This window comes from Orbicella faveolata, unplaced genomic scaffold, assembly GCF_042242905.1.
Source record: "Orbicella faveolata isolate gen_17 unplaced genomic scaffold, um_ofav_v1 contig_25, whole genome shotgun sequence".
NCBI classification, from domain to species: domain Eukaryota; kingdom Metazoa; phylum Cnidaria; class Anthozoa; order Scleractinia; family Merulinidae; genus Orbicella; species Orbicella faveolata.
The window spans coordinates 26,682,716-26,746,164 of NW_028301553.1; the positions used below are offsets into that span (position 1 = coordinate 26,682,716).

Sequence of the window (63,449 nt, forward strand, 5' to 3'; positions counted from 1 at the left end):
TCCGCCATCATTTGAAAGCATCGGGAATGACTCGAACGCACTATTTACTTTTAAAGCACTAGTAATATCGTGACTAGCCTGCAGAGCAAGCGAGAGTTTTTCGAGCGAGCGCTCACATCGTAAAACGTTTAGCCGCCATCTTGAATTTTTCATGCAGTGGAAGACTGGAGAGAGAAAGAAAGTTTTACCAAAGGGGTGAATGATAGGCAAGAGGAAAGATAGGGGAGGGGGATGGCGGTCTAACATGGCGGTCGCAAGGTTGTAACGCTAACTCGCTCCAATAAGACGCCTGCACTGCAGGCTATATCGTGACTTCATTTTAAAGCTTGTCTCATATTCCATCGGCCCTTTCTGGTTTATTTTTTATTTAATATCATCGACATGTCACTGAAACAGATTATGACGCCTTCCCTGGCCGCAAGACGAAGAACCCTAATGAGAGTATGTAAGGAATGCTAGGAAAATTTCCTATCATTTCTCTGCGGTACTGAAAGTAGAAGTTCCCTGCGTCCCGTCATGGCAGCTCTTGAAGTTGAATGAAACCTGGCAATAGTTGAAAGTGTTCAACAGACTTTGTTCTTGAGCTCTCATCATTGTCGGATTGAACGATGTGGAACTTTGGTTTAATCCAAACGCTGAAGAATTGGGCATCGAAATCGGTTGCAATGGCATTCCCGCTCTCGGCGGTTGAAGAAATTGAGCTGAAGACGCAAGCGGCTCTTGTTGGTCTGTCGGTTGTGGATTGAAGTTATTCCTCCCTGAAATGGTATACGAAAGCTGTCGCTGTTCGTCTTCATTTGCCTCGTCGTAGTCGTTTAATGACTGGATGTTCTTGTGTCCTGTGACCTTTACAATCCCCGACCGCTCGACGTTCGCTTTCTTCAATTTGCTCAGAACCGTTTTGCGTGCACTGTGGTTGGTGAACTTTTTGTCGCTGCTCTCAAGAATAGTATCTGCTACAATGCTCTTCATCATATCATTTATTTTGTTTTTTCCCACTGGTTGTACTTTAAACCACACGTTTTTATCTGGCCTCCTATTTGTCTTCAGGTTTTGAGGTCGGCGACTCACAAACTGCTTAAAACGAACTACTGGGCATCTTTCTCCACCAACGGCAAACATTCGTGGCTGAAAATCGCGGTGCTTTGTGTGCAAGCCTCCTTGTCGGGTTTTGGTCTGCCCTTCAGTGAACTGTACGAACTCCACGCCATTGTCGTCTTTGCAAAGGTGGAAGTCATCCACTTTCATGTCGTGATGTTCTTGCCATCCGCGGAGGCCAAAATGCTGGGTAAGTAACCACCACATTGTGTTTACTAATGCCTCTGGGGTTGTCAGTACTTCCGAACTTGCTCTCCTTCCATAGCACTTCATCTTCTTCTTTCGTCAAATTTCTTGCTTTGTTGGGGCGCTTACCTCGACCGGCCTGTCGTAGTAATTTCGCTTTTCCCTCCAATACCTGCGTCGACGAGTGGAATTCCCGGTCTTTTACGATTGACAATAGACACTGTTTATCTTTCAAATGTCTGTCGAGGGCCGCAATCCTGACTCTAAGGCTGTCTCGCTCATAATCTTGGCCGTTTTTGTTCTTCACTTCGGCGTAGAATTTCTCCAGTAATCTGTTCAGTTCAGCCGGTTCGTGTTCGTTGATTTCCAAAGCTATGCTCTTTCCTTCGCACCACGTCTTCCAAACGCTTAACCAAAACGACGTACTTTTGCTGGTTTTGATATTTTTTGTACCATTTCGTAGTTCTTCCATTGTATCGTCAGTGGCCAGAGTAAACCGTTCTTGATTTAATGCTGCCATTTTTTCTCACTCGAGAAAACTTTTTTCAGTTTCCGCAGAAAATTTTCGTCATCATTTTACGTGATATCATTGGCTTAGAAAATTTCCTATTGTCTTTCAGCCAATCATAATCCAGAATATCGATGTGTAATTTGCACTGGTGTTACACTTTTTGTACTAGTGTTACACTTTTTGTACTAGTGTTACACTTTTTGCACTGGTGTTGCACCTGAAGTGCACTGCTCTCAGCCAATCAGAATCGAGTAGTTTTTTCATGTATATTATTAGTTGTAGAATAACGTTATTTTTGGAGACACTTTGCTAGAGCTTTTACGTTTTGACAGCGGTTAACTTTTATTAACATCAATGTAAAACGATACAAATTTTATACAGCTATCAGATCACATGTCAGCTATCTAAGATGAGCATAATTTGTATCAACCAAACCTTAGTTTCTCTTAAAGCTTTTGACAACTGTCAAGTTTAGCTTATTATGGATTATGACCCTTCGATTACGCGTGATTTGCGTTCCTATTTAAAAAAAAAATTTCCAGCCATATTCAACTTTACTGAAATTTTTTCACATTCTAAGAGGTAACATCGATTTCTGCTGATTGGCTGAAAAGCTCAAGTTGAATGTAAACTATAGGATGATTAGTATTTTGTGCTGTTTCGGGAAATTTCAACCAAGTTAAGAGCGTCTGTTTGTTAATATTGAGAATACGGCGACAGGATCAAAAATTTGAGTTTTCTGTTCACTATTTCGTCAAAAAACCCTTTTAGTGGACTATTTTCAAGAATATGTGCGACATCTTAGAAAGTTACAAAGTTTGTAATTTATGCCTTAATACGTTCTGTCTACCTTATAACCTATCGCAATTTAATTTACGTACGGATTTGATAGACCATGACTCAAACCCAAAAAATTAATCTTTTAGACCAAAAAGGAAAGGAAATTCGAATTTTCGTTACTGTCGCCAGATTCCACATATTTACATGCAGATTCTTGTATAAAAGTGAAAATCTTGAGTCCCACCCGACGCATGCTCTCGAAACTGAGCTACAAATAAACCCGTGCAAGCTAACTTGATCAAAAGTCATCTTTTCAAGTAAGTCTTATGACATTTTAAAATTTTGATCAACGAAACCTACAGAACTCAAAAATCAAGCAAATCTACCAGTCGTTTGATTTTGATACTTTGAATTCTAGTTTGTCAAGCTGTTCTTGCGTTTGTCGAAGAAGCCGTCTTGCAACTTCGAGGTCGTTTCGGATTGTGCCTGGTGTCATTCCTTCGTTGACTGCTGCTCCTGACAATATATAAGATGAAAATAAAGTTCTTTAAAACCTTCGCCCAACACCTTATCTATGGAGGTAAACAGTGGAATGTGGTGGTGGTGGTAGTGGTGGTTTTGACATTCTTCACATGCGAGTGGGTTAGAACCCCAGGGATGCTCACAGCAACTTGTTCGTGAATATGTTGAAGTAACCGTCCTTTATCTACAGCGCAACCATGTTTCGCATCATTTTTGTTTAATTTTTTACTGTGTTGATTATTTCCTTTCCGTTCTCAAGCAGCCTACAGTTCTAGTTCATTTTACCGTTCTGCAATTATTTTGAGCAATTTTGGACTAAATAAAATTAGCTAATTGGTCATCAAAAAACTGCGGACGGTCTAAGAGAAAGCTTCACGATTCATCAGGAAAAAAGGTGTCGAAATATTTTATCTGGATCGAATAAACTTTGTTAACTAGCCCCATAAATGACAGTTATCCAGATTCTAAAGGCTGCTCAATTACGTCTCTCTGAGGGATGTTAACAACTATAAGATATAGTAGCGAAACATTTGAACATAGCTAGCTAAACTCGAAAGCTCATTAACAGGATGCGAGTCTTCTTTTTAATGTAACATTAAAAGGTTTATCCTAACCTGATACGATATTCTGTTTAATCCTTCCCTTCTTTCTAATAAGGATGTCCCAAAGGGTTCCAATCAGGAGCAATCCGGCTAAGATGCCAAATGATACGTACATGAATTCCTTAATGAAGGGGGATGACACATCAAACAGGTTGACGTTTCTTGGAGGCTTCTGCTCTGTTAGCTTAAGGCAAAGAAGAGCACCGCCATTTAAATCACCTATGCATATAAAAATTGCCTGTTCCTGGAGAGTTGTTAAGTTCCTCTTTGAACTGTCACTGAATATTGCAGTGATGTATTGCATTGTATGTAATAAGATTTATTATTTTTGCAGGTTCGTTTCTTTCTTAGTTAGCCACACACATAAACGGAACTTTTAATTTCATGGGTTACGTTTCTGCTTCGTCTCAAACGACTGTTACCGTACAAACGTTTTTTAACCGTCCGAAAGTAAGGGCTATCCGTAAGTAACGGCTACCTGAAAGTAGCGGCACCTTTTGTCTGCTAAATCCAAAAGTAACAGGGGCCGTTACTTTCGGAATTCTACGGTATGCTAGATAGTCTTGGACTAGAGCCTCTGGAAACGAGGTAGTTAGGCCGACTAGTGATGATCTACAAAATTATCCACGGACTTGTCAATACGAGTGTGCTTAATTATTTGCAATGATCCAAGAAAACTGTGCGATAAGTTGACAATCAGGTTTTTAAATTCCAGACGCCCTTCAGCTACATCGTTGTTAAATATTTCGTTTTCTCAAGATCTTTGAGGGACTGGAACTGTCTTCTAGCTGACGTAACTACATCCCCATCGCTGGCGATCTTCCAAAAGAAAGTGACTGCTTTTAGGAATTAAATTCATTCTTTGTTTTTCCTGTACTATGTTCCAGCAATTTTTTCTCCTCATCCTGTTTGTTATTCAATTATTTTAAATGTATACAGTTAGTGTGATACCTCACCAGCTTTACTGACTCAATAACGGTGAAGGTAAAGATCGTAGGTCTTCGCCTCGTTGGATTTTGTTTCGCTGTAAGGATCAGTCTACTGTTCTGTCATTTAGAATTAGAATTGTGCCATTTAAGCTCGCATTGAAACGTTTTATAGTAATGAAAAATACCTTATATGTAGCGGTAAAGGTTTGAACTGACTTCAAAATGTTTGAACGGAGAAGATTTAAGCACCGTGCCAGTTCCTCTCTATCCTTTGAAAACAGAGCTCCAGTGTCCCTTTGAAGTTCTAGCTTCTTGACTGTGAGAAGCGATTTCAGTTTGCCTCTTGACTGGTAATAGGAAGCTGTGAAGCGGTCCAGTAACATTCCATCTACTTCCTTTGATTTCACAGCTTGAATGACGTCGTCAATTCTGGAATACTCTAAGTATAGGAAGAAAAAAAATGACGTTTTCTTTAAAGGCCATTGAGAATAGGACCGAGAACGTCAATCTAAAATTTGTGATCGTAATGATAATTCTTAATTACTAGACATCTGATGTGTAATGGACGCCTAGTTTAGTGTAATGTTACATTTAGTTTTTCTTGTACAAAACCTTTGCCTTCTGGTAAAAAAAAACCTGAATCAGATAATACGCGATGACTGTAACAGTACCATTTCGCTCTGAACCACCCAAGTTTCAAATATTTGCCCTGTGCATCAGTTTTAACCAACCTGTTGGTTTAGCATCTTCCTCAAGAGCATGCTGGTATTCTGTACTATTGGCCAGCACTGCAACCTAACATAAATTATGAAAACATATCGGTTATTTGATGTATATAAATGCAAATTTTCAATGCTCTTTCAACGAGCGGTTCCGAATGGAGAGTGCGAAGTCAGCAAGCTTCACTTAATTATAAATAGGTGAACGACATAAAGATCGATATCGTGTTCATGAAAAATAGTGACTCGGATATAAGCGTTCTACAATGGTATATTTGCGCTATCCAAACGCGCTCTGTTGTCCCTCTGTTGAGAACGCAAAAATCAAAAATCAGCTGTTTATATAAATAACACCAAAACAATTCCTCCAGAAGGGAATGCTAATTTAATACGCAAATTTGTTTGAACTAGCGATGTCTCGATACTGAGAAAGTCCATTTTCAACTTTTCTACAGTGTTCCGTAGCGCGGTTTTGGTTTATATATATTCAGACCTTCATGCAACTCAAAGGACGATCGATATTATTGCTTCTAAGTGATTATCGCCCTCTTAACCATCGAATGGGTCTTCTTGATGTTTATTCCTTAGCATTTCGAACTCTTTAAAGGTTTTTTGGCTCTAGACCTTTACCATCTAGAAGAAAATCACGCCACACGACGCCATTTTTGTCTACGGTCAAAAAACAAAACTTTCCCCTACCCCCTAGAATATGAAAAGGACGAAAACACAATAGGTACCAAAAAACTCTGGTGATTGGGAAAGAGGTAATTTCTTATTATTTTCAAAGGACCACTTGCATCACCTACCCTGCAAGGGAATTTATATGCTTCCCCAGCTACCCCTACACGAAGTTAACGGAGTTAACAATGAAAATTTAAACAGATTTCTTTCACGGTCTTTTAGTATGTCGTTATATTGTGTCTAGCTGACGAAAATATTGACATCAGAGGGCCACGTTTTCGATCAGGGACTAGCATTTGGCTCACTTGAAGTTTCTTCTGAATATTCAAACCCCATAGTTTTGTTTTGGACGTCGAAAAGAACATTTCGATTTCTTCAACCTTTCGGGTCCGTATGGAACGTGAAAGGAGCATATTGGAAAGTGAAAAACATGCACGAATGAAGAGGAAGAAGAAGCAGCAGCAGTAGTAGCAGCAGCAGGTTTTGCAGCAATCTGCAAAAGAGCCGATATCTCGACCAATATTTCTATAATACGGACCACACGGTAGTTCAATAACACATGTATTATATTATATTGCACACCTTTTGAACAACAGGAAGTAAGGAAGTCCAAATGATCCAAGTGATACGAGGCCATTTCTAAACACTTTTGCCTACGCAGAAGACTAGAAAACTGAAATCGATATATACATCATTCTTTGTTGTTCAGCACGCTTGAATTGACAACGACGACGGCGACGCCGGGGACGACGCCTAGTAAAAATGAATTTATATTATAACATAACTAAAGCAAAGCGCGCGCTCTGATTGGTTAATTTAGCGTCTACTATTTGCCCATGGGTGTACGCTGCTGACGTGTGTGCCAATGTTTACATAGCAAATCTTTAGACAGACATTGTTTCCAAAGTAATGGCCGGCGTCCTTCTCCCAGAAATGCGAAACTGTCTTCACAGTTGTGTGAAGATGAAACTTTATCGAGTTACTGGTGTGCAGTCGGTTGTCATGAATGAATTTTCGCGCGCTTGTTTTCTCTTGTCATGTAAGACTACACGAACATTTTTTTGTGATGTAGCTCAATAAAAGGACTTCTGTTGTTCCAATGTCTCAATGTTATGTTATAAAACAAATGGTAAACGCCATAGCGTGCACCATTGAGTTATGGATGCACTTGGGAGGTTTGCTAAGCACTCAAGAAGCTAGAGTCTTACGACTCTTACGCTTCTTTCGTGCTTAGCAACCTCCCGCGTGCATCCATAACTCAATAGTACACGCTATGGCGTTTACCATTTGTTAATTTTACAAGCGAAGTTCGCAACTACTCGTTAAACCTCTTGTTTGGTGGCGTTCTTGTTGCCGACGTCATCGTGGTTTGCTTGAGTTCCCTAAATTAGGATATCACAGCAACAACAGCAACAAGAGATATTTGGACAAACCTTGACACCGACAAGATCAGTTGGTTCCAGTTGCAAGGAAGCAGCTGTAAGTGCAGAGGTGATGTTCGCCATGAAGATCGCCATGATAATGAGACCCAACAGGATCCAGATGATAGAGAAAATTCGAGCCACGACCGACTTTGGAGCTTTGTCGCCATACCTCATGTAGAAAGAAACTGCTATTAATTTATGATAGTTTTATACGAATTGGCTAGTGGAATAAGCATTGCCAGTAAAAGTGTCAGTGATAGGATTTTAAAAGTACAGGCAAGAAAAGTATAATGGACATATCGTCACCGAATGAATAATAAAAGTTGAAAGCAAATAATCTTATTTTACTTTTTTACACGTCGTTTATCCGAGAGTTGCCTCGAGAATTTGCACTAGTGAGTCCAACGTTCTTTTAGCTTAGTGATGTTTTCAAGTGCTCCGAATTACTGTCGTCAACCTAGTCTATAACATAGCTGCCAATGATGGACGCTTTGTTATCTGTCAATATGTTCTTACCCCACTGTGGTCATGGAAATAAAGGACCACCAGAATCCATCACAAGATCCTTTGATGAATGAACGTGGGAACTCTTCACTGTTCCAGTAGGTGTCCTGTCAGTTCATAAGAAAAACAAAAACAAAAACGATCGAGTGGCAAGGCGATTTGCTATGATTACGTCTGATTTTATACTAGTTATACTTATGTAAGAGCTCGTCTAATGTTGAGAGAATTTTTAAATATCACTTTCAGTGTAAATCTTTAGATGAACTTGCATTCTTACGATTACCTATACTAATCTAGTTACACAAAGTTAAACATACCAGCGCCCACATAATGATTCCAGCAATAGCCGTGAGTATCAGAGTCACCGCAAACAATGACCAAGACTTCAGCACTGCGTCCAAGACAAGACTGAGCTTGTAGGCTTCATCTTCACTAGTGATGAACTCGCTCCCAGGATAATCAGTGATTTTGAAAAAGGAAAATTCGTTGTAGCGTCGGTTTGTGGACTCGAATATAGGAGCAGCGACGTGGACTTTGTTTTGCCTCAGAAGCTCAATCATGTGAAATTCACTATCAGCTCGAAATGTTTCTAAAAGGTATTTTGTTGGTTCATGTGCATGACGAACACCGCATTTAACTGTTATGAACGGCAAGAGTACGTCTCTGAGCATACCATGGACTTCGTCGTCTAGCGATTCATTGGTGGGTGATGTTGTGTAAGGAGGCTTCTCAATCCAGGCTATTATCAGATCTTTCTCTGGCAAGCGTAGATTGTCCTCGTCGACTCCGTCTTCATTGCCAGGGATGGACTCGTTTCCAATCGTTGAAGTTGCTCGCAGGTGAATAACACAAAGACAAATGACAATCGTTGAAAGACCTTTTATCCAAGAGCTCATTGTCGCCCTATATATGGGAGAAGAATAAGGGAAAAAGGTGTTAACTGATGACATCTCACGGCTGGAGATTTGACATACTACCACGGCTGTCCATACATGTAATAAGAGACATGAAATGCATGAAGACATGTAGTATGTCTTAAGTATCAACTTCTCAAGAAAATGCACAACTAACAGGTGTATAATTTCTATTTACAAGGCTGACAAAGTTAAAAGTGAAAAACACACCGAACGTTTTCGACACTAGGTCATCGTCAGGGTAAGTGAGGACTTACCCTGAGACTTACTCTTATTTACCCTGAAGATGACCTACTGCCGAAAACGTTCGGTGTGTTTTTTACTTTTAACTTTTTTAGCCTCAGTTGTAAATAGAAAATATTGTAAAATCAAAGCGAATATTATGGACATAACAGGTATATGCTGTTATCAAATTTAAATTCTGAAACAGTTCCTCTAGATGATAGCGTCCAGATCATCTCTCTCATGGCCCATTGTCCGTCCAAGGGGTTGTGATAAATAAAGAACCATATTATTTATTACTAACTAGATCTCAGCATCAATCTTCATAAATGGCAGACCACCTTACTTCTCTTACCAGAAAATGCTGATTGGACAACATAGCAGTTTAGCTTTAATAACCAACATCTCAACGTATGGGACAGCATTATTAATATGTACAATGCCGGCATTATTTACTCTATAATGCTTACAAAATTCCCACAAATTGTTTCCACGTTAAGACGACAGTATGACGTGGACTTTGATCACTTTCGAAATATCTCGGATGAGTTTTTTTCGCACTAAACTCGAGATTAAATTATCTAATTGTTTTAGTTGAATTCTGACAGAATTTCCTTTAAATAACGATTTCCAACCATTTCTCAACACGGTATTAGATTTCATGCTTTAGCGGAATAAAGCGGATTGAATCGTAATTTGAAACTTGCAATTGTGCACCCGCCCTCGTCGGCTAATTGAAAGCTTTGGGGTTTTAAAGTCGCATAACGGCCAGTTTCCTTTCTTTAGGATTCCAGAGAATTAAGTTATCTAGCAATATTTGTAAATCATTTAATTTCCAAGGGGCATCTGTCAGACCGATAGTTCCGAGACCTAAATACTCTACTGATTGTCTTTCTTGTTCACCACTAAATTTTCTTCCGCGTGCCAGTGCAAAAAACATTGAATTTTTTCATTTTTTTCAATATAAGGCGTGAAAGCCAAACGTAAAATTTAAAAACAAAGACAGACAAAACAAGTTCGCATTGCTTCGCGGAAAAATCATAGGCAAATGTATGATAAATTTTGAAACTCGACTTTGCTGTTCATAAACTGTGCAAAATTCAATTTTTAAGAAAATTATTTAATTTAGTATACCAGCGGATTCAGCTACAAACACGGCAATTTCTGATGCATGTTGCATGCCCATGGGTCGATACAGAAATTCTAAAACAAGCCTTATTTTGTTAACCTGTTACTCTGATTAGTGAGGATATTTAAACCCAAAAGTACTGAATGGGTAAAAATGCCTCCTTATTGTTAAGAAATGGCCGAAACAAATTATTGTCTGAATTAGTTAATATGCAAAAGAAAACACTATTTCGTTAAGCAGAGTGAGTGAGTGAGAACTTTATTAAAGTGTCAAAAACCTTATAGCCTGGAAATAATACACCATACTAATTAGGGGACACTGCTAAAAAACTATACTAATACTAATATTAATACAATAAAAAAAATAAATGACTTTATGATGAGGGCGGGTGCAGAAATTATACGATAGTGTTACAATTCCTTTGAGGAAACGTATTACCATATTAATTGCTTTAGGTTATTTACATTCACATCATATAAGAGAATCTTTGTTTACAATATTTGACTCATTACCATGAGCGATACAGTTTCTGATGGAGCTACAAAGAGATTAACACTGAATATTGAAAGGTCACAGCACGATTAACTGTCCCAAGGAATTTGAGCGCGATGTATTGAATACTTTTTGTGCGACGCGGGTTTAAAAGCTCAAAATTTTACAAAGAATGTATGAGCTCATTAGCGCTTTTGCCACACAGAAATTTTGATGTTTTTGAAAGCCAATTTCTCTTCGAATATTACACCCAAAGAGCCAAAAATTTCACCACTTACTAAGTTTCACATGCTCTTTAAGTTTTTCTAGTAAAATCGTGTCTAGCATGATGCCTTCTATGCGCAAAGTCGTATGTTAATGAGGAAAAATGTAAACAATGACGTCAGCAAACATTCGCCTGTATGACTCACTAGTTGTTTAAAGATGCACATAACCACTAAAATGGAGAGGCGGCTTTGTCAGATGTCTGTTTTAATCATGGCAAAATTCATTAATCCAGTAGCCATGCATGGTATCCATGCAGCTCTCGTTGATGTTTGTTTTGAGAGCTACTTCAATTTTGCGCCTTGAATTAGTTGTGTGAAGGCCAAATATGGCAAGATAAAGATAGCCCAAAAGCTGACCAAACACCTGCCAATTACACTGGTGAAACTCTTAGCTCGTTATATTGGCATGAATACTGAATATTATCGAGCTAAAACTAGTGTTACCAGGTCTGACATTTTTTTTATTTCCAAACTACTCAAAAAGTGAATAATAAGTGAGTTTTTGATAGGGAAACATATTCATACGGAGGATTTGTGATATTTCACAAATCCTTCAACGACATCAAATGTATAATAGGGGACTTTAAACTTGAGTACGAGATCGAGTCCGAGAACGACTTTTCAATTCTAGTTTTCAGGCTTCACATTATCACAACACGTACCCATTCCACCCATCTACTGCCCTCTCTACCTAAAACCAACATGAACAGCGAGGGGTCTGGAAACGTCACTGGTTTGAAATTCAAAAATCGTACTCGTACTCAGTCTCGTACTCGTAGTCCAATCTAAAGGTCTCTAATATTTAAATATGCACTTCTTTTTGCCGGTGATTGTTGCTTTTTATAAAACAGGACACAAATAAATGAAACATGAAACACTTTCCTTCCAAAGAAAATATGCTGTTATACGCTTGACTTGAAATTTACGTACCAGACCTTACACAGAGAATGGAGTATTTGTTTTCCAATTTACCGAACGCAAGTTCAGTGGCGCTCGCTCACTCATAAAATATGCTAGTCTGGTTACAACACGCGTGCATCTTGGCTGGCATTGAGTTAGATTTCTAAATTAAAATTATGGATACTTGTAAAGCTCAAATCACTTACTTTTGGAACTTACTTCAAACGTTTAGTGCCCTCTGGATCGTTATGCGATTCAACACGTAAGAACGGAAATCGAAATTCTTTTGTTTTGGAATGAACCTCGATCATTAATTCACCTTAAGTGCGCAACAGTGGAATGCGATTACCAGTGTGAAAGTCACAAAGTCAAGTTTTGTTTATCACGCGATAAGCCGCCTGCGAGCTAAACTAGCTCCTATTGGGATACCATTTAATGTAATAGATTAATATTTTACAAGAGAGCTTGTTTTATTTCAGCTCTGCGATCCAACAATGGACCAAACATTCAGGTCTAAATAATGACAAGAATGACACTTTTAATGTACTAATGACATCGCGGAGAGTGGGAAACCACATCAATTGGAGAAACTTAATATAAATGCAGAATATCTGAGTAACACCTGTTTACAACGCCAGATGACTGACTCTGGCTCTATTATTAACTATGATTTCGCGCTATGGTCAAACAAAAGCTAGATAGACATAGCTTGTTGGTTACGGCACAGGAATGCTAAACCAGTATTTTAAGTTTCTTTTTCGCAAATAAATGCTCAGATTCGTTAAATCGTCGGATAGTAATAAGTAGTAAATTAAGAGAAGCACACACTTTTATGCAGTCAAAGTTGACCTACTAATAAATGTGAGCTGACGACACCGAGGTACGTAAATTGTCTATCTTACAGAGAGCTTGAATATGGTACTCTCTTGTATCAAACGAATTTAAAGCATGAAGTCAGTTATAGAATAAGTCGAATAAGAAAATCGGGAACTTGAAATATCCATACCTTGTTGGAGTTGACGGCAGTCACTGGTTCGTACTTGTGTTTTATTGACACCTAAAATTGAAATGTGAGTATGAGTTGTGGTAAAACCAATTTGGCGGCGTCATAACAATTCTTGAAAGACACACCAACATATTATACTTCTGCATTTTAGTCAGTATTCATTATCGGCAAAAGAAGCCCATTTATTTCCGATGAAAAGCAGCTGATATATAAATATATTTATGTTTACTAAGACTTCATGTTAAGAGCGTAAGAAAGTAACACGCTCTAGATATCAAGGAGGCCCACCTGTCGTTAGTATTGTGTTTCTAAAACATTTTAAGCAAAACACGACAGAAATTCGCAGCTTTTTTTTTTCTTTTCGGCGGATCACGCACAAAAAGCACGCATAAATGAAATTATCTAAGATATTAGTCAGGCTTGCGGGCTTGTTTTGTGCTTAATGTTATATTAAACAGTTTCACTGCCTTGCTTTCTGTCCTTCTTCTTTACCGCTTTTATATATTCCCGATTACTAACTAAGCTTTTATCGATTGCAGTCATCTCGGATGCCAGTCGATGAATATTGCTAATTATCAGCACGAGTGAGTATAAATATATTGCTTTTTCGGCAGAGTTTAGTATTAACGATTCTTTATGCATTACGTCCAGTAAGTAGGAATTACTGGTATTCTATGATTATGAGACAATAACAAAACATAGTGACGTTGATAGCAAATCGAATTTCCTTAGAGGGAAAACGTATTAGGCACTACTCTTATTATCTATTAATCAATAGAAGTTTGTAATTCACCGCCTAAAATCTTGCAGAGAGGTCCTCGTAAATCCGCAAGCGCCCAAAAACCTCTATTCCATCGCTTGTTTCGAGAAATTTAGCGCAGATCAAGCACTGAATCGAGTTCGTCTGAGATTAGACGGATTTCTTCTGCGTAGAAGTTAGAAACATAGCCAAGAAATCGTCACTTTGCCAAAATCTGATCATGTAAATACCCGGTTACCTCCTACAGTTTCGATGATTGGATATACAGCAATAAGGCATTTAGGTGTTCCTACAGTTGTGCGGGCATTTCCCTCATGTGTAAATTTCTTCTCACCTGCAAGTCAACTTAGCATATCTCAGGAGCTACCACCAGACGAACTCAGTGCAGCAAATAGGGAAACAGTGTCCAAAAGCAATTTAGATGAAGAGCCTTTTGTACAGTGGTGGACAATTTCTATACTGAAGCCCCTTTTTACGTTTTCTAAGCTTAATAATATTCCCGTAATATTCGATCGTGGCTTGGTTTGCTCGCACTGGAAAAGTTGAAAATTTACATGGACATGTCAATTTTAATTTACAGCATGTAAATATTGATTTACATTCTTTGTAAATTACAATTTACATGTTAGGGTTTTGTAAAATAAATTTACAGGAAATTTACAGCTTTTAGTACAGCATGTAAATGTTCTGTAAATAGTGATTTACATTGTTTTTGTCGACAATGATCATTTGAAGAACATGTAAAAACCTGTAAAATATTTTACGCACTTTTACAGTATCTGCCTTTGTAAAAAACATGTAAATTGCTTTGCTAAACCATGTAAGAAACGTGTAAATAATTCAAGCGAATGCTGTAAAAAGTCTGGAAATGTTATGTTTGTAACCCTGTAAAAACCATGTAAATGAAAAAAGGGGGCCTGTAAGAAACATGTAAAAACCATGTCAATGAAAAAAGGGGGCCTGTAAGAAACATGTAAAAACCATGTCAATGAAAAAAGGGGGCCTGTAAGAAACATTTAAAAACCAGGTAAATGAAAAAAAGGGGGCCTGTAAGAAACATGTAAAAACCATGTCAATGAAAAAAGGGGGCCTGTAAGAAACATGTAAAAACCATGTAAATGAAAAAAAGGGGGCCTGTAAGAAACATGTAAAAACAATGTAAATGAAAGAAAGGGAGCCTGTAAGAAACATGTAAAAACCATGTAAATGAAAAAAAGGGGGCCTGTAAGAAACATGTAAAAACAATGTAAATGAAAGAAAGGGAGCCTGTAAGAAACATGTAAAAACCATGTCAATGGAAAACCTAGAAGTTGCTGTAAATAGCCTGTTACAAACATGTAAATTAAAAAGGGGGACCTTGCAAAGGCTGTGAAAACAATTTAAATGAGATAATGGGGGCTTTTCGAAAAACTGTTAAGACCACGTTAATGTAAAATGGAGACTCTTAGAAAAAAAGATCTAAATTTAAGAGAAGACCTGCCTAAACCCTGCAAAAACCATGTAACGGAAAAGTGGGCTTATTTAATATAACTGGTGTAACGGTTCAACCAACGAAGACTGTTGAAATGATGTAAATTCCAAGTTACCGACAGGTTCGCTATCCTCTTGTAAACGGTTGGTTGGATTTTGCAAGGAAATAAATGAAAAGTTACCCCGGCCAGGTTAAACTTGGGGGGACGGGGGAGAGAGAGAGGAAGGGTTGTCTCGGGTAACCGAGAACATATAAATGGGACCTTTTAAAGGCCTGTAAAGTTAAAATGTAACACCGCCCTAAAGCTCCGTAAACCTTCGTGAAGCCTCCATTAAGGTGCCTTTTACGTTGAAGCATTTGAACTTCTCTAAAATCCAAGTGTGTGCTATAGTGTGCTTTAAATTGAATTTGGGTTAGAAGGTATGCACCAAACTAAATCGCTGCATTGATCGACACCGCACTAAGCTGTCTTCTTGTGAACTTTCCGCGCATCCACAACGACAAAATAAAACTAGAATTGTTACTGCACATGCAGGCGTCCCAAGCTTACGTCTCTAGAAAAGAGAAAAATTAATTCTCGGACACGTACGTATTTATTCATGAAGGACCATGAAAGCGTCACGTGTTGTATGAGTTCAAGACGGAAAGAGCCCCGGTGACCGAGTTTGAACTGACGCGAGTTAGGTTAGGCAGGGAACCATAAGGGACACGGCCGGCCCAACGACCGTTTTCTCTCGAATGCTTTGAAACGCTGTTTTAGGCTATCTCGCGTACTTTCAAAGCTCTGTAGGTTAATTTTAGGTTGCGCAAAAAAAAAGAATATCTGTTCGGTTATTCTAGAGGAGCGTGTGTATCTCGTACTTATTAGGGCTTTTTTGAAAGTGAAGAATGATCAATTAATTGACCTCGCTCCCAATGTGTGGCTTCATAGCTCAGTTGGTAGAGCATCGCACCGGTATCGCGGAGGTCACGGGTTCGAATCCCGTTGAAGCCCTGATTTTTTTCAGGCTTCTTCTTTCCAGTTGCTTAAATTGGAAAATTAACTGCGATGATCATTCTTCACTTTCATCTATAACCGCAGTTCATATATGAAATATTTCATATAAACGTTACATTATTAGGGCTTTTTTGTCCATTTCCCGAAAACGTTAGGACTTATCGCCTTTCCGAAAATGATAGCTGACTTTTTTTCGGTACCCAGAATGACATTTTGTTTTTTTGTTTGTTTGTTTGTTTGTTTGTTTTTTGGTGATTTCTACCGTTTTGTGCTTTCATTGCCATCACTGTTATCCCAGTCCCTTTATAAGAGCATACCAGCCTTGTGAGTACCCGATCACCAACAAACAGGAATCAGCGGTCTTCATGTTAGGTACCAGGTCCTCTCGGTTCTCCCGCCATGTTTGGCAGTTCGTTGGAACTTGCATCGAACTCGAGCTCTATTTTAGCGGGCCAAAATCCACCCTACCTTCGCTTCGTCATCGTGCACGGTTTCAAGGCAAAATTTTCCGTTACCCAGAAGCTGAAGATAGCAATTACAGGTGACAACAACAACAGGTAAGCAAGTTTTGCATAAATTGAACGAGTAGAGTAAAGTAACGTCAAGATACGTATACAATTCATTTTGCCTTTGGTTGTGAATGTGTCATTATCAAGGAGAAGTTACTTTGCTTGTGGAATCGACTTTGTTGAGGTTTACCTGCTGTGCATAAAGGGCTTTATTATCTGTTATTATCTGTTCTCGATAACCGAGTAAGAGCATGCGACATTTGTTATTGGCTTATATGCACCTTATGATTCCTTCTGATGCATGCTCTTGTAAGGTTATGTTGCCCTCTGATGTGAATGCTAGTAAGCTAAAATGTAATGTGCCATCTTCAGCAGACAAATTTCTCTTATGCTATTGTAAGTATTCTGAAGTTACTCAGGTGTCTACAGTTGTACCTACATGCAAGTTACAATATGCTACACAACTGTACATAGACATTGCACCCACTGGTGCTGATAGTAAGTTAAATGTTGTGAAATTTTCTTTCACCAAAAAAAACACTACGATACTTTATAAAGAAGTATACATGTACCTCAAACTGTCATGAAAACTACACAGGACTTGAAAAAAAAAGGAAGAGTAACTTGCCCAGGCAGGAAAATCTACTTGTCTTGGACGACACAGTATAGTCAATCGATTATTTCATAACAATCAATAGGAATTAGTCAATGATATCAGAAATCAATAAAAGGATTCGTCATGAGTAATCAATTGTGATCAAATTTTCAATAAACATTATCAATTTTGCTGATACTAGCGTATCTTCTAAGCAACATTTGATAAGAAAGAAATGAACAAAAGATACAAAGTGAAATATGAAATCATGAATACAATTGCATAAAAACATAACATTGTATCTTGTAAACAGAATATTTTGCTGGCATACATGTATCAGGGACTATGTTTTGGGGATCTTTGGTAGTGCCTTTGAAATCTACATAAAAAAGTTACAATCAAACATTGTGTTGAGGGACACAATTTTTCTACAGTTTATGTGAACTAAGAAAGAGAGGCCAACTTTCAATTGACTCTCTAATGACTGATAAATTTGGTAAAATCAAATTGATAACTTGAAACTTCTCTAGCATGTGAGTATGAATTTCTTTCAATTGATTGATAGCACTGATAACACTTACATTAATTTCAATTTATTGATTTATATCAATTTATGGATCAATTTCAATCGATTGCCTTACCCTGGGATGACCAGACAGCATTTTAGAGACCTGTTACAGCTGTACATTTTACTTGTACGAAATTGGGCTCTTACCAAATACATGCAGGTTTCATGTGTCATGCATCTGTTCATTCATCTGTAGCAGGGCAGGAAAAAAAATTGTAAGTCACTTGCCCAGTGGGCCAGTCAATTTCAGTTTTCACTTGCCCCCATTTAAATATTAGTTGCCAGTGTGGTGGCCAGTAAGGAAATCAGAGGACAAATGCGAATGAGGTACGCTCGGATTCCTAACTAATTCTTGCTTTCAACCTAATAATTAACGAATCTTTAGGTCTTAAGTTTTTAAATTGAGTGACTGGAAATTATCGTTTATCAAGCTGGCATTTTTAGTCAGACTCACAAGACTACTGAGGCTACATTGTAATTTCACTTGCCCACCGGGCCACTGAACTTCTATTTTTGTTTACCCAAGAGCAAAATTTACTTGGCTGAGGAAATCAGACCTGGTTTTTTCCTGCCCTGAGTAGATCACAGATAACACCAAAATGTGGTAAAAACAAAAAATATTCACATAAGGCATTACCAGAGTGTGTCACAGAATCTGTGAATTTTTCAGGCGTGTGTCACTGATGTTCTTACCACATTTTGATGTCTTCTGTGATCTATTACTGAACAGATGCGTGACAACGTAGAATCTATCTGCTTTGTAATGCATAACAAAGAAACAAAAACAAACATTTATGACATCAGCTGTACCTTTGCCCACCAATAGAGCATAAGTGCGTGTAAGAAACAATCAAATTGTGCCTGCAAATAACTTGACTTATTATTTAAACATTGTTTGATAGGAGTTTGATTTATTGTGCATGAATATTACAATGTAGAAGATAGTGAACATTGAATATTTACTGCCACACATTTTGAGTTTAGTTCTTCTACACCCTCTGATATTCAGTGCCTTCCAATCAGAGATGCAAAGTTTTTGTCACACAATAGCTACAGATGTAGATGTAAGATCTGTTTGATTGATGAATATTCAGGGCTCAAAATAATGGCCGGTCAATGGGCAATGTCTGGCCAGAATGGTGACTTGACTGGCCAAAAACTTCACTCGCTGGTCATGTTGACCAGTCATGTCATGTTGAGACGGTCACGTTGTTCATTCTTGAATAAACAATCGAATCTCCAACTGTAAATCTGAGAGTTTTTAATCTTTTTTATTATGACCTCTAATGAAAACATACACCAATGCATACATGTATCTGTTCGAACAGCTAAAGACCATTCGCTTGCTGTTTGTCATGCGTTCAAGATCGATAGGAATGCCATTCAAGTGACGGGTTAAATCCATTCGGAAAAATATTAAGCCAATTTTTAAACGGTCTAGCAGTGACTGGAACAAACAGACTATATTTGTGGGTTTAATTTGGCTCACATTACATGTACTTGATTTTTGCATAAATATCCTGACCAGTCAGAAACGAGACGTGACCAAGCTAAAATTACTTTGGCCAGTCAACATGACCGGCTACAGTCCGATTTCAAAGGTCACAGTATAAATTGGAATAATAAGAAACAAAATAATAACTCCAATGTAAAATTCACTGATTGATATCATACACAGAATTTGCTGATTCATACTCAGACATAACTTATCTTATTTAACGAAATGTTTTATGTTACTTGTAGGATGAAGTAAAATTGAGAGCGGTCAATACATGCATACTCCTTGGCATTGATGCTTGATCAGGAAAAAATCAGCCACTGAGAAGTCTACAGTACTTATGACTCTATAAGGGGTCCAAGGCCCATTTCTTGAAGGCCCTGGAAACTTTTCGGGCCCAGAAAGCCATCTTTAATTGAGCTGTGTCTAAAAACTAAGAGTTGTATATGCCTGAAACTTCTTGTGTGAAGGAAACCTCTCTTCATATTGAGAATAAGCGATTAAAACAGCTCTGTAAGCATAAGATTTCAGATTTTGGTAAGGCTTTCTGGGTGCGAAAACTTTTTGGGACCTTCGAGAAATGGGCCCCTGGTGCATTACAGTCTAACATGGTGACCTTCAACACTTTGATATGCTCTGGCAGCTTTCTGGCATAAATTGAACCACTTTAAACATTATTTTTTAATGCTTTGAAGTATCACTTACACTGTACCTGTGCTAGTGAATTAGCATCAAATTTAAATATCTTAGATTGCTAGGTTGATACTTATTGTTCAATACAACAGCTATAAGATTTCATCATAAAAAGCAAAGGCTATGTTTACAAACACATAGTACCAGAACAATAATTTATTAACTTATGATGTGTTATGGGAACTATGGTGCTAGATACGCCTTTCAATTTCAACAGGCCCCTATGAATTTTTTTTACAGTACAGTTTTTTTTATCACAAAAAGAAAAAGTAAAATTTTGAATATTATTTACAGTGAATGTTTTGTCAGGGGTCCAAAATGTTTGTACTGTTTGGATTCCGTACAGTTTTGGAAAAAGAAGGAAACTGTGACTTTGTAAACATAGCCTAAAAGATGTCAGAAGCCTTGTTTTATGTTATGCAATGTAGTATTCCTTTGGCATGAATGTTTTTATGATGAATTTAAAATGTCAATCTCTATCTTGTGGTAAAGGTTTTTTCTCCCTAGTTTCTGTTATTTCAAAAGAACAATTCACTCTATGAAAAAAGTTGATCAATACTTCACACTTATGTTGCAGTAATTTTCATAATAAGGTAAAGGTAAAGTCTGCATACGAGTCATGTGGCCCAACAGGCTGGAGCTTATCCCGCTACCTGTAGCAGGAAGTGACTAGGACTATTTCTACTCCCCCTTGATGAGATGCCAGCCATTGCAGGGTTACCCCACCATTAAATTCACTGCTACCCACTTATACACCTGGGTGGAGAGGCACTGAGAGTAAAGTGTGTTGCCCAACAACACAACAGAATGTACCCACCTAGAGCTTGAACCCAGATCGCTCGATTAGGAGTTGAGCGCACTACATGTAACTACAAGGCCATCGTGCCTCCCCCATTTTTCATTATTAAGGCTAATTTAATCCTACATTAATTACTTAGTAAGAAAAAACAGTTTATTCATTCATTTTATGACAAAGGTATTATCATTATGTTACATTTGACTTTGTGGATTTAGTATATATTTAAGACAGGTATCCATTCGCAAACAATTTTAATTTAGTAATACACCTAAATTGCAAAATTTTTACTAGTTGTAGCTGACAACAGTATACATGTAGTTCTTAATCATTTTATTATTTAGGAATTAAATAGAGCTGAATATGACATGGTTTCGCACAATCTTGAAAAGGTCTTGAATTTTAGTAGTCTTCTTGAAAAGTGCTTGAATTTGGTTAAAGGAGTCAGTCATGGTATTTTAAAATATTTTGGCCATGCACAAAATTACATTTAAGTTGTCTTGTTATGGCTAGATAGAAAAGAAAACATGTTTTATTTGTTGCAATGTATGCATTGTACACCTTATTCATGGCATATAAAAACTATTTGAATTTTACTGAGTTTGTTCTGATTGCAATAAATTTCTGATTCTGTATAAATTTGCATATTTTCTACTATTATAATTAAGGTCAACAGATTTGATTACAATAAAACAGTACATTCCATGCATTTTTCTTCAACTTATTATTTACAAGTCATTTATCGTACAGGGTTTCTGCCTCCTTTTTCGATTTCCATGTTATTTACAGGCTCCCTTTTTCCATTTCCAGGTTATTTACAGGCTCCCTTTTTCAATTTCCAGGTTATTTGCAGGCTCCCTTTTTCAATTTACAGGTTATTTACAGGCTGCCTTTTTCAATTTCCATGTTATTTACAGGCTCCCCTTTTCCATTTACATGCTATTTACAGGTTCCCTTTTTCGATTTCCATGTTATTTACAGGCTCCCCTTTTCCATTTACATGTTATTTACAGGCTCCCTTTTTCGATTTACATGTTATTTACAGGCTCCCTTCTTCGATTTCCATGTTATTTACAGGCTCCCTTTTTTGATTTCCATGTTATTTACAGGCTCCCCATTTCCATTTACATGTTATTTACAGGCTCCCTTTTTTGATTTACGTGTTATTTACAGGCTCCCTTTTTCGATTTACATGTTATTTACAGGCTCCCTTCTTCGATTTACATGTTATTTACAGGCTCCCTTTTTCGATTTACATGTTATTTACAGGCTCCCTTTTTTGATTTACGTGTTATTTACAGGATCCCTTTTTCGATTTACATGTTCTTTATGGGCTCCTTTTTTGATTTCCATGTTATTTACAGACTCCCTTTTTCGATTTACACGTTATTTACAGGCTCCCTTTTTCGATTTACGTGTTATTTACAGGCTCCCTTCTTCGATTTACATGTTGTTTACAGGCTCCTGTTTTCATTTTCCATGTTATTTACAGCCTCCCTTTTTTTATTTACACGTTGTTTACAGCCTCCCCTTTTTTATTTACATGTTATTTACAGTATTATGGCACCCTCCCTGTATTAAATTTACATGTTATTTACGGGTTTCCAGGTTGAATCACAAGAAATTTACAAGCTATTTACAGTATTTGCAGGAACAGTTTACATGTTATTTACATGATCTTAGCCCTTTGCTTTGAAACATTTACAGTGTTTTCTTCATCATTTACATGTTTCACTTAAAATATTTACATGTTATTTACATGAAACCTCCAAAACATGTAAAAGGGGAAAAATCATGTAAATTATTCTTTACAGTCTTTTTTTGATTATTTACATGTTAATTACATGTTATTTACATACTCTGTAAATTTTCAACTTTTCCAGTGTCGAAAAGGAATAAAGAGAATGGTACATTTTTGTTTGATATAAGTGGATATGAAATGTTCCTCCTTAAGTATCATTATAATAAACTGTATTTAGTGGTGTACGTATATGGCTGTTAAATGTGAGTGCATAAAGAATTTGTGAAAAACAAAATTGCTTACACAGAATATTTCAAGAACTAATTTTCATACAAAGGTAACCTTGAACTATCCATGGTGTGCAAGGGAATTCAGAGCGTTGGAAAAGCCTTAGCAAGACGAGGTACTTATAAACAGATTTCAGATGCTGCATTTTGTCCAGGTGAATTTTAAATTATTCAACCAAATCAACGTCAAAGTGATTTTAGTTAGAAACAAAGTTCCTAGAAAAAGCAACTAAAAGTGAAGTGCTGCATTTATAGCATGATAATATTTAGATTTAGCCAAGCCTAAAAGCGAAGCTCCCATAAAATACTAATCATTTTGATACTCAACACAATAACCTTTAAAGAAATTCACCAATAAGCATCTCACCAAGGCAATGAGTACAGCGAACAAAATATGCAAATCACTCCGTGCAAATGCCAAATAGCTACTCCTGTCCGGTTTTAAAGCATGATTCTCAACGAAAAATGGCCAAATGAAAGAAATGTTAAAGAATAAAATTCATTTGATGTTGACTTCATTTCAAGAAAAAGCCAAGAAATGCATTTAAAAGCCGGAAAACATGAAAAATTTCAATTTACAAGTCCTGTACCAGTATTCTGTGACTTTTAAAGAAATTCACTAAGAAGTATTTTTACAAACCGAAGGAACTGAACAAACAAATTAAAACAAAGAAGTCTCTATAAACAATACGCAAGGAAATGCATTAAGAGGGGATTAATAAGTTCTTTTCACGCAGCTTGTGAGGGTGGTAAACAATTCCAACCCTGCGTAACAGAAGAAGGATTTTAGCAGTCTGCGAAGCAGATCTCCCTAGTGACACAAAGAAAACTACAAACTTCGGCTTGGCAGTATCTAAAAATACGGTATTATTATCTTTAGCCGTGAAGTGGGAAAAACTCCAAAAACAATTGTAATTGTAATTTACAACAACTTCGACAAAGAAACTCAAGTGTTATTGTTTAGAGATTAGCGAAATTTTAACAATGAAACCAATAAAATGACTTCAGAGCGTGGTTTCAAATCAGAAAGACTTCACGACTCCTTTTGAAGCTATCTCACCGAAGCGGTGCCTTTAGAAAACACGACGGCAGTTTCTACGACAAAAAGTCACTCACCACAATTCATAAATTATCCGGGCAGAAATTTCCAACAAACAAAGTGAAGACTGTAATGAGCTAATGTTTCGATAAATCAGCGAGTCAACCACTTTTTCAGCTTTGTATACCGCTTGGTAATTTTAGAACCATGCAAAACACGTTTGATTTTTCTGCTGAATCATGTGACTTTTTTTTATACTACTGCACATTTTTCCCGCCAATCAGGAGAGAATTTAAAACTGCGAACAACTTTCTGCTGTCTTCTGAGACAATTATTTCGGGTTTTTATCCTACTACTTTGGTATGGCTTCAAGATTTATCACCTCAGAGTCTGTAATATTACATCCACCAATAACCACTTCAACTGAAGCATAAATTGATAATTTTTTTTTCTGCCCAGGGCTTTGCAGTCATTTTTTTGGCCATATAGATTTACCAGTCGTTTAAAAAAATCGAATCCAGCTTCGAAACAATATTGTTCATTACCATTTTGTTTTCTAAAAATTCGTGAGAGATGCATTAACCCGTTGATCTGTATTCATGGTGGTCATGTCTTTCGGCCATCGAAGGAAAGAAAAAAAATTCCAGGTACTCTTTACCAGGCAAAGTTTTTATGGCTTTCTACCCCCTGATGTTCTTCATCGGTGCCCCTTAAACAATGTTTGGTGTTTCTTGTTTTTCATTTTAGGGCCAAGAGAGGTAATATAATCGAAAACAGGACCTTGAAATATTCGCGTTCACGCAGTGTAAGTGGCGTACGTATGAACGTCATAGGGACAATCACGTGACAATAAAAATTGTCTCGGCTCGATGGGTTACCAAATTTTCTAAGGTATGGGGCTACGCTCGTGCGCCTTCGGTGCAAGGGAGCTACGCTATAATTTACTTTTAGGGGAACTCAAATTCTCATCGTATTATGCGCAAACATGTCTCATTTTGATACTCGTAAAGCTTGTCACCCACATTTTACTTGTTACCTTCAGTGTCACTTTATAGATCACCTCCATGGGTGAATTCAGAGGTGTCCTGAGGGTCGATTGAACAGAAAATTTCTATACACACACGAAAATTTCCAGAAGGTGTTTCATAAATAGATTCTTTCGGGTTTCGTAATTCTGCTCGGTTCCGATAGAAAGTCTTTAAGAGGAACTAATGCACTTTTCATCATTTGGACCATTGAGACCTATTATAAAACCTTGCATTACCTTCACATACGACTCGTAACTAACCCACGATGCACCACTCATGACCTACATGACGGGACGCACGGGGCTTCTACTGTAAGTACCGCAGAGAAAGGGTAGGAAATTTTCCAAGCATTCCTTACATACTATCGCTAGGGTTCTTCGTCTTGCGGCCAGGGAATGCGTCATAATCTGTTTCAGTGACATGTCGATGATATTAAATAAAAAATGAACCAGAAAGGGCCGATGGAATATGAGGCAAGCTTTAAAATGAAGTCACGATATTAACAGTGCTTTAAAAGTAAATAGTGCGTTCGAGTCATTCCCGATGCTTTCAAATGATGGCGGACCCCACCGACGCCAATAATCTGGAACAAAACAAGGTCATTATATATCGGATCACATCTAAACACACGTGAAGAAAGACTTGGGCAGGAAAAAAACGTGAGCGGACAAAACCGGGGAATGCCGATAAATCAAGTAATCCCGCAATGATGAACAAATTACACAACATGAACCTTCCTCTGCTTCTCCCCCCTGAACCAAGTTCAGATCTACGAACTGAACTTAAAGATACCAAAGTGCCTACAAATGGATGTTGAGCGCGGCGAGCAGACGTAAATGTCTTGTTTACCCAATGAAAGCCATCACAATAAACTCTGAGCTTGCATCGAGACGCTTGGCCGGGCGTAAAGGTGCGTTTGATTAAATTAATCAATCTAACACAACCCAGATGATCTGGAATACTTGTCTGAGTATGTTGTTGGCAGTGGGAGCCGCGTGTGGTATTATTATGCTCAGCAATTGAAGTTATTGTGTAGAAAATATCGCACAATCACACAGCCGAGGGAAAAAAAAAAAAAAAAAGCGCGAGGAGAAACTTAGTACATGGAGGTAAGATAGATTGTCAGTGCTTTAGGTGACCATGCACGGCTACCAATGGCTTGGCCAATCGCGTGGCTAATGGCTCGTACATGCAACGAATCGTAAAAGTCCGTAAGTAACGACCTCCGAAAGAAGTGAGCTCACCCCCTATCCCCTGAAAATAGAGGAACTAAGGTTCAAAAGTATAATTATTTTTCCAATCAATAACCTGAATAACGTACGATAAACTGATGACGATTCAACTAGGGAAGGTATAGTTTATTCCAGGAGGCGTCATGAAGCGCCCTTGTAAAACAAACCCAGCAAAATTTCATCAAGTAACAAGAAGGTACTAACAGGACCTTTTCCTCAAATTGAAATTACTAAAATAGACAACTTTGCATCATTTTTAACAGGAACGCATAAAAAGAACGTTTAATCATATTGAAATTAAAAACTTGACCGGGGCAGTTAAATATTTATAAAGAAGACTAACGTAGCAGTGCATCATGAACAGTAAAAATAGTTTAAGGTATCTTACATCACGTTCTACATATAAATTGCCCACCCATGTGCCAGCAACATAAATTGGAAGAAGATTGAAGAATTTCTAAACGATTTATAAGAACTAAGTGTTTTTACGAACTACATCCACACCCTTAGAGGAGTACAGCCCTGTTCTCATAGAATTAATTAAAAAAAAAAAACCACCACGAAGAGATACTTACAATAAAAGTCACCTTGCGTTCATGGGGTAAGAGATTCTCGCCCATATCACCTTTCTTTTTTTTCTCGTAAGTTCTCGCGCGTTTAGAGATTTGCCACACTCGCGTTTTAGGTTCGGGGATCCCAACCAATGCTTACCTAACTTTTTAAAGATGCTACTTTTAGCCCTCCCCCAAATCTACACACGTGTATTTCACTTGTGGAAGTCTTTTCATTTCGACAGTGCTTAGGTGAGAGATTCTCGTCGATATCAACTTTCTTTTCTTTCGCGTGTTTTCGCGCGTTTAGAGATGCGCCACACTCGCGTTTTAGGTGCGGGGATCCACACCAATGCTTACCTAACTTTTTAAGAGCAGCTTCGCCTAAATATCAACTAGACTTGGAAATAGCGAAAAAATCGAATTTCTTCAAACTCGCCCAGAATGAAGCCCTACGGGCACTAGTTACAAAAATATCGTTTTAAGTTCGATAAATCAAAAATTATTTTTTTCGGCAATTTTTTTCGATTCGATGCTCCAAATCGGCCAAAATCCATCGAAAATGAGCGGCATATTCAGAGGCTCCTAAACTCAAAAGTAAAAATCTTCATTACAAGCTGATTGTACGTCGTATTTGTACTTCCTTTTTTGTCTATTTAGAGCTTAATAGATTGTGATTTGATTAGAACTTAAATATTTGACGAATTTTCTAAATTAACGACCCAAGACAGCTTTACAAGACGTCTACATTTAGCCTATTTTCAAATGCTAAAGAGGCGTTCTGGTACACGGCTTTTCCCAAAACGACTAGTTTGGTCTGAAAGAGCATTGTTTCTTCTTCCAATTGGTGAAATAAAATTTTTGGGTAAATAAAATCGCGAGCGCTGAGATAGCGAACTAAATGCAGCACTTCTTCCTGAAAACGTGACCTTTGACCCGAGCGTAACGAAACCAGTTACTGCAAGAAAACCCGGAAGAAAAGCAAACGCTTCGTTATTTTGAAACAATTTCTAGTGATATCTCTCCGAAACCATGATTGCAAGAAACTATTTCCAGATATGAAGTGATACAGGGTCAAAGAAGGAGGCTTCAAGATTTTATAGCATCGGGCAGGTCACGGAATATTAAACATTTCTTCTTTTAGAGGTTTTCAAATCTGGGTCCAGCTTCTTTTGAAGGTTAATCCTAGAAGGCGACTCTTCTATAAATATAAATATTCAGGTAAGTATCGGCTAACATACTTCAAGTTTGCAAATTTCACTGGTGTAGTGTTTGTAAGGTACATTTCGGTGCATCATACATAATATACTTAAGCGCGCAATGTAAGTTGGGAAGTTGATTATTAAAGCAGCATGGCGGATTTCTAGATTAGATTCGTGTGTCGTATCCGTTCATTGCAATAATCCAGTTCCATCGGTTGTGGAACGTGACATCTGGCGACGAGGATTGAAGTTGCAACTGCCCAGACCATGGCGTCAATAAAGATAGACGATTTGACGAGTGTAAAACCCTTCGACCCACATGGTGAACCTTCAGGCGTGGGAAGGCGATGGCAGCGTTGGTTGAAAAGTTTCTCGATGTATGCCGACAGCAAAGGCTTGCTCATCGAAGCGGATAAAGCGGATAATAAAATCCAGAGGAGAGCTTTACTCCTTCATTCTGCTGGCGAAGCTGTTCAAGAAATTTTCGAAACGTTGACTGACACAGGCGAGGCGAAAGATTACGAAAAAGCGGTGAAGGCTTTGAACGATTATTTCATTCCAAAGGTAAATTCGACATACCAAAATCACCTGTTCCGCAGCATGGAACAACAGGACGGCGAAACTGTGGCTCAGTTCGTGACGCGATTGAGGCAAGTGGTCAAGGACTGTGACTACGGCGAACAAGCCGAAAACCAGATTCGTGATCAAGTCGTGCAAAGATGTAAATCACATGAATTAAGGAAGAAACTACTGGAAAAAGGTGAGAAATTAACCTTAGAGCTGCTACTTTCGACGGCAGCAAATCACGAGCGAGTTCAATCACAGCTGGAGAATATGGAAGGCAGAAAGGATGTGAATTTGGTCCGCGACAAGCAGGAAGACAAAGACAAGGAGTCTGTAAAGCGAGCATGCTACAGATGTGGAAAAGTAGGACATTTTGGACGAGACTCTGAATGCCCTGCGAAAGGAAAAACTTGCTATAAGTGTGGAGGAGCTGACCATTTTGGTTCGCAGTGTAGAACGAAAACAGCCAAACCTCCCAAACCTAGACGGGAAGAGAAGACAAAAGGAAAGAAAAAGAAGAAGTCAGTAAGGTATGTGGGAAGTGAAAGAGATGCAGATGAGTATGCATTTACTGTGAATTCCGCTACATCTCCTGAGAAAATAGATGTGACTGTGGGCGGAGTTGTAGTTGCAATGCTGATTGATTCGGGTGCGAGCACCAATGTGATTGACAAAAATCTGTGGTCAAAGTTAAAGCAAGACAAGATTAAGTGTGTGTCGAGAAAGAGTGATAAGAAGCTTTATGCGTATGGCAGTAAACAGCCGCTGAACATTCTAGGAACATTCTCAGCACTGGCAAGAGTAGAGGGGAAAGAAACCAAAGCCGAATTTGTTGTTATTAATGGTGAAGGGGCAGCACTGCTTGGAAGAGAAACTGCCATACAGCTAGGCGTGTTGAAATTAGGAACCCGGATCTGCACTGTGACATCTAATGAGACGATTATGTCCGATTACAAAGAAATCTTTGAAGGTGTGGGAAAGTTAAAGAATTACCAAGTTAAGTTGCATGTGAATCCGAACGTACCCCCTGTGGCGCAACCAGTCAGGCGCACCCCATTTAGTCTTCGAGACAAGGTTAAAGAAAAGATTGAAGAACTGGTAGTCATGGACATAATTGAACCGGTAGAGGGCCCGACCCCGTGGGTTAGTCCAGTTGTAGTAGTCCCAAAGCAGAATGACGAAATACGCCTTTGTGTAGACATGCGAAAGGCTAATGAAGCCATTGTCAGAGAACGTTATCCCACACCCACGGTGGACGAAGTGCTCCAAAACCTCAACCAAAGCACGGTGTTCAGTAAACTGGATTTAAAATGGGGTTATCACCAATTGGAACTCCATCCAGATTCCAGAAGTATCACAACGTTCACTACACACTGTGGTCTATACCAGTACAAGCGCCTTATGTTTGGGATAAGCTCAGCTCCAGAAGTGTACCAGCATGTCATTCAGCAATCATTACAAGGCTGTGAAGGTGTTGCCAACATCTCAGATGATATCATTATTCATGGGAAGAACACTGAAGAACATGACAGAAGATTGCAGCGAGTTTTGGAGAGGCTGAAAGAGAAGAATCTCACGCTGAATGCAGAGAAGTGCAGGTTCCACATGACCCAGATGGTGTTCATGGGACTGGTGTTAAGTGACAATGGTATTGGCCCTGCGGAAGACAAGGTAAAAGCAATCGTTGATGCAAGAGAACCGCAGAGTGTATCAGAAGTCAGAAGCTTTCTGGGACTGGCAAACTACAATGCTCGTTTCATCCCGGACTTTGCTACGGTCGCAGAGCCATTGCGCAGATTAACCAAAAAGGGTGTCCGTTTCGAGTTTGGAGAAGAGCAGAAGAACGCATTCAGTGAGCTTAAGAGGAGGCTATCAAGTGCAGAAACTCTTGGTTACTTTGATAAAAATGCCAAGACACTAATCATAGCAGACGCAAGCCCGGTAGGCCTCGGTGCGATCCTCATCCAGGAGCAGCAAGGCAGGAAAACAGTCATTAGTTACGCAAGCAAGAGTCTAAGCGATGTGGAAAAGCGTTATTCGCAAACGGAAAAAGAAGCCTTGGCTGTTGTATGGGCATGTGAACGATTCCATGTGTACCTTTACGGCATTGAATTTGAACTGTACACTGATCACAAACCGTTGGAAACAATCTACTCAAGCAGATCGAAGCCGTGTCCACGAATCGAAAGATGGATCTTGCGATTACAGCTATACAAGTTCCAAGTCAAATACCTACCTGGAGAGCAGAATATTGCCGATCCGTTGTCACGCTTACTGCATGCGAACGAGCAAGCAGAATCTTCATCAGCGCACAAGGGGTCAGATGAATTTGTCAGGTTTGTCGCAGTAACTGCCACTCCTCGAGCGATGACAACACGTGAAGTTGAAGAAGCCTCATCAAAGGACAGAGAGTTCGTGGAATTGCGTCAGCACATTAAAGATGGAAACTGGAAAGGTGATCAGCACAAGCAGTACATACCAGTATGTGGCGAACTGTGTGTTATTGGCAAGTTAATTCTTCGAGGTACCAGGATTGTCATTCCGAGCAAGTTGAGACCTCGAGTACTGAGCCTTGCCCATGAAGGACATCCAGGAATTGTCAGTATGAAGCAGAGATTGCGATCAAAGGTATGGTGGCCTGGGATTGACAAGGAAGCCGAGAAGTTTTGCAGAACCTGTCATGGCTGTCAGCTTGTAAGCAGTCCAGCAAACCCAGAGCCAATCAAGTCAACCCCATTACCAAGTAGCCCATGGCAAGATTTGGCCATAGACCTATTAGGCGCATTACCATCAGGAGAATCTGTCTTAGTCATCGTTGATTACTTCAGCAGGTACTATGAAGTGGAAGTCATGCGTTCGACAACATCAGAGAAAGTCATAGAGTGTTTGGAGAAAATCTTCACCACACATGGACTACCTCAATCACTTCGAAGCGACAATGGTCCACAGTTCAGATCAGAAGTGTTTGAGCGGTATTTGGAGGATAACGGCATAGAACACAGGAAGACCACACCATTGTGGCCACAAGCGAACGGCGAGGTGGAAAGACAAAACAAGTCCCTCCTCAAGAGAGTGAAAATAGCTCAAGCTGAGGGAAAAGAATGGAAGAAGGAAGTTCGCAAGTACCTGGTAGCATATAGGTCAACCCCTCATACTACCACAGGTGTGAGTCCAGCAGAACTCTTGTTTGGCAGGAAGATGCGTACTAAACGACCTGAATTGAGAGAGGAGAGTACAGAGAATGAGATACGAGACCGAGATGGCGAAATGAAAGCCGAAGCTAAACACTATGTAGACAAGAAGAGGAATTCCCAGGAGTCAGACCTAGCTCCAGGTGACAAAGTCTTAGTGAAACAAGAGCGCAAAAACAAGTTGTCAACACCATTTGTTCCTGAGCCTTATGATGTTGTTACCAAAACTGGGAACAGTGTTGTCGTTGAATCACCAGAAGGCGTTCAACTTATGCGAAACACAACTCATGTAAAGAAGTACGAGGAAGCATCACAGAATCCGGAGGAAACAGCCCCATTGCTTGATGTTGCTGATCCTGTAGAACCGGAAGCAGAACAAGAAAAACTGAGCAGCCCGGTTATGACGAGACCAACAAGGGCCAGGAAACTGCCGGAAAGATTTAAAGACTTTGTTATGACCTGAGTGTCATTTTTAAGGACTCTCTTTTGACTTGAATGCTATTGTTAGAGACTCTGTTATGACTTGATGTCATTATTGACTGTTACGGTTCAAAAGAGGAGAATTAATAATTTTTATGGCCAGCCGTTTTGTGAGTTTAAGTCGTACTAGGTTTTTAGTTGACTTTCGATTGTGTTGACATTTCCTTAAGATCATAGTGGTTATACCGAAAAAGGAAGGGATGTAGTGTTTGTAAGGTACATTTCGGTGCATCATACATAATATACTAAAGCGCGCAATGTAAGTTGGGAAGTTGATTATTAAAGCAGCATGGCGGATTTCTAGATTAGATTCGTGTGTCGTATCCGTTCATTGCAATAATCCAGTTCCATCGGTTGTGGAACGTGACAACTGGAATTCGTTAGCGGTCATTGACTTAAATTCTCAGCAAACAAAGTTATTGTGTCAAAATGCGCCCTTTAGCTCCCTCTTCGACCCTGTAACATTTCATATCTGGAAATAGTTTCTTGCAATCATGGTTTCGGAGAGATATCACTAGAAATTGTTTCAAAATAACGAAGCGTTTGCTTTTCTTCCGGGTTTTCTTGCAGTAACTGGTTTCGTTACGCTCGGGTCAAAGGTCACGTTTTCAGGAAGAAGTGCTGCATTTAGTTCGCTATCTCAGCGCTCGCGATTTTATTTACCCAAAAATTTTATTTCACTAATTTGAAGAAGAAACAATGCTCTTTCAGACCAAACTAGTCGTTTTGGGAAAAGCCGTGTACCAGAACGCCTTTTTAGCATTTGAAAATAGGCTAAATGTAGACGTCTTGTAAAGCTGTCTTGGGTCGTTAACTTAACAAATTCGTCAAATATTTAAGTTCTAATCAAATCACAATCTATTAAGCTCTAAATAGACAGAAAAGGAAGTACAAATACGACGCGCAATCAGTTTGTAATGAAGATTTTTGCTTTAGAGCTTACGAGCCTCTGAGTATGCCGCTCATTTTCGATGGATTTTGGCCGATTTGGAGCATCGAATCGAAAAAATTGCGGAAAAAAATAATTTTTGATTTATCGAACTTAAAACGATATTTTTGTAACTAGTGCCCGTAGGGCTTCATTCTGGGCGAGTTTGAAGAAATTCGATTTTTTCGCTATTTCCAAGTCTAGTTGATATTTAGGCGAAGCTGCTCTTAAAGATGCTAGTTTTAGTCCTCCCCCAAATCTACAAACGTGTATTTCAATGGTGGAAAACTATCGATTTGCACAGTGTCTGGGTTGGAGATTCCCGCCCATATAAACTTTCTGTTCTCTCGTAAGTTCTCGCGCATTTAAAGATGCGCCACACTGGCGTTTTAGGTGCAGGGATCCCAACCAATGCTTAGAAAACTTTTCAAAGACGCTAATTTTAGCCCTCCCCCAAATCTGCACACGTGTATTTCACTTGTGGAAAACTATCGATTTGGACACTGTTTGGGTTGGGAATTCTTGCCCATATTAATTTTCGTTTCTCTCGTACGTGTTCGCGCGTTTAGAGATGCGCCACACTCGCGGTTTAGGTGCGGGGATCCCAACCAATCCTTACCTACCTTTTTGAAGATGCTACTTTTAGCCTTCTCCCAAATCTACACACGTGTATTTCGCTTGTGCAAAACTATCGATTTGCAAAGTGTTTGGGTTGGGCATTCTTACCCATATCAACTTTCTGTTCTCTCGTAAGTTCTTGCGCGTTTAGAGATACGCCACACTCGCGGTTTAGGTGCGGGGATCCCAACCAATGCTTACCCAACTTTTTAAAGATCCTACTTTTAGCCCTCACCCCAACTCTACACACGTGTATTTCACTTGTGGAAAACTGTCGATTTGCACAGTGTTTGGGTTGGGCATTGTTGCCCATATCAACTTTCTTTTTTCTCGTAAGTTCTCGCGCGTTTAGAGATGCGCCACACTCGCGTTTTAGGTGCAGGGATGCCAACCAATGCTTACCTAACTTTTTAAAGGTGCTAGTTTTAACCCTCCACCAAATCTACTTACGTGTATTTCATTTGTGGAAGTCTTTCGATTTGGACAGTGCTTGGGTGAGAGATTTTCGCCCATAACAAGTTTCTTTTGTCTCGCAAGTTCTTGCGCGTTTAGAGATGCGCCACACTCGCGGTTTTGGTGTCGGCATCTCAAACTATGCTTACTGGACTTTTCGAAGATGCTAGAGTTGGCCCTTTCTTAAATCTACACAGGTGTATTTCACTTGTGGAAGTCTATCGACTTGGACAGTGTTTGGGTTGGAGATTCTCGCCCATATCTATTTTCTTTTGTCTCGTAAGTTCTCGGGCGGTTAGAGTCGCGCCACACTGGCGTTTTAGGTGCAGGGATCCCAACCAATATTACCTAACTTTTTAAAGATGCTACTTTAGCCCTCCCCTAAATCTACACACGCGTGTTTCACCTGTGGAAGTCTATCAGTTTGGACAGTGCTTGGGTGAGAGATTCTCGCCGATATCAACTTTCTTTTCTCTTGTAAGTTCTCGTGCGTTTAGAGATGCGCCACACTCGCGTTTTAGTTGCGGGAATCCCAACCAATGCTTACCTAACTTTTTAAAGATGCTAATTTTAGTCCTCCTCCAAATCTAGGCACGTGTATTTCACTTGTGGAAGTCTATCGATTTGGACAGTGCTATTTACGGTGTAGAATGAAAAAAAGAAATGAAATTACAGTAGTGTACTAGCTGCTAGCTGTAGTAACCTCAATTCAGGGAGAATTAGCGGGGAGGTGGTAGGGGTATTAAACAAAATTCTATACGGGGAGGTCCAATCCCTTGTCCTGTTATATACCATTTCGTACAGACAAGGTAACCCTTTCGCATACCTTCCAAAGAAAATATACCGATTGCTTTGTTGTTTTGTATTCTGATTGGTTCATTGTGTCTTGTCCGTTTGTTTTGATTGGTCAGATCAGATTATTCCTTTGGTCTTACGATATTAGTTAGAACAGCAGTCAATTTTCAACAGAACTGATACGTGTCGACCTTCAATGCCTACAATAATGCATTGTACGCTGAAACTGAAAATTAACTGAAACTTAGTTTAGGATCGATATATTAAATACAGTCGTTTATATAATGCTTTAATACACTCTGACCTTATACAGATGACACTGTATACTTTTCTTCCTTCCCTTGGGGACTGGAAACGATAACCTATATGTAAGCATACTAAGGTGATAAAAAATTATGTTGTAGCTCAAAAATTTAATTCTAAGGAAGGTAAAAGCTGTTACAAGCTGTTACATTAACACGCAAATAAACATGGGTGTAACTAGGACATAATTAATTTATGACTGATTTGCAGAAAGCTATCTAAAAAAATACATTGGATCACAACTAAAACAACTACCAGCCTCATTTGTTTATAGCTGACAAAAGATCCACGAGTTAGGTAGCACACTGAGTGCGCTCGGTGTAGTCTTCAATCATTGTCACGTTATTATTTCTGTCTTACATTTCTTTATTGTTGCTATAGCGCAACATTCGTTCTTTAAGAACAGCTGCTAGTAGGCCTTTCCTAAAAGGTACTAATAATTTCTTGAATATGGGAGTTGAGATTCGTATCTTACATTCGTCATGAGGAGATGCATCAGATGAATCAGAAGTACTTTGCGTTTATTGAAAAAGAAAGCCTTGCTTACCCACATTCAAGACACTATGGTACTTTTGGAAAAGCATACATGTATCTACGAGTACCGAAAGCAAAAAGGACTAAATGAAACCTCTTGTATGACAAATATATACACTAAATATTTCTTGTTTTGGGAAAAGAGGATACCCTTTAACTTGATTATGGAAGGGTATATTTAGGAAGAGAATGTTTTCTTCCCCACAAGCTGCGAAAAATCACATGAAATTAATATAACTTTTGTGCTCTTAACCGGGAATGTTTCCGCTAAATCATTACTTAGAAAACAAGGAGCAACTGGACAACTCGCCGACTATTAGGAGAACATTCGACCTTGTACCTTATCGCATGAAAATTTCGCGACACGTTAATTTCGCGACTTGCGCGATTTAAAAAAAAAATCGCGAAATTAAAGTGACGAGAGCAGTAAGTGCCGCGAACATAACATTATCGCATGACGCGAAAATTAACTAACATTGTTATCGTTAACGTATAGTCCCGCCGTTGCGTTTTTTGTTACTTTTGACGTTACTGTACCTTTGATAAAGTCGGTTTACTAAATTCAAGGACATGTTTGAGTAACATTGCCAAGGAAATAAATTGTGCTTTCCGAAAACGCGAAGTTAGAGTGATTCAAATACATAATTTTTGCAAAATCGAGGAATTTATGTGTCGCGAAATATGCGCACCTCAAAATCTCGAAATAAATGTGTCGCGAAAATTTCATGTAAAAAAGTCTAACTGATAAAAAACAGCTCTAACGTTTACGGATTAACTAGTAATAAGAATCGATATTTCTTGTCTCGGAACAAAAGGCCAGTAAACACATGCATATAGAATGGCCCTTTATAACTAAACCAACAGTAAAGTGGCAAGGCAATAACCTGCCTTAGGGGGGTTGGACGCCAACTGATCCGGAATCCGGATCCTTGCGTGTGTATCGTTCTTGTGGAGCCTCGATTAATTCAATGACTTCACCGTCAACTCCCTGTCCACCTTCTTCCATCTTGGATTGGTCAGCGTCCATCAGCTCATCACGTGACAAGTGATCTACTATTCCGGCTCCAATTGCATCTCCAAGAACATTAACCACAGTTCGGAAGCGATCCCTATAGGATGAAAAAGCGTCCGTCTTAATGCGTCAAGTTTTCGAAATTATTACGTTTTCAAGATTTCAATATTTTAATTGTTGAGGGAGAGATCGCGCACATAACAAAATAGCTGTGATTTTCTCTTTTTAAAGATCCAACGGGGTAATTATTTTAAGATTAAAAAACTGTAAAACTTGGAGCAGATTTCAGTTGAGTGCCGTAAAACCAGATCCAAAGTAATCACTTGACTAATCGCAAAGAATGCAGACAATCCAGTGAACCAGTCAAACCTCGAAGTAACTGCGCGTAGCTGACGCATATCGCGGGAAAAAGAGTGAGAACGAGGTTACTTCTGAATGGATGGAAAAGTTTGCGCGCATTTTATGAGCCAATTATGTAGCGTAGTTGAAGCACAACAAATTACTATTAGACACTCAAGTAAAAACCTCTCTAATGCAGAAGTCCTTACATGAACCAGTCAACGGCCCAGAGTAAAGCCACATCGCCAAGCGGAAGATTGACAGCTTGCAGCACGAGTAACATGGTAACCAGGCCTGCAGATGGAATTGCGGCCGCTCCTACAGCCGCAGCCATTGCGGTCACCCTGACAAAGAAAACAATGATAATGTCACAGAGCCAATACTAACTGCCAACATGATCATTGCAACACAACGTAATTGACTCGTTAATTGAAATAAAGCCTCTCTTAAAAATTAAGCGTTATATTATCATTTCTACTTGGTTTACCACTTTACTTGTCACTTGCTTCAGCAGCTGAAGGTCACGTGAAAGTTTTTTGCGCTTTTATTTCGTGTTAAAAACGTCATTCCGAAAAATTAACCGTCAACCGTCAAATCGGCTTGTTGTTAACCGTCAACCATCTAAGGGACCCCCACTGAGACCCTGTGAGTAAGTAACGTGGTCTTTTTGTAGACCTGTCTGTGTGTGTTTGGGTGTGAAAATTGCAAAAGAAAGAGGGCCAATGAGTATGCCAACTCGCTTAAGTGGCTAAACAGGTGCTAAATAACAAATAAGTGAGGAAAGCAGACAATTGGCAAAGATTTTACAGTGTAAATTACTTTATGAACGTTATTTTCTTTCCTCGTTGTCATTGTCATGATTGTCGTCGTCACCGTCGCTGTCGTCATCATCATCAGTGCCAACGCCGCTTTCGTCGTCATCGTCATCACTATTACACCTTGTTATTCGTTGTTCTTTTCTTTTGTTCAGTTTTGATTTGTTCTGTTTTAGCGCCTCTTCTACTAAATGACCAAAACATTCTCAGGAAAATACTGTAAATGCTTTGTCTGTACGTTACGCCACACTTACACAACAGTTATAACCCTCCCAGGTCCAAGACTGATACCATGCAGCTGCGCGATCCAAAGGGCACACACGCCTTCGTACAGAGCCGTTCCATCCATGTTGACGGTGGCACCCAGCGGAAGAACAAAACGGCTGATACGCTTGTCCACATGGTTGTACTGCTCCAAACATTTTATGGTCGTCGGCAAAGTAGCTGCGCTGAACAATGATCAAATCATAGAACGTTTGTAAGATGATTGATTATAAGCGGTGCGCTGTCCTAATGTACTACTTATGCACCGGCTGAAACTTCCTACGAAGGACATCTTTTGGATATTTTCATTGTTCCTTTCCGAGGGGAGTGCCCGTTATGGAGTTATAGATTGCGTGGCTGGGACCACTGCTAAGTATTCCCTTTTTGATATATTAGTTTAACTCTAAACATTTTTGATTTTAAAGACCAGAAGTTTTAAATTGTTGTTAATAGAAACCCAAGAGAAGTGACCACAATAGGCTGCATTGAACAACCAACTGCTAGCTAGAAACGTGACAATAGCAGCAGCAAGAAAAACAACTTACAACCACCACCAAAACACGCGTACTATTTAGATTCCAATCATTAGTACATAAAAGAAGATTGTGTAACTAACCTGGAGTCCGTGCCATACGCTGTTGCGATGGCATCAGAGAGGTTTTTGATGTATATAATCGGGTTTTTCCTCGTAAATATAAAATAGACAAGTGGCAGGACGATCACGCCGTGTATGAAAAGACCGGCGACCGCGGTACCCATGACGTAGCCCAACATCTCAAAAGCTTGTCCAATATCTCCCATGCCAGCTAGTTTGGCTGCTATTAGACTACAAATTCCGATGGGCGAGAACCTGGTGAAGACAAATATAAGTTAAAAAAAAAAAAAAGAAAAGGAAAAAACAATGACTTTGAGACTCGGAAGGTTGTTAGTGGATTATGGACAAACTGCTCAAAGCGGAGGGTCTAATTAAGTGATAAGATATTGTTACCACAATGGTCGTAAGACGTTACTCATTATTTAAATTGCAACATAATTATAATTATTGGATCTATACCGCGTGTCTGACAGTTCGGGGAACAATTTCTATTCACACGGAACGGTTTAAAATGACTGACGCACGTCGGGAGCAAAACAAGTCCATTCGAAATCGTTGTTATGTCGTTGGCAAGTTTTCATCATCAGTCCTTGTTGCGAGACCTTTTAAGCAAGTTTTAATACACAATTTAAAGAAAACGAAAACTTTAAACTTCTTCTTGTCACGACATTTAAAGGCGATCAGTCAAGATATTTTAAGTTGTCTGGCCACGCACAAAATTATCTTTAAATTGAACGAAACCCGAAAATAATAGTTTACTGAGATAGAAAATACCAAATATATTTTAACTAATAATAAACTAAAATGAAGCAGAGATCGTTAAGGGACGTAAGGATGGAGAAGATTGACACGGATTTCAAACGTTGGAACACTTAGCGATAAATCACAAAAACATTTTGGAAACAAAAACAGCTTTAATTTTAAATGGCCGCACGGGTTGCTTAATTGACCAATCGTGCACAGCGCGCATAGTAACTAAGTTATATAAAAAGTTCCTTTAAATTGTCGTACATTATATTGCAAGATTACAAGTATGCTGAAGTCCTTACCACATGACCAGTGACACCATCTCCATAATTATTTCATTGAGTGACTCGAAAAAAGCCTTCACGGGTAACCCACGCTCTCCAACTCGTCCCAACACGATACCAAACACAATGGAAAACACAACCAATCCCAGAACGTTCATATTTCGGGCAGCTATTTCTAGTCCCGCGGGAACAGTATCAGATCCCGGAACAAGTTCCTCTTTAGCCATTGTAAAATTGACTGTCCCGTTCTCCCCTTTCACTGTCTTGTTGTATTCGCGAAAAACTGGATCGACCGTCTTGTATCGCGTTCTTTTCTGTGAATTAAAGAAAATTTGGGAACTTACTTCATGGTTGGTTATTGAATTGACGTACTCACTACGAAAGTGTGACGTCATAGAAAATCATCTGTTTTTCTTGTGTTAACTAAGCTTATCGTCAAAGGGAAATGAAAATTACCGTCATCTAGCTATGTGTAGAGGATAATGGAAGCTAAAACCGTTCGCTGGGAATACAATTGGAGTAACGAAGGTCTGGATGGGGTTAACTAATAGCTGAGAATTGGCCGACATTTCAAGTGTCAGTCAAGACATCGCATTTTTTTTACTAGCTCAAAAACGTTGAGAAATAGTTTGAATGTTACGTGGAAATAATTTACTTTCATAGGGGTTTTATTGAATTAGCTGAGAGCTAATAGCTGATAGCGCGAAATGGTTCAAGAATTTAATCTCAGGTGTTTACTGTCGAAACAACATATGATTTATAGTAACTTGAAACGAAAATATTTGTATAATATATATGTAAATAAACTATATCTGTTATCATTATAACATCTAAATATTTGTTTTGGTATTTTTTTTGTTTTGTGACATAGCTAAAAAAAAATACTACTAAATCCATGACCGGAAAAGCAAGTCGCGAGCCACTGTTAATACATAACTCCTCCCTGTGGGATTTGGGTTCTTTGTCGGGGAGGGGAAGGTAGTTTTCGGAATTAGAACCGGCAAGAGAAAGTTTAACTTGGAACATTTGACCTCAAGTCAAGAGTACACTAATAGCTCACCTGTATGAAAGACGCTTCCACAATGTTTACGGGAAAACAGCTCCTGTAACAAAATCACGGGGAAGATCAAAGTTCAAATAGAAAGACTAGAGGGCAGTTTTAACTTTAAATAGCGTCTCCACAGACAGCAGACTGTGCCCACGCCAGCTTGGATTCTGATCAAAGTGCTTTATAAGCAAACCCGTGAGTCTCCCAATGAATGAAGATTGACATAAGCTAACCTTTGCGTTATATGGAATTATTTTTTTCGTAAAAAAACGCTTATGATTTAAAGACGAAAATTTGCAATAACTAAAAGTTATTTAACTGAAAGTAATGATTCTGACAGTAAACTTTCACAAAGATCTTTTCTTCGGATTTCATACCCATAGCAGAAAGGTCATTTAAAAACTGTTTACCGACGCAGTAATACATAAGTCGTGACTTGAATTAAACCCTTCGCAGCATCTACACCACCGTTGCGTGACGTACGCCCGAACGATTAAGATCAACACTTTACCCGGCTATAAACAAATGGACCGGAAATTTTAACAAACAATTAATCTGAATTATTTAAACTGAAAGTTATAAGCTGCCACTATCCCTTTCCCTGATCAACAAATTAATCAGAAGTTTAAACAACCATTTTAATTTGAGTTATTTGCTGACTTATTTTTAGCGTAACATTCGCTGTTACGAATTGACACACGTTATCCTAGAGATGTCAAACGATGTATGCGCCCGCAAAACAGCAGAATTGTCGTGGGAAGTTAAAAGATGATATGATCGACCGACCCTAATTTGCATAATCTGATCCCCGGCCCACTTCAATCCGTAAACCTGCTTACGTAATGATTCACGGGTTAAAAAACGTCAGACAGTAAAAGTTTTGGAATTCTTTACAAAGCTGTTAGTTGCAAATTCGATGATAAGCTGTTTCCCAACTCGACCGCACTTTCGTCAGACATTGCTGTTTTTTTTTTTACAAAATGTTTGCTTTCTTGTCATGAAGGGTAACATTTGCTCCTTTCGAGTCTGCTGAATAACGTTTTATGTACACTTGCATAGTTTTTGCCTGAATATTATGTTTAAGTTCATCGAAAAGTTTATTTAATTTGTTGGTATGATATCTCTCCCATGGGTTAAAATAACTAGGATGACAAACATTAGTCACAATGATTGATATGGCCGTCATCTTGCAACACAAACCAATCAATTCGACCAATCAGATCGCTTTTTTTCCGTTGAAATATTTCCCCAATCCTGAAAACGCTTTTGTGGTTTTATGGCTTAAGTACTTTTAAAAAGAGGTTAATTCACGAAGCAACATACGGCTCTATCCATGGACACAAGTATCTCATCTCGTGCACGGTTCAAGATGTTATCTCGCAGACATCCGCCATTTTTATTTGGTGCAGTATACGTAACAAAACTGACCGCTTCATCCCGTTGTAAAAGTTTTGTTTATGCTCGCAAACATCTGCCCACGTTTGGTGCGTGGTAACAAAACTCACAACTTTTGATCTCAGTGTCAACAATTTTTGTTTGTCTGTTGATTTAAGTTCTTTTGTTTACATCACAGGTACTTGGCTTGATTGCACCCCAGTCCCGGACTAATTGAATACCAATCAATCAGTCCTGGTCCCAATGTTGTTCTCCTGAGAGTGTTCTAACAATAGATTAGTTTGCAGACGGAAAGCGCGCAATCACAAATCGCATATTCTATTGTGATCAGTTGTAAAGGTTCAAATTGAAATTGGCACTGTTGTATTTTGGCTCATTTTGGTCTTATTACTGAATTGCCAGTTGGTTGAAAGCGAATAAATCACGCAGGTTGTTTGCAAAGGCTTACGAGAAAGGCACTTACACATAATGAATTGGGTAGCTTCTGGTAAATTAAAAATTGTTGGTGTTCATAAATGTGTCATCCATTGCCAGCTGGTACATTACTGCGATTACTTACAGCAAACTATTGTCATGCAAGAAATGTGATACAAACACCCGCCTGATCGCATTTAATAGAAATATCCCAAATATTCACCGTTTGAAACCGTGAGCAAGGTAGACGATATTTTTGAAATGTGAAATGTGATATTTTTGAAAAGCCTTATGTCCACCCTTTGGGCTCATAAAGATGCCAGTATCCGATATGATTCAACGTTTATCTCGGTATGAAATTGTTTTAATTCAGGGCATAGCTTGAGACTTGCCGGAGTTTTGAGCAAAAGAAGCCTGCATAAGATTCTATTTCGCTAGTCACGTTAACAACGAAATATAAAGAGCCCTTCACGTGTAAAAACAAAAGCGCGCAAAGCGGTTTGTCGTTAGCCTGTTATTTCTTAAAAGAGTCCAAAAGTAATGGGGTATTGTATCACAAGGCGCCATTAAGCGGGAGGAGGATAGCAACGACATATCACTATTGCGCTTTCAACTTTTCACCTAAACAAATACTGCTGTGGAGTCAGTGGAAGGGCTTCTGGAAAATATAATCAGCCATTTAACATCCGGAGAAAAATGATTTGTAAAAATTGTATGGAGATTTAACAATACCCTTGAGGACATTGCATAACTTTCTTGGCTATGTAATAGTAATCACATTCTATTACTGTTTCATTATGGTGTTGGATATACAGAAACGGCCGGAAGGTATAAAATTTACACTCACCTGAGAAGATCGAGAAGAGAATCCAGACCTCGATAAGGTCTCGTCGGAGGTGGTTCTTCCGAGTCTTCAGGTCTGCTGCGTTCGCCTGGGCGAATAGCTACAACCAAGACAATTCCAAGTAAAACAGCCATCAACATCGTTCCAAGGTAGTAAATAACAGTTCGACGGCCGATTCTGCCCGTCGCTTTGGAATCAAGCGTGGCAAGCGCTGTAATCATGCTTGCGACGATGAGCGGCAGAATCAAAAGCTTGAGCATGTTCATGAAGAGCTCGCCTGGAAACCCGATCAACATAATGGCAGTTGCTTTCTTCTCCGGGTCTTTGATAGCGTTGACCGACTCGTTGACTGCTGCTCCGACGGCAAACCCAATGATTACACCCACAATGAGGAGAACAAGGAGTAAATCTTTGCGAAGACGGCGTAAAACGGCTCCGCAGCATGAGCGAAAGCGTCCGTTCGTACCTCGACCCATGGTTTCTCGTAGGTATGCGATCTGTTATAAGATTTGAGACACCTTGGTCGGACGTAATTTAGCTATAATGTTCGGCCCTTGATTCATGCAAAACAACAACAAAATCAATTCTTTGCCTGGTTTTAGATGCTTTGTTTGCGATTCAACGTGGCACGACCTTGTCAGTTGTTGATATAAGCTGATGTAGCTAGGAATTCGTATTTGTCAGTCACGGTCGTCAAGCACTCCATGAGAACGGGGGATGGGGGTGGGGAGGAAGGGGGGCGGGATACAGCTAAGGGATAAATGGTCATAGCGTGGCAAAGTGCCATAATTATTGAAGAGAAAGGCAGGCTCTTCTTTGGTCGTAAGGTCATGAGCGCTATGTAAAAGATGCCTTTACTCGCCTTACTCTATCTATCCTGAAAATCTTTTTCATATCCGATGAAAACAAAAATCGAAGGTCGACGTTCTGCCATTTAATATGTTTGTAGAGTGAACGCCTGGCATAAATAAATGACTAACAACATAACAGGATGAACATAACGACACAACGAAAAAAAACAACAATATATATTTATTTCCTTATGTCTTTACATCGATGTACACATTACCGACAGAAGCGATTATGTGTCGTTATGTCATTTTTTACGATAACTGCAGAAATTCTCGCGCGCTCATTAGCTAATTTCAAGAATTTTCATTGTCAATAAGCGGACGAACACATTAAAGATATATTAAAGAACAGATTTATTTCTAACTACTTTATGTTAGTTGCATTTAGTTCACCTGTTAAGTTCTCCAAAATAGTTTTTCCAGTGTGAAATTTTGTGCAAAAATTAAAGTTGTACTACAAAAACAATTTCTCTCAGTCGTTGCGAATCACTTGAAAACAGACTTTTCTACCGCAAATTGAACATCAGAAAGCAAGGAAATTCGTTAAGCGTCTTCCACAGAAATTCTCTTAAATACAGCAACGATCAGAGAGATAAACTCTACTGAAATTGACTCATTTTATACTTAAAATTTTACCGTAAACAAACAGAGGATTACACGTCATTACAGCGCCAAGCTACAAGCAACCACACAGACCAAACAAGCTCTGACAATTTCAAAACACTCAGCTAAATTTACTTGCAATGACTTTCCTTGCCATTTAAAAGTGAAAAGAGATAAACTTGCGTTGATTAATCGTCAATGAAAGTGTAAAAAAGGAAAAAGATTGACGATTAATTACTGCTACTTCGTTCACGAAAGTAGATCAACTCGACCATTCCGCCCGGCAGATGGAAAAATTTCGCCCGCTCCCGGAACCAATCAGATTCCAGGATTTGTTGAATTCCGCCCGCTCACGAACTGAGAATGAAAAAAAAAAAAAAAAAAAAGTTGTTACGATAACCTTCGTTCTTATTGATGTCGTTATGTTTATATCGTTATGTGGCTAGTGTGAACTAAGCTTTATGACCTGAAGGTAACAGTTGTCGTTCAAGCCCACCACGCCACTGAGCTTCATTGTTTGATTACGGCAAAGGATGAAATTTTTTATGCAGTATTGGATAACACCGGAATCAATATTTACCACGACCTATAAGTCCAAGACTTTTTGACTTACTTTTTCAGTGTAGCTACGAAATTTATTCATGAAGCATGAAAGCGATATTTTCAAAATTTCAGGTATGCATGCCACAAGAAAATTAAATTTTTCTCAAATTGTGGCGTGGCCTAACACAATCTCGTTCCCAGAGTCTTCGTTCCCCTTGACCAGCGGTCAGAAAACAAGGACGCTGGGAGCAACCCTTTCAGGCATGCGCCGTAGATGTAGACTGCGCAGTGAAACCGGATAGGCAGAATCACCAGAATTCGGTTATTTCAAAATGGTTGCTCCCAGAGCTCTTGTTTTCTGACCGCTGGTGAAGGAGCACGAAGACTCTGGGAACGAGATTGGGCCAAACATGATCATTTTTTGTAATACATCATCTGCGCATAAACAGCAACTTAAGCTGTTTATCGACATAAAAATAATAAAATAATAATAATAATAATAATAATAAGTAAAATAAATAATAATCCTAAAGTTTAAATCGCGGCACCTGAAACAATGTTCAAATCTAATACTACACGACGAAAACTATACATCCTTTGTTGTCTCATTACATATACTCGTCTACAAAATAGGGGGAGGGGAAGGGGGCGCTTATTCGAGGAGGCACTTATTTCAAATTGAAAGTGGGCGCTTATTCGAGGGAGAGCGTTAATTCGAGGGTTTACGGTACTCCCCCGAGTATCCGCTGGGCATGTGATGCAGATGATTGCACTGTACGCGTTGCACAGTTTAGGTATCCTATCCAGCAAAGTATTCATGAGTGTATATCGTATTTTTTTTCGTTCAACTATGGTCGTGTGTAAGCACTGGAAGCGAAAAAAAGCACTTAGAAACAATCTGTCTTTTCCAAAAGGAGGATGTTGCATTGTGTTTGTTATTCCAAATGTAACCAATCGATGACATCAATGACATCACTGAAATCAATGTCACGCCAGAAGACAATGATTTGGTGCATTCAGTTGCGTGCACAAGCGTCTGTGAATACGGAAATCAAATATCATTGACCCACACATCAAGGACCATAGCGCTAAAGAGTCTAAAGAGCATCTGATAAGTCACGTTCATCAAAATGGTTCAAGCCGCTGGTTTATGCGTAATAGTGGGTTTTGCTTCCGTTACTTTAGCTTATTCTTACGGTTCGACGAAGCATCTGAAGGACATCGTGCTTGGTAGATGCTGGGATTTCCAACGGCAGAAAGTGCAGGAGGAAGCCAGGAAAAACTGCTCGAAGATTTGGGACACGTTTTACACGGCGTTTGCCTACAAGGATCCGTGTAACACTACATTCGAAGATTATAAGCCGTATTTTGATGAAATTGGCATGGATATAGTCAAGCCGAACAAGGTTAGTGCATAACTAACGACATTATAGTTGATCCACAATCACTGATCACTTGACCTCGTGATTGGAAAGACACATTGTGGGAGCAGGTCCAAGTTTAAGATTTCTTTTAGGTTTTTTTTAGAATGAGATTTTGCATTTTCCGGTTTATTTATAACAATACAATAACTTGGTGTATTGTGAAAGGGCGATAATTAATTAACGCGCGCGGTCGAGCTTTTCAACGTAAATTAATTTGTTATTTATTTATTTTCGGAAAGAGCAGAATTCTAGTTTTCAGGTGTATATCTTACCAGCCTCGTGATCGGTAGGTAAATCCTCGTGACAAGAAGTTTATTTTAGAGGTTATTTCTCGGAATATGAATGTACAATTATACAATATAATGAAATTGTACATGGTTGGTTGTAGAGGAAGCATGTCACTATGCCTACCTGTTAGCGTTTGAAATATTTATTCAATTGACTACGCGTTTCATTTTTTATTGTCTTACGAAAATTTATTCATTTGCTACTATGTACAGCACTGTAACACGAAAATATATCGACGTCGTGATATTTGTGTACGAGGATAGCGTGACGCGAAGTGTTTGGGTTCTGAGTGGGTTATGTAAATCAGCGTTCACAAAGCAGTCTGCAATATTGTTACAAAAATTGTAAATTTGCATGCACTACCGTGACAAAATATAACAAGCTATAATTGAAACGGGCTACACTATTCTACACTATTCCTCATGAAAACAGCAACTAACGAGAAAAATGTCATAGCACGCCAAATTGTTCTCTGTTATATTCCTCATATGTTCGCAAGGTTAGTTTTCCTTTCAAAGAGCCAAGTGGCGCTTCAGGCCGGAGCTTATCCCGGTTTCTGTAGCATGAAGCGACTAGGAGTATTTCTACTCCCCCCTGGATGGGATGCTAGTCCATCGCAGGGTTACCCCCAGCATTATGTTCGCCGCTACCCATGTACACACCTGGCTGGAGAGAGGCACTGTGAGAGCAAAGTGTCTTGCCCAAGAACACAACGCAATGGCCCCGGCGAAGGCTAAAACCTGGACCGCTCGATCCGGAGACGAGCGCACTAATCATGAGGCCACCGCGCCTCCCACTAATCCAGGGATAAAACTTGTTTCCAATCGACAAGTGAACCTAATAACGCACAAAAACAAATATGCATGGTTTAAGTTCGTTCCAAAGTATTTCAATTTTAGAAACCGATTTCTTTTTTCTAGCTTGTACTTTGGAATTAAAAGGAATCATTAATTAACGACATTAAAGTTAATTATTAATTATTCTGTTTTTAATTTTTGTGTCACGCTTATTGACAGAAAGGATTTAGCTGATTTCTTGACTTATGTCGCCCCAAATGAACATTGCGTGAATTTTGGAAGATATCTTATTTATTATTTTCTCGGAAGTAAAAACGTTTTAGATATCTATTGCTTTAAAATCCGACGACGGTTGGTTTTTTGCACACTTCAGCAAACAAAACCTCAGAACAAACCTTGTTTTAGCTCACTGACGTTCAAAGCAAAGGAGTGGAGCCAAATTGTCTCACATCCTAAAGATTCAGTGCTACCCGAAGCTTTTCATCATTGAGACAGAAACTCAGCAACCACGTGACTTTGCAGAGTTGGTGCAAAGTATCAATCGGGCGTGCGGTATAATTTTGTTTAATATGTTTTCACATGTTGTAAACTGAGTTTTATTCCACACAGAGCCTCTTTTGGTCAGGAACTTATAAAGAGGCGCACCTGTTCTCAGATTTCGATGCCAGGTTCACGACATTGGAAGATACAATGGCAGGGTTAGTGCTACTGAACGTAATTCACTTTCACTGCCGATACAGTCCACGTTAACGAGTGTAACTAAAATTAAAATTGCGTATTATATCTTGCATGTGTAGTAGCATTCTCTGGTTAAGAATTTGATAAAATTAGGGCTTTCGGCTTCCAATCTAAAGCCTTAAAAAACTAAAATGTCGAAATTTCCTTTGCCAATTACACTGGCGATGGATCATTCGTGGAGAGGAATAGTAGGACCTTTTTTGCATGATTGTTTTACGTTCCGGATGTGTTCTGTTATTCTTTCACCAATACAGCTCCACGGACAGTCGGCACAAGGAATTCTATCACTTTATGGGCTACATTAGTCTAAAGCGATGGGTAGCCTGAACTTTGGAGAACGGAATTCGTGTAGTAGGGTTCGAGGAAACTTTCGAGTTGGGAAAACTGCCAACACTACCCTACCCCCCCCCCCCCCTCCCCTAGTCTTTTTCCAATTTTAATAAGGTTGATAAGACAGAAAATATTAAGGCACCATTTAGAAGCACTTTTCTCTTATTCTTTTTCTGCTCAAATTAAATCATGATTAGTAAGCCCGTCAGAATTTGGTAAATATAGAACATACATGTAGAAACTGCAGTAAATTTCCCCACAGTATTACGAAAAAGGTACTGACATTTATATTTTTTGTGTATGTAGCACTATTAACTCTCCGCTAAGCACACAGTTCTAATAGGCCCTTTCTTTGCTGAATACTGAAGGTCCACCCCTCTCCCTCCCCCAAACCAGATTAACCTCTAATTAAATTCTTTCTGATCAGGTGGATCGTAAACGGCTTGACTTGGTGTGGTACTGAAGCCAATAAGACTGATGGTATTAATTATTCTTCCTGCCCGAACATAACAACTGGTTGCGATTACCCGACGCCATTTTGGGGCCAAGCTTCGAAAAGAGTAAGTTTAATATAATTGCTTGTTCACCATTGTGTGCTCATTTGAATGGTGTTCTGAAAGCGGGGAGGGGGAGGGGGGTGGGGGAGTGAAGGGGAGGTGATTAGTGAGTTGAAAATGATATTTGAGTATACACCCTGAAGGTGGAGGGGAGTAGAGGGAGAGGAGTACTATGTAAATCTTTGGGTAACCCTTGCCCCATACTAGACTCTGATCAACTTGATTTTGCAGCCCTATTCGAGGCTAGACAGCAAAACTAGCTATTTTCCATGCAAAAAATAAAAAAAAAAACTAACGTAGTCCAACATACACTAACTAAACCAATATCATTCTTACAAAGTCACTTCCGAGTTTCAATTTCTATTATAGAACCTCGGGTAAAGAACCCTGTTCTACACTAAATTATTTATACACTCGCCACTATTTCGATAAATTATACCCTATTGACCAAATTATACCCTGTAGACTAAAACTGTCTGATTTCTACACCTTATCCCAGACTAAACTGCCTTAAACCCATTCTCCTCATAGCGACACACACCTATATAACTTATATATGGGAGTAATCCTCCCTCCCCTGCACCACCCGGGGGTATGACCATATTCGTTGTTTGTGGGTCTATTTCCTGATGAAAACTCTGAATAGAGAGAGAGAGGAAAAGGAAAGTGTTTCCTTTTGGATGACGTTATTTGTTTGTGCCAGTTTGAATCAAATAAGTTCTTTTTTTTTTTTCTTTTACCATGTCCAGAAAAATAAAGCTAAACTATGTGCTCGAAGTTCTTGGCCGAATGGTGAAAACCAATTAATCTTTAGTTCCTGGTTGTGCGCTATCCGTTTACTACAAAGAACAACGTATAACTTAATTTCTAATTGCTTTGTCTCAGGTTTTTCTACGGCTGGAAGCTAGAAGCCCAGAATAAGGGTTTGACTACTGCCCTAGTAATGTATCCTGAACGTCGATTCCATAGTAGGCTCAGGAGACTAGCTTACTCTTCTTTTCGCCTAGAATTAAAATGGTTGCGGAGTTTTTTCCCAACAACTACCAAACGTTATGCAACCTTTGGTAGCTTTGGTAGACTTGTACTTGCAGAAAGCAATCTCCCTGTGCCTTTGACGCTCGCAAGGAGATCTTCTTTGATTCAGTTTCAAAAAATGTTGGCTCTCTTTATTTTTTGAAGTTTGCAGAAAAAGCAAGGGGAATTGTTCGTGTTATGGTAAATGGGACGCGGATGGAATCTGGGAAACGAATTCCAGCTTACAGAAACAATAGGTATTGACCTTTTCTCAGCCAATGTTTTAACTTAACATTTTCTAAATCTAAACCTAGTTAATGTACCTAAACTCAGTCCCTCTTTGGCAGCTAGCACCACATAATGCAACAGTTGTTTATCGCCTCTCACTCACCTCCCAACTTATGCATCATCTCGTTGTTCCAACTTTCGCCTCCAGCCATTTACTGATACATACTAGTTATGGAACGCTTTCGAGTGGTGTACCTATTCCATGGGATATTCCAGGTTAAGCAGTAGACCACAAGTTTTTATGGTTTATAAGCTGATAAACCACGCGGAATGTTGGAAGAACACTCGAAGAATTTGTAAATCACTCGCCTGCGGCTCGTGATTTACGAATTCTTCGAGTGTTCCGCCAACATCCCAAATGGTTTATCATGCCTCTAAACCATAGAAACTTGTGGTCTATTGCTTTTATATAATAATTCAGAAGACACGCGAAATTTCCATGAGTCCGGCTACTGGCACAATACACCACAGCTGATTGACCTATCAGAGCGCGCGCATTTATTTGATTATTATATAAGTACACCACGAGAGAACGTTGCATAACTTTTTTATACCATGCCATGTAGAATACAGCGGCCAACACAACCGCTGTACATACGCGCGGCGCATGACAAGGTTGGATTTAACACCGTCGTAAACACAACGGCTTTCTTGTATTCTGATTGGATGTGCTTTCTATGGCGTGGTATAAATTCCAGTATCGCTTGCGATCTTACTTTCTGAGTATCTATCAGTCAACCTCTATCAGTCTAGCTATCCATTCGTTTTTTGGTTCCTTTGATGTTTCTATAAACCACTCATTTATTATATACTTGCTAGACGTTAAAAAGAAGAGAAAAAAGGATCTACAATGATGTTTTTATTGCCCTCTTTTAACTTTTTAAGCTTCTTTGGACAATATGAACTGCCAAACCTTCAAGTGGATCAGATCATAAGGCTCCTAGTCCTTGTGGTACACAACATCGACGGTTCAGACCTGTAAGTGAACATAATCCCTTTGCACTGGTTTTCTGACTGAAAAAAATATAAAAAAATATAATGCCACAAATGATAGCTTCAAAGCCACTTGACAGGTAAAATTTGATAACTATGCTTTTCTGAGCAAAACCTCGCTGCTGTATAGAGATGGTTAAATGCTCGTAGAGATTCAACTTTACGTTTTGAAAAAGAGGACCCCCCCCCCCCCCCTCCACACTCCCTTTAAAAACTAGGCGCGAAAAATTGGAGGAAAAAAATGCGCCGTCGAGACACCCTTTATACTAGAAAATGAAACCCCTTACTAGAAAATAAATGAATAGTCAATTGTACCATTGTTAATAGAGGGGAATGGCTATGAAGCCCATTAAACATCAACGGAGGAATCAAAGATGCTAAGGTAACATTTGAAGGTCAACGACCGTGCACAATCTTTTGTTTTACGCTTGGCTATGAATGAATTGCGTAATCAAAACGTTTTTCTTGGTTGGTTCCTCAGTAAGAGGTAAACCGTAATTGTGTTTAGTGTACTGTTATGGCCAAAAATCAAACACAGACATACAACAAGAAGCTTCACATAACTATTAAGGTAAAGGTAAAATCTTTATTTAGACACGGTATTTCCTTCAGGACTATACAATATTTAATTTAAATAAATCTAACTACCTAACTAATTTAATATTGTAAATAACTACTAGAATAAGAGAAATAATAAAAACCTGCTTTACAAGGAAGCCGTGTATAAAAACAAAATAAAATTTATATAAGACCACCGTCAAAATCATAGTTCTTCAACTTAGATTTAAATTGATTAAGGGAGAGCGATTGTCTAATATTCAAGGGCAGACTATTCCATAGTACAACTCCGCTGTAAGAAAGACTTCTTTTACAGTAATTAGTGTGGGGCTGTGGGATAGCAAGCGTACCATCACTATCTCTTAGCTTATAAGTCAAAGTATCGGAACGGAAGACAAAGTGTGAACAAAGATATTCCGGAACCATATTATTTACAATCTTGTACATCACTATTGATTTATTAACAAGGCGTTGACGGTCCAGTTTAACCCAGTTGACCATCCTCAACAATTCATCAGTATTACGATCGTAATTTGAAAAAGTTATGACGCGTGCTGCCCGATTTTGTAATTTTTGTAACTTTTGAGAAAGAGTTTTAGAACAGGATCCCCACACCGAACTGCAGTAATCGAGATGAGGTTGGACTAATGAATTGTAAACGGAAAGTAAAGTCTTATATGGGACCGAATACCTAATACGTTTAATGGCGCTAATGCCAGAAGCAATCTTTTTGGAAAGCTCATTGATATGACACTCCCAAGTAAGATTTTCATCAATGTGTACACCTAAGGATTTAACAGTCGAGACTCGTTTTATCGGAAACTGGTTGATATTAGCAGTAGGATTCACTGTAAAATTTGAAAGCCTTTGCTTGGAACCAATCAGAAGGAATTCTGTCTTTGTCATATTTAAAGTTAGTTTGTTGGCTGCAAGCCACACACGAATTCTCTCCAAATCAAGATTAATACAACTATTTATTTCATCAACGTCACTACCAGCAAAAGCAATACTAGTGTCATCGGCGTACATCCTTGGTTGGGAATGCTGGAGGCGATTAGGCAAATCATTTATATACAATAGAAATAAAAGGGGCCCAAGAATCGTTCCCTGTGGAACACCACAGCGAAGGAACATTTTGGACGATTTATTCCCGTTTACAAGACACGTTTGGGTTCGGTTTTTTAAATAAGAGCAGAACCATTGGTTTGTGGAACCCTGAATACCATAAGCTTGTAATTTTGAGAGAAGAATAGAGTGATCCACAGTATCGAAAGCCTTCTTAAGATCTAAAAATACAACGGCATTAATAAAGCCACGATCGATGTTTAAAGACCAATTATCAGTCGCTTCAATCAATGCAGTAACTGTAGAATGAAGCGAGCGAAAACCGGATTGGTGTCTACTGAGAAGATTATTTTCATTTAGGTAATGATACAACTGATCATAAATAATTCGCTCGAAAACCTTGGCCACAACCGGGATAATCGAGATCGGTCGATAATTAGAAGGATCACTCCTATTTCCTGCTTTCTTAAAAAGAGGCGTGATTCTTGCATTTTTCCATTCATTAGGAAAAATACCAGTATCGATCGATTGATTGAATATCAGAGCGAGTGACCAGGAGATTAAATCCGGACATTCTTTTAGAAGTCTTGCTGACACAGAATCGAGACCTGTAGCCTTTCTCTTGCATAATTTATTTAGGTGGGACAAAACGTGCGATTGAGTCACACGCTGAAAACTAAAACAATTGCTGGTTTGGTAAATATATTCATCGAAAGAGGTGCCGACTTCCTCTATATCCCTGGACAGTTCGGGACCGATTTCTGCGAAAAATTTATTAAAACCCTCTGCGATTTCGGTCGAATTCGTTATTCTCGTTCCATTGAGCTCAAGCTCGTTAATTGCAGCTTTATCCGATTTGCGGCGTGTCACCTCATTGATAGTTTCCCAAGTCTTGCGCGAATTTCCATTGTAAGCTTCAAAAGTTTCATAATAATAGGACTTTTTTACATTCTTGATCTCATTGTTCACTTCATTACGCAACTTCTTAAAATTATTTCAATCACTTGGATCGCCCGTCCGCAAAGCCTTAATTTTAAGACGATCTCTCCGATACATCAAATTCTTAAGCTCAGGAGTAATCCATGGACTTTTAGAAGCACGAACGTATTTAGTGTGGAGTGGAGCATGCAGATCACACACTGCTAAGAACAAAGTTTTCCATTTCGACCACATTTCATTGGGGTTATCCATTCCCATGAGATCAACCCACGGTTGAGCTATAACGATCGAAATTTTTAAATTGCCTATACGAAACAGTACTATTTCCCTTGACGGCGGATGGCAATGAAATTTTACGAAAAACATAAATCAAACTATGGTCACTGATTCCGACATGAGATACTCCAGAGCAAGATACATTGTCCGGGTGACTAGTGAAAATAACATCAATTAAAGTGCTACTCACAGGCGTTACTCTTGTCGGTTCATTAATAAGTTGTTTTAGATTGTAAATATCAGTAATGTTTAGTAACGCCTGGGTATTTACATTATTCAGAGATGATGAGAGCATATTACAATTAAGATCGCCCATAAGGTAATACTCTTTCCCTTCAGCATCCAGCTTTCCAACAAAAGATTCAAAATCAGAAAATAATTCAAAAGGTGAATTGGGAGGTCTATACCATGTAGCAACAATAAAAGACTTGTTTCTTGGTTTACTAATTTCGATAGTAAGGCTTTCAAGTTGGTCAAATACGAGGTCCAAGCGAACATTATAATTAATATTAGAACGAACATAAAAGCAAACCCCACCTCCATTTCTGCCGTTTAGCGGTCGGTCGCGGCGAACGATATCGTAACCATCAATACTGACCTCATTATCGGCGATAATTTCATGTGATCGAGTTTCATTGACTGCTAGCAAATCGAGGCATTTACTATGCAAAATGATGCGAAGCTCGTCGATATGTCTCGGGAGACTAGTGATGTTTAAGCAGGCCATTTTAAAGCCACGTTTGCTAGGAATCAATGTTTCAGTATTAAAGGAAAATATATTAGGAGGGACAGAATGGACGTGAGAAGAGGGGCTTGAATGAGACCCTTCAAGATCCGAGCAAGTCGCTTGTCATAGGTTTAAATGAGAAACAAGATTTTTAACTGATAGCTTTGTACTTTGCACGTTCAAATGCAGCCCACTAGCGTTGAGATGCTCTCTCTTGACGTTAGAGTGAGAGATCGTTCTCCATGCATATTGCTTGGGAAAGCGGTTTACAATTCTGTTGACCTCATTGATTTTGCAGTCGAGATTGTCGTCTGCTCTCAAAATTAAAGATGAAATTGTTATGTTACAGTCTGGAGAGTGGTTTTGAATCTTCAATCCGAGGTTAACAATCCCTTCAGCAATTTCTCGAGGTTCAGAGGTCTTAACATCGTTCGTACCAACATGGAGAATAACCTCTGTAGGCTTTCTGCGGAGTGACTCTTTTAACTATGGTTGCACGGAATAAACTTCCGCTTTTAAATTCGTATGTTTTATGGCATAGCTTAGCTAGATATGCTGAGGGTTAACCACTTGCTTACCTTTCAAACTTCAACACAATGGTAAATGTGGTGAATGTATGATGATATTTTGATGTCTTGAATCTCGGCTTGCAGAGAAACATGTAATAATGGCTCGATAAAACTAATGCAAGAGGTTGCCAGCAGACGGGGAATAAAAACTACATGTTTTGACGACCCAGAGTAAGTATAGTAGAAACGTTAAGCCCGAAACGTGTGGAAGAATTTAAACTGTACAATCGTGGATTACAATGATGTTTTATGGAATGAATGAAAAAAATCAGAGAAATACTCAAGCTTGTCAAGACATTGCTTATAGGTAGCCGAGCCTTAATAGCATCAGCCTATAGCTGTCGTATCACTAAGTGCGGGATGGTATTTTCAGCTCCTAGATAATTATTACCCACGCTAGAGGGACGGATAATAACAAATCATCCATGCAACTTGTAAAACGGTCATGACAAGCAGAATCATGAATCATGAAATTAAAATAATTCAGAGCATGCTGATTTGTGACTATTGCATTGCCGTGATCACCACAGTTGCAGTTGGATTTGCTTGTGGGCACTGCTGTAACTCTGACATAGTCAACAAATAGAGGAATTTTAAATCTATGCATGCATACATACAGATTGCTACGTTTTCTTATGTTAAAATTCATTTTCAGCAACTTTTATTTTAGTAATGATCTGCAGTCAATCAGTGAAATCAGCCATGGACAACCAGTTTGTCTTTTGGGAGAATGTTTCACCCATACTACCAGCTATCTACTGTGTTTGAAACTTATTCTGTTTAAAATACCATCAACTGCTGATACGGGAGTTAAGTACGTTTATTTATTGCCTTTTCCAGTACTGTTCGACATCTTTTATGCGCTGATCACCCGACATCTCGCGAGTGCAAGTTCCTGAACAATGGAATAAGAAAAATACAGCCTGTAAAGGAATGCAGTGGGTAAGAGTTTACACACACACAAAAAAACAACAACAGCAACAACAAACCAACTCAAATATTAGCAGTCGGAACGCTCTCCTTACTCTAGGAGTGTCTACAAAGATTCATCCCATGCTTGTCAGAACATCAAAGTAATATTGTTAAGTTGGTTATGGTCTCACTTAATTTGCAAATGAATTTCCATGCCTGCTTTCCTCCTTTATTCACATCCAGTGAACTAATGAAAGCCAATCTTGTCTTATTCTTGTCCGTTTTGTTTTTCTTAGAACGTGGAAGCTAGTGGCCATTATTGCGCTGGTTATTGTCGCCGCCTTCTGTCTGATTTCAATAGTTATCGGAGTATTCTGGGTAAAACGACCTAAAGAGAATCATGGTGCTTCTTTTAATTACACAGAACATAAAGAAGATGCCTAATAAATTCCCTCAAAAAAAAGTTTCGCTTTCCACTTGAGCTATTCAGCCACTTAACTTTAGTAAAGGAACTGTTTATTGCATGGTATCCGAGGGGGACTTCCATATGAAACAGACACCGTTGCTCGTCGGAATTTTGAAAATAACTCCTAAGAGGTACCAAGATCCTGTTTTGTGGGCGTGGCTTAAATTTTTTCTCCCCTAAGAAGAACCAAATCGTACATAACACATTATCTCCTGTCATGTTTTTTTCGACTCAATGCCCTGAAAGGGGTCGCACAAGTTCCCGCTGTGGACCTAAGAGTTACCAAAACCGCTTTGTTAATCCCTGAAAGGTGGGAAGCACCCCCGTCTTTTTCATATGGGAATCCCCCCCCCCCCCCACCCCAGGCATGGTATTGCCATTTTTTGTAACTAGAGGTCTGTAATGTGTCCAACGCTCACTAACTGTTACAGTTGCTGTGGCAAAAGTTCTTAAAATCAGATAACATATTGAGCAAAAACATTATCACTTAGCGGTTAGCTATTTCTTTTATTAAGAATTCACCTCCAATTCGGTGATATCTTGTTTTGGCATATACCACAAAAGGAGTAGAAAATTAGTTTCAAAATGGTCGAAAATTAAGCCCTTAACGTGCGATTTTGTCTCTTCGGCTGCTCGGAGGTGTATAGTACATTATTGTGCAGAAGTAATGCAACCAGAAAATTAGTTTAGAAAAAAATGGTCGGAAATGAAAAGCCTTTGACGTGCGATTTTTTATCTTCGAGTGCTCGGCTGTGAATAGTGTTTGCTTATCACTTCCGAGCTAGGCAATGACTGCGTGCAAAAAGTTATATTCAGTTGTGTGGTACATGCTGTACCTTTCTATTCCTTTATGATAACTGTTCACGATTAATTAGTCTTAGTAAATATTATTTCATTTGGCCGCCTCTAGCTTTTTCGCCAAAAGAAGCTTTTGTCATAAGTATGTGAGCCTTTGTTGTAAGTAAGATCTACCTATGACTGGAAAAGCATTCTCAAAACAAAATGCGATACGAAATTTAATAAAGATTTGTCTATTTGAGTTGACACTTGTGTATTCATTTGATTTTGTTATACAGTTGCAAACATCTTTCTTTGATTTCACGTGCTTCATCTAAATGTGAAGTTTTCGATTACTGTTTCAATTATTAAATTTTTCAGATTTGGCACAACCGTAATGAGGTACATCCAGCAACGGATGGAAAGCGGTTAATAAATCAGCATAGATGATCAGTAAAGATGTCAATCGCGCTTTTAATAAACGGTTCGGGTGCCTCGCGTAAGCAAGTTACAGATCATATTCAGTCTCGTCAAAGTCGTGCCAAAAAAAACTAAATAAAAAAACCTGTTCTTTTGCGATATTTTGTTCTTTTCCAATTTGTTGGCGCAAACAAAATAAACGTACGGTCAAAAGTTTTCGTTTCGGTTAAGTATTGCGCTATTGAACTTAACGTAACTTTAGAATTAAGATTAGCAGAGATTATTAATCATTAAGAGGTTATTAATCATTAATTTAATTTTCACTCTCTTGACGTACACGGCTTAACCCTTCCCAACATAAAGCACCCGGTCTAGAGGGAAATTTCGCAATGCCACTTAAATACGATTTTGAGAAGGGTTGGGTGAGAATACTGGAATCTCTATTATCAGTATTTTTTCTGCCTATTTCTCAGTTATCATGTAGTTAAAACTGCAACCCACTTCTATGCAGCTATCAGTAAATTTTTTCTCAGTAATCATTTGTTAGCCGACAGGTAAAATTATGACCAATTCTCAGTCATCAGTTAAGAGGATCTCCCAGGGGCTTGGGGAAACGTGGGAACATTATCATCTGTTTCAAGGGAACAAGGGGTATTTTGGAATAAATTTGAGGGAACAAGGAATGTTTCTACTATTAAACGGAACTTTGAACAAAAACATTTAGGGACAAGGAATTTATCAATGGGGAACAAGGGAGAAAAAGTGGAATTTTCAAGGGATCAAGGGAACATGCTACTCTCGATGGGGGGCTCGGAGGATAACCTCACCTAGGCCCTGAGTTAATGATCTAATCTGAGGGCTAAACAGGTTGATCAAGATCATCGATCGTTTCGATTATAAGTCTTCTAATGTAATCTACTACATACCTTGCACTCAGCACTAAATCAGTGTGCTATATTAGCTTGACGGGAACAACGAAAAAGACACCTTGAAACCTGTCTCTAAACATTTCAATCTTCCTGACCATTCTTTAAGAAAGAAGTTTGTTCTTCGACTAGGAAACTTGGCTCCCCATGGGATCAGTTAAAACTTTCTTATTAGCTCATTAATTCATGCATTTTGCTTTGCCATGCTTTCTCCAATAGCGTAACTCCAACCTCCACTACATAAACACACATACAACATAATCACCTGCAATACAATACAATACAACACAACACAACACAACACAGCACAGCACAGCACAGCACAGCACAGCACAGCACAGCACAGCACAGCACAGCACAGCACAGCACAGCACAGCACAGCACAGCACAGCACAGCACAGCGCAACACAACACAGCACAGCACAGCACAACACAACACAATACAATACAATGCAATGCAAGACTCATGCAACAGCCTACTTTGAACTGACGAAGGAACGACGCTTGAATCAACAGCCCCACTTATGTGCTACGGCGGTTAAATAACTTTGGAGTGGAGGCGTCGTGGCCGAATGGTCAGGGCGCTGGATTTGAAATCTGGTGGAGGTCCCTTGTTCAAATCCTCCTCCCTATCGCTGTCAGGTTTGTACCCTGTAGTCCCGAGTTCAAATCCTCGACCGTTCGGCCTCCCACCAGTTGAGATTCTTAATAGTTTATGTTCTATTTGAAATATTTGTTTATTTATTTACAGTGACCCAAACAGTGTAACAGTGCTAAATACATTTGACACATAAATAATATTATTAATTAATATCATTATCATTATCATTACCATTATCATTATCATTATCGTTACCATTATCGTTATCGTTATCGTTATCATTATCATTGTTTCTTCTTGAATACGCGCGATCAATATTGTCATGACAGGTGACTTCTTTCAAAAATACTTTTAAATGCATTTTAGCAATATTCTGTTCAATGTAAATGCAAACTATTCATATTGATTGCTCTTTTATAAATGTAACGTCGTGATTGGCGTTACCATGGTTATTTACCACTTTATTGAACTTTTTTTTCCGAAAAGTAAGAGCTAACACACTTTTACTGTTACCGTTGCTATGGCAAAATCTATAAAACATATAATGTTGAGCTAAATATTATATTTTGTCTCATCTACTGCATACCGTGCTATACATTTAGTGGTTAGATATTCCTTTTATTAATTATTTACCTCCACAACAGTTGTTTTGGCATATACCACAAATGACCATAACAATAGTTTAAAAAAATGGTCGAAATTAAGCATTTGACGTGCGATTTTGTCTCTTCGGCTGCTCGGATGTGAAAAGTGCCTGCTTATCATGATCACTTCTGAGCTAGGAAATGAGCACGTATGAAAAGATCTATTCACTTGTGTGGTACATACTGTACAACTGTACCTTTTATTCCATTGTGATAACTGTTAACGATTAATTAGTGTTAATAAAAATGATCTCATTTGGCCTCTTCTAACTCTTTTGCCAAAAGAATCTTTTGTAATTAGTGTGTGAGCCTTTGTTGTTAGAACGATCTGCCCATCACTGGAATTACATTTTGACAATCTCACCAAATGCGTGGTCTAGAAATTTGTATTTCCTTGGCTGAAAATTGGTTAATGGACGTCACTCAACTTGCGTTGACTTGGGTTGGGTGGCCAAACGGTGAAAAACGTGCGTCGACTCGCGTTTAAATTTGATATCGACCAAAGTGAGCGCAAGTCATGGAAACTTCTCTTAAATATGTGCATTTGGTGGTAATAAACACTTAACGCAGTGTTTTGGGTGTGAAAACTGTATTTCTGTCACACGAAGAATTAGCCGAGTTTTCTGATTTGCATTTGATTTACAGCAATGCAACTGTGATTCACAGTTTCGTTGACATTAAGCCCTCTTATATTCCATTAGTAAATTGCGAAGGCCAGATACCCGGGCCGTTAATTAAAAGCACAATTAACATCTAGCTACATCTTATCTGATCATCTAAGCTGATTGCTTGACCGGTTTGCATCCGATTTAGAGGCCTTGCTAAACGGACTCGCAAGTATACTTAGACGCTACTTGAAAAATTTTTTTGTGCCTACTTGCGAATCCGTTTGGCCAGGTCTTGCTTCCACTTGGATTAACTTGCGATAAGCTAAATGTTTTGAAGCCATATCCATGATAGGTCACAGTTGAGTAGAGGTTAACTTTGTACAACAGGTGCATGAAAATGGTATAATCTTCATAATAAAATGTAGAGGGAATATCTACCTTTTATAGTACATGTGTGTCTGTCTGTATTCTTAAAAACATAGCCACAGAATTTGACTTGTCACTAATAATCTTGGTTCAATTCTGTCCCAGAGCTAGCTTTCCACAAGGCTTATCGTAGCTCAAATAACAGCAAATAACTCTCCTGTATGCCTTTTGAGGCCAGGAAGACTAAATTCACCGTCTTTTCGTTGCACAATTTAATTAAGAGTGCTTTCAACATGAAATTGGAGTCTAAATCAAGACAAACGTACACATATCAAAACCGCAGCGGAGAGCTGAACTATAGCTTTCTAAAACCTGCATCGTCCTAAATGGACTGAACAAGAGCTTCTTACATCGAGACTGGATTGAACTTCAAACAAACTGGGCCATAATTATGTAACACTCCGCATGATGTCAGTTCCTCAATTGTCGACCGGAAGCCACACAAACAAATCTCTTCCGCGCTAGCGAATCACAGACATGTCTGATAGTTAGCTGGGCCGGAAACGCCTAACATTGATGAAACAAGGAAATTAAATGTTATTCACGATCGATCAGGCATTGACGTGATTTCCTTCACTCTGCTCGTTGCCTTGTTTTGCTCGCAAATAACAGTGTCCCGGATGTGCTTGAAATTCATCGAGCGGGAAATGCCATATCCACACAACATTCTTCATTCATTCCGCATATGCATTAAAGTTCAGAGCAAATAACGCCCACAGCCGCTAGAAAGGTCTAGTACATTGCACGTCTAAGCCCTAAATTGATGTGGCTAAAGCTCTTTGCTGTCTAAAGCAAGCGCACATTATCGCCACAGGTGCAAACCGTCTACTATTACAGGACTAAATGACGTCCCGTTAATAATACATCTCAGAACCGCTTCATGCATATGTACGATAATGGACGACGCTTGCTAGCAAATCGTTAGACTTAATGATGTCCTCGGGCAGACTTCCTTTAGACAGCAGTTATAGAATGCTAATTGGTCGGCTAATCCTCAGAGTCACCGCGCGGACTGAAATTCAGACGAGTGTAGCCTGGGCTAAACTGAACACCAATTGAAAAGGGGAGGGGTAGCGATAAATAATTAAAAAAAAAAAATTACAAATAGATGAAACATGCAGCAAGAAGTTCTCTACATTTCATGCTACGTAAGATTTACAAGCTGCTGCCGTACGGAAAGCCAAAATAAATAAATAAATAAATAAATAAATAAATAAATGTATGAATAATAAAAAAACCGCTTGATTTTTTCAACACTGTTTTCATAAATCCAGACATATATTTCAACGGAACAAGACTGGATGAACCAGAAAGGCCGAAAAATGAGCGTGTCTAATTACTGTCGACCTTTCTAAAGCATTTGGGGTCAAACTAGGGCATTCCCTGATTATTTCGGACATTCTGTGCCAATATATGACTGAATTTATGAAACCGTGTCAAGACTGCGACAAAATAGCGGGCATGTTTTTGGAAAAACGGTCAGATGTAAAGTTAAGGAGAAAGTTGAGCAAATCTCCCCGCTCAGTGATGCACAGTACACTGCTACAGGTATAACGTTAACCACCGTAAACCTGCATTCATAACTTACATACAGAACGGTTCGCAAGTAATATAAAAAAAAATAATAGGGAAAT

The 63,449-nt window shown here is 38.9% G+C and overlaps 3 protein-coding genes, 1 long non-coding RNA gene and 1 pseudogene across 4 annotated transcripts; 2 read left to right on the plus strand and 3 right to left on the minus strand.

Annotated features, from left to right (window-relative positions):
* Positions 1–2,111: 2,111 nt before the first annotated feature.
* On the minus strand, positions 2,112–14,181 carry LOC110043596 (uncharacterized). The gene is made up of 9 exons (XM_089293924.1): positions 13,980–14,181; positions 12,886–12,936; positions 8,274–8,859; positions 7,969–8,063; positions 7,462–7,621; positions 5,360–5,423; positions 4,814–5,067; positions 3,712–3,883; positions 2,112–3,091 (listed from the first exon to the last, which is right to left on the minus strand). The coding sequence occupies exons 3-9, from the start codon at positions 8,850–8,852 to the stop codon at positions 2,958–2,960; spliced, it is 1,458 nt and encodes a 485-aa protein (XP_089150050.1). The 5' UTR covers positions 8,853–8,859; positions 12,886–12,936; positions 13,980–14,181; the 3' UTR covers positions 2,112–2,957.
* A 1,789-nt stretch (positions 14,182–15,970) lies between these two features.
* LOC149109698 (uncharacterized) lies at positions 15,971–21,481 on the plus strand. The gene is made up of 2 exons (XR_016208529.1): positions 15,971–16,670; positions 19,529–21,481. It is a non-coding gene; the product is annotated as an uncharacterized LOC149109698 (long non-coding RNA).
* Positions 21,482–35,129: 13,648 nt separating this feature from the next.
* On the minus strand, positions 35,130–44,140 carry LOC110043622 (excitatory amino acid transporter 1-like). Its single transcript, XM_020749099.2, has 7 exons — positions 43,479–44,140; positions 40,835–40,877; positions 39,793–40,088; positions 38,765–38,998; positions 38,139–38,333; positions 37,279–37,413; positions 35,130–36,827 (listed from the first exon to the last, which is right to left on the minus strand). Exons 1-7 carry the CDS (start codon positions 43,949–43,951, stop codon positions 36,608–36,610), a joined length of 1,596 nt encoding a protein of 531 aa, XP_020604758.2. The 5' UTR covers positions 43,952–44,140; the 3' UTR covers positions 35,130–36,607.
* Positions 44,141–46,037: 1,897 nt separating this feature from the next.
* LOC110043550 (ADP-ribosyl cyclase/cyclic ADP-ribose hydrolase-like) lies at positions 46,038–59,289 on the plus strand. The gene is made up of 8 exons (XM_020749013.2): positions 46,038–46,878; positions 48,591–48,679; positions 49,477–49,609; positions 50,786–50,877; positions 51,794–51,886; positions 56,120–56,206; positions 56,876–56,977; positions 57,244–59,289. The coding sequence occupies exons 1-8, from the start codon at positions 46,603–46,605 to the stop codon at positions 57,389–57,391; spliced, it is 1,020 nt and encodes a 339-aa protein (XP_020604672.2). The 5' UTR covers positions 46,038–46,602; the 3' UTR covers positions 57,392–59,289.
* On the minus strand, positions 54,420–55,524 carry LOC149109699 (uncharacterized; annotated as a pseudogene).
* Positions 59,290–63,449: the final 4,160 nt, after the last annotated feature.

Bases quoted from the DNA above. Each gene is read 5' to 3' on its own strand.
- LOC110043596 (XM_089293924.1), bottom strand. From the start codon at position 8,852: ATGAGCTCTTGGATAAAAGGTCTTTCAACGATTGTCATTTGTCTTTGT. The intron at 7,622-7,968 runs GTAAGAACATAT...TTTCTACATGAG, and splicing joins ATTTCCATGACCACAGTGGG to GTATGGCGACAAAGCTCCAA. The intron at 3,884-4,813 runs GTATTTTTCATT...CTTTGCCTTAAG, and splicing joins CCTTTACCGCTACATATAAG to CTAACAGAGCAGAAGCCTCC.
- LOC110043622 (XM_020749099.2), bottom strand. From the start codon at position 43,951: ATGGGTCGAGGTACGAACGGACGCTTTCGCTCATGCTGCGGAGCCGTT. The intron at 40,089-40,834 runs GTGAGCTATTAG...TTTAATTCACAG, and splicing joins TGGAAGCGTCTTTCATACAG to AAAAGAACGCGATACAAGAC. The intron at 38,999-39,792 runs GTAAGGACTTCA...TGTCTTCACCAG, and splicing joins ATGGTGTCACTGGTCATGTG to GTTCTCGCCCATCGGAATTT.
- LOC110043550 (XM_020749013.2), top strand. From the start codon at position 46,603: ATGGTTCAAGCCGCTGGTTTATGCGTAATAGTGGGTTTTGCTTCCGTT. The intron at 51,887-56,119 runs GTAAGTGAACAT...CTCGGCTTGCAG, and splicing joins AACATCGACGGTTCAGACCT to AGAAACATGTAATAATGGCT. The intron at 56,978-57,243 runs GTAAGAGTTTAC...TGTTTTTCTTAG, and splicing joins CCTGTAAAGGAATGCAGTGG to AACGTGGAAGCTAGTGGCCA.